Source organism: Camellia sinensis, chromosome 9, assembly GCF_055761805.1.
Source record: "Camellia sinensis isolate YWXY chromosome 9, ASM5576180v1, whole genome shotgun sequence".
Lineage (NCBI taxonomy): Eukaryota > Viridiplantae > Streptophyta > Magnoliopsida > Ericales > Theaceae > Camellia > Camellia sinensis.
In genome coordinates this window covers 163,815,620-163,887,708 of record NC_138969.1, presented here as the reverse complement: position 1 = coordinate 163,887,708, position 72,089 = coordinate 163,815,620, and the positions used below count along the sequence as shown (strand labels likewise).

The 72,089-nt window shown below is 40.5% G+C and overlaps 1 protein-coding gene across 1 annotated transcript; it reads right to left on the bottom strand.

Moving 5' to 3' along the window:
* Positions 1 to 35,665: 35,665 nt before the first annotated feature.
* LOC145799874 (uncharacterized) lies at positions 35,666 to 36,076 on the bottom strand. The gene has a single exon (XM_082889510.1). The coding sequence runs from the start codon at positions 36,074 to 36,076 to the stop codon at positions 35,666 to 35,668; it is 411 nt and encodes a 136-aa protein (XP_082745636.1).
* Positions 36,077 to 72,089: the final 36,013 nt, after the last annotated feature.

Sequence of the window (72,089 nt, the reverse complement as noted above, 5' to 3'; positions counted from 1 at the left end):
CGGTCGGCATTCTTTGTTGCCGGTCGGCAGTCCATTTTGTCAAAATGGCAATTTTGAGCAGCCGACTACTGTTCATCTACTTTTACAGATATTTTAATACAGCTGGCTTGCATTTTGTTCCCCTCCATACACGTGTATGGAGGGATGACTTCCTTGTTAGCTTCTTGAGTAAGCTTTACAAGATTGGCTTCTCTATAAGAGGAGCCCTCCTCTCTTGGCTTTAGGGTTAGACAAAAAGGTTAGAAAAGTTAGGAGAGAAGCTCTGGTTCTAGGTTTAGGGTTTTGTATCTATCCTATATCTATATCTCTCATTCTCTTGTATTGTGTGTGTTTTAGGCTTACTATTGCACACAAACACATAGTGTTACACCTTTTCTTGGTTCTTGAAGGGCTAGAGGTTTGTTCTTGAAGCTTTGGAGCTGTTTTGAGCTCAAGGAAGGGGCTGGTCCACCATTTGTGAAGAAGGTCAACAAGGGTAACAATCTTACCCCTTTTTACCCTATTCTTGCATACTATTTTTTCCTATCTTAGAACTATTTTTGAGCTTAGTGTATAATATAAAAAAGTTCTATTTTTGGGCCCTCTAAATAGTTTGTTTAGAGTGTTTTGTGGTTTGGAGGTGTTTGACCCCTCTTAAGCCTTGAGGGGCTCCTTTTTGTGCTATTTTGAGTGAGCTCCGGGACTTTGGTGTGTGGGCCTCCTCACCACTGAAATCTTGAGGGATTTCAGTGGTAAGGATGGTGCCTTGAAGTCCCAAGAAGGAGAGGGCCACCCCCTCTCCTTGTTGTCCTTGAAAAGGGGCATTTTTGGCCTCTTGAGGGAGCACCTAGCTTAGGCTCATGTTGACCATGCCTTAGTTGTTTTTTGTGCTTATTATGTCATAATATGCCTCTATTTTTAGTTGGTTTTGGTACACCATGCTTGCTTAGCATACATGCCTTGTAATGCCACTTTGTTGCCTTAACATGCCTTAGGTTGTAAACCATTGTTCTAGCATGTTTTAGGCTTGGCTTTGTGAAGCTTTTGTGCTTATTTTGCTATGTTTGAGGTCTGTCCTTAGTTGTTTGGGTCGACTTTGGCATGCTTAGTATAGCCCCTTTGCATTTTTGGTTTGTTCGCCTTAAGTGTGTGAATGTATAACATGCATCCTTGCCTTAATTTAGTGGGTTGGGACCATTTGCCATGTTATTTTAGTCCCTTTAACATGCTTGTATGCTTGCCTTGGATGCCTCTTTGAAGCTTTGAAAGCTTGTCTTGCATGCTCCATGTTTTGGTCATTGTGCATTGCTTTCGAATTTGAGCCACTTAGATGCCATCTAGGTGTCCCTTGGGTGTTGTTTAGGTTCGTATTAGACCTATTTTAAGTCCTCTTAGCCTTGTGAGGCTAGGTTGACTTAGTCTTGGTTTAAGCCTCTTGGCTTGTCTTGGGTTTTTGGCTTTGTTTGCATGCCTTGTTTATCTTGTTTAATTGGCTTAGCACCTTTTGTAACATGATTTTCAATGCTTACCTTGCATGCCATTAGTCCATGTTATGCCTCTTTCAAGTGTGCTTGAGAGTTGCCCTTTTGTGCTTGAGTGTTAGCCCTTTAACATGTGCATGTGTGTATGTGTGTTTAGTCCTCATTTCATAGCACTTATGGCCACTGTTTTGGGCCTAATTAGAGCTGCCTAAATCATGCTTAAGTCCATCCTTTACTTGCTTGCATGCTTACCTTGCATGTTTGTTTGCATGCTTGCATGTACATCTTGCATTCCCATGTTGCATCCTTAGCTTGCATGCCTAGGTTGCATTGCATCTAACATGCATGTCTTGTTCCTTGATCTAGTGATAGGAATTGGGCTTTGGTTTGTTGGTTTGCATTGCATTTGACATCAAAATGTGCACACTTGGTCCCTTGGGCCATCACGCATGGAAATACGCGATTGATGGTCTGAGAACCAAGGAGCATGTCCCTTTGACTCACTCACATGATAAGGGACATGATTGGTGCATATATGGCTTGAATCGCATTGCCATGCAAAGTTCTGTCCTCTGCTGCTGTCAAACGGGTTCTGCAAGAACTTCTTGCCGATCGACTGCATAGAGTGCCGACCGGCAATAAATCGGTGGCCGATGGATTCATTGTGTGCCGATGGACACCAAATCACAGCCGGTGATGATTCCCTCCAGCCGGTGGCACTCCTCAACATCCAGTAAGCACATCCTGAGACTTTGGCAGTCTTCAGAGGAGTATAGCAGGGAAAACAGAGGCAGCTTGCGCATGGCAGTGTACTTCTGAGCAGGACCGAGCATGCATTGCATTGCATTGGGCTCTCTTCCCGAGGCGGCTTATCTATTTTCCCTAGATTAGTTAATTTGCTTAGCTAATTAGATGGCCTGTAATATTTAATTAGCTTGTAGGTTAATTATCTGTAATATTTATTTGGTCCCTCCGGGCGAGGGCGAATCTGTAATAAGTGTGGGTGCGTGTGTGTGCAGGTCTTCCAATCCTCACTTCTTTCTTCCCTTTTATTTACGTGCTTATGAAGGTAGATTAGGGCATGTTTAAATTAGCATACCTTATGCTATGCATGCGTGCATCCATACATTTGCCTTGCATGCACCGGGCTCAGTACATCGTGCTAACTGCATTTGCACTTCAATTCCAAATTGAATACGTGCATCAACTGATTGCATTTCACATGCCATGTTTAGGTTAGCCGAGCCTGCTCTAATTGCATCTTGTATGTGTTGCATTAGTCAATTTGACATGAACTAGGACCATGCATGTTGGCTAACTAGTTTATTGTTTTGGCACGGAGTACGATGTAAGTATTTTCATGCTTTAGCATATCGCATGCGCGTGAATGCTATCATGACAGCATGCTTACCATGTGGCTAGATGCTTATGTGATAAACTGTTTGAATGCCTGTGGGTGAAGGTTGGATTGTCTGAGTTGGAAAAACTCATTGAAATCCGTATTTTAGCCTACTTGCGAGTAGCAAATTCCAAAGTGTTTTTCAAGACAAACGGATATGCAATGCTTATGTCCAAATTAGGCAATCTAGTCTATACTTGTTTGCTGTGCGCATAACATAGTAATTCTAGGCTAATAACTGGATTAAGAACACATAACGTTTTCAAAAACGGATATCACGGTTAGTAGAGGCCGGTCTTCGGATCGGGCGAGAGGGGGTGCTCATAGCTGACCTTCCCCGATCGTACCCAAGTTCCCGAGCCGAGGCAACTTTGGTGATGACGGACACGTGGCCTTTGGCACCGAGTCAGGGTTTCCTAAATTTTCCCATTAAAATATTTAGGTGGCGACTCTGTATCTGGCAAAGCAGTCCATGTTTGGCACTTCTTTTCAAAAATCTGTTTTCTCAAAATGATTTGCCGGATTTGGACTCTTTGGTTCAGATTTAGAACCACAAACAAAATCGAGTCTGAACTGTAGTGTGTAGCGCCGGGGTCCCTCGTGGGCGCGTGCTACAGCAGGGCTTCGTTTCGCAGCTTGTGCGCTTCTTTCTTTTCCTCTGGGAGCTGTTCAGAAAATAGGAATGTGGCAATGGGATCCATCCAACTTGGTCCAGATTCTATGACATTGACTTGGACTTCCTCCGAAGTACCAATGCTTGGCTCCGGGATGAAACCCACTTCGATGGTTCGTTTGATCTCTGAGTTAATGGCAGAGGCTAGGCAGGCCAAGGCGTCTGCATGCGTATTCTGATCACGCATTATCTGATTCAATTCATGATGGTCAAACTTTGTCAGCAAGGAGTTAGCCATTTTCATGTAAGCCGCCATACAGTCATTTCTTGCCGCGTACTCCCTCTTCAGCTAATTAATCACCAGTTTTGAATCGCAAAATACAAGCAGATGCCGATCACCCAGAAGATGTGTATCCCGCAAACCAGTCAGAAGGGCTTCATATTCAGCTTCGTTATTTGATTCTTCGAAGTCGAGTTTGACGGCCTGCTCAATTACTGCGCCGTCAGGAGCCATGATTACTACTCCGGCTCCACTGCCCCATTGATTGGATGACCCATCGCAATACAACTGCCAAATGTCCCCAACATAGATTCTCTAGTTCGGCTTAGGTTGAATTTCATCAGACTTGAAATTGGCAAGACCCCCAGTAAATTCAGTTACAAAGTCGGCAAGTACCTGCCTGTAGACACCCCATTTTTGACCGACCTTAAGACTCAGACGTCACCAATTGAGCGCTCGGTGATATTGCATATTGTGCTCGTTCAGAAGTTCCAGAGTCTCGGCTGCGAGCCTTGCCTCCGGACTTCCGGACTCTTTCGTGCCTTGCCTCGGTTTGTGAACCAGGCTCTGTTTTCTCTTCCCGAAGGGAGGGAGAGGTCTCGTGGACCATATCTCAGTGGCCGTAGGCTACGTTTCGCGGTCGTAGGCCATTTTTCTCATTTGGAGCCCGGTTTCTGGTTTTTCGGAGCCGACGGTCGTGTGCCTCGGTTCGGGACCACCTAACCACCTCCGTTTGCTCCAATTTTTGGTATACATCTTATTTCCTCCCTCTTGAGGGACACTGGGGTCCGAGAGACCAATTTCGTGGTCAAACGCCACCTCCAGTGCTTAACAGCCCATTTTCGGGGCCTCCGGGCCGCGCGTTTCGGTCCTGGAACCTCTGTTTTGCATCCGTTTTGGTTCATTTTTGGTGGAGACCTTATTTTCATTGTTAGGAAGCTTGTAGGAGGGTGGGAGGCCGGCCATTGTTCTGAAAAACCAGCTTTATTTCTCCATCACTCTCTAACGCCCGTTTTCTTCACTTGAAAGCCAATGTTGACCACCCCGGGACCACTTTCTTGAACCCCAAACCCCATATTTATGATGTACACACCTGGGAGGCCACCAATATTTGGTGGCCGACCAGTAATTGTTCCTGACCCTTTTGACCCCCTCTAAAAAATGGTCTTTTCTCTCTCTTGGTTCACTTTTTTTGGGTTTCAATCACATAGCTGTGTTGTGCACACATGGGAGACCACCAATATGAGGTGGCCGACCAGTAATTTTGCTTGACCCTTTTGACCCTTGGTCGGCCGGCCATGGGAGGTGGTCGGCCGACCACCTGAACCCCCAAAACCTGGCCGGCCATGACCCCCACTCCCTGTTCCTTCCAGCTGTGACCTCTTTTTCCCCCCAGATCCTGTATCCGGGGGGTTGCCCTTTTGGGGGGAAATTTGAATTCATTTTCTTCCCTTTTTCCTCCCCTCCTTTGCCTATATAACCAGCCCCTCAGCTGCATTTTGAGGGTTTACAAAATTGGTTTAAGGCCATTGCATACAACTCTCCCTCTCCCTCACTTCCAAGCCTCAAAACACCCTTAGCCCCACACCATTTACCCTACACCTCATAGCACAAGGCCTCCATCCTCCATTCCAGAAAGTTGAGGAAGCTTTCCAGAGGTGAAGAACTCCCAAACTTGGCTCAAAAGTTGTTGGAGCATTGGTCTACAAGGGTGAGTCACTTTCTTCCCTTTTCTAGTCTTTTTTTGCTTTGTATATAAGCCTTAGTTTCTTGCATTTTTTGGCTCTGACCCTAACTGTAAATAGTCATATTTTGAGGCCTTTTCATGTTTGATTAAGGGTCTTTCTCTGTTTGAGGCCTCCTTCTATCACTTTCTTCTTTAACTCTCTTTTAGGCCTTATTTTTGCATAGTATTTTTGGCCTGTTTGTGAGCTGTTTTGGACTTTTCTATAAACTATACAATAGCTTTTTTTGAGCCCCTCTTCAATATTGTTGAAGGGCTCTTCTCTGTTTGAGACCAGAAGCTATCACTTGCTTCTTTAACTCTCTTTTAAGCCTTATTTTTGCATAGTATTTTTGGCCTATTTGTGTGTTATTTCGGACTTTTCAATAAACTGTAAAATATCTTTTTTTGAGCCCCTCTTCAACATTGTTGAACATCTCTCCTCTGTTTGAGGCCTCCTTCTATCACTTGCTTCTCTATCTCTCTTTTAGGCCAATTTTCGCATAGTACTTTAGGCCTATTTGTGAGCTGTTTTGAATCTTTCCATAAACTGTAAAACCTCTTGTTTTGAGCTCCTCTCCAATATTGTTGAAGGGCTCTCCTCTGTTTTAGAACAGAATCTGCCACTTGTCCCTTTATCCCTATTTTAGGCCTTTTCTTGCATGATAGTTTGGCCTTACTTGTGATTATTTTCGTGGCTTGTTGTAAACTATAAAGTGCCTTGTTTTGAACCCTTATTCAACTTTGTTGAAGGGCTCTTTGCCATTTGGGGCCAGATACTGTCCTTTCGTGTTTAATCTCTATTTTAGGGCCTTTTTTGCATGATAGATTAGCCCTATTTGCATTCATTTTTGGGACTTGTTATAAACTGGAAATATGCATGTTTTGGGACTTTCTTGAATCTGTCTTCATGATTCATGATCAAATAATGCGTGTTTTGTATAGCTATAGGCCAATGCGTATGCCTAGTTTTGTGCTTCGGGACCACTCCATGCATCGGGTGCCATGTTTCCATGTTTCGGGGTCATTTTGCATCACATTTTAGTGCTGAAACTTGCATGTTTGTATGCCATATTTCGTGCCTTGCCATGCCTTGTTAGAGTGGCATTTGTGCCTTAGGATCGGTCATCAGTTTTGCGTGCATACGTGCACGTATTTCGAGAGTCTCATTTTTCATCTCATGGCTACTGATTTGAGTGTGGCCGAGGTCCACTCATGTTGGTGTAAGCCCATTGTGCATTGTGTATGCCATTTCATTTCATAGCATTGCGTATGCTAGGTCGTATGTTAGAGCATTCTGTATGCCTTGTTACATCGTGTATTGTGTATGCCATCTCATAGCATTGTGCATGCTAGGTTGTATATTTGTCGCATTCATACATGTCATGCATATTGCATTGTGTTTGGGATAGGGGTTAGCCCGAGCACGGGAAACGAGGGACGTTTCGTACTTCGAGTGACGGAACGTGTCTCAATTCCCAGTCACCGACACTCCGGATAATCCATGATGGAGTTTAGGTCTTGTTGTGTTCATATGTGCATTCATTTCATATTGAGTCGTGCAATTCGACTCCTCGGCCATCAGGCATCGATATGCATGATTGGTGGCACGAGAATCGAGGACTACACTCCCCGAAGAGTAGTCATGCATACATATGTGAAAATACTTTGCCATGCCCCTTTGTTGCTCTCTGTTGCAGCAAATCAAAAATCGGCAGCCTTCCGGAGCTTGGCACGCATTCCAAGAACAATTGCAAACAGAGGCAAACCGGGGCATTGCGAAGGATTCTCCACACAAGGCAACCCGAGCATGCATCATTCATCATCCGGAGCAGATTTGAGGCAGTCCCTGGCTTGCATGCCAATTTATTGCTTTCCTAATTTAATTTGTTAATTAATTAGGATTTTGTACATATTTGGACTGTAATTATTCATTTGGGACTGTATATTATTTATTCGGACCCTCTGCGCGAGGGCACAACTGTAATAAGTGTGCATGTGTGTGATGTATGTCTTCCAACCCCACGTCTTTCTCCCTTTTATTTACCCGCTTATGATGGTTAGATTAGGGCATGTTTCTATTAGCATACAGTATGATAGCATGTTTGCATTCATTCATCTGTTTTGCATGCACCGGGCTCGGCGTATCATACTAACTGCATTGTATTTTCAATTCCAAGTTGAATACATGTTAGCTATAGCATTTCATATGCCATGTCTAGAATAGCCGAGCCTGCTATAGTTGCACTTTTGCATGTGTTGCATTAGGCATTTCTGTATAATTAGGATCATGCATGGATTTCTAATTAGCTTCTGTTTTGGCTTGGAATACTCGGTAAGTTTTATGCTTTAGCATCCTTGCATGCGTGTGAGTGACTGCCATGATAGCATGCTTACCATGAGGCTAATTGCTTATGTGATATATCTGCCTGAATGCCTGTGGGTGAAGGTTGGGTTATTTGGATTGGAACAATTCATCAAATGTGTGTTTTAAGCCCACTAGATAGTGGCAAAATCATGTTTTTCTAAGCCCACCTGAGGGTGGCAAATCCACGTCTTAGCCTACTTGTAGGTAGCACCATCAAACCATTTTCAAAACAAACAAACATGAAATGTTTTGTTCCAATTCAGGCGATCCAGTCTATACTTGTATGCTGTGCGCATCACATAGTAAATCTAGGCTAATAACCGGAATAAAAACGCATAATGTTTTCAAAAATAGATATCATGGTTAGTAGAGGCCGATCTTTGATCGGGCGAGCGGGGGTGCTCACGAAGTGACCTTCCCCAATCGTACCCAAGTTCCTGAGCCGAGGCAACTTTGGTGATGACGGACACGTGGCCTTAGGAGAACTAGTCAGGGTTTCCTAAATTTCTCCAAAATAAAATATTTAGGTGGCGACTCTGTATCTGGCAAAGCAGTCCATGTTTGGCACTTCTTTCAAAATCTGTTTTCTCAAAACGATTTGCCGGATTTGGACTCTTTGGTTCAAATTGAGAACCGTGACAATTTGAGTCCGAGCTGTAGTGAGCCCAAATGAACAGAACAGGACCTCATCCTCCCGGGGCGTTCGGGGACGTCTACAGTTTCTGGCGACTCTGCTGGGGAGTTTAGAGAACTTGACTCAAACCCATGATATCTTGTTTTGACTACACTTGTGTGTTTCTTTACATTGCATGTGCATTGGTGCGCCTTGGACACCGTGTTTGCCATCTGCTATTCCTGAACGGTTTGCCGGAGGCTTGTCTTGTCAAGGCATGACCATAAGGCTGACCGGTTATGGGCTCTGCCAGTATGGGAACACAAACCCCAGTTTTACCGAGGCGCCCTTTTTGACCATTCGACCTAGTGCATATTCGGAATCCATAGTGACCATTCCAAGCTAGGACAGGTTGCTTACCCGATTTAGGTTGTTCGAAACCGCTGCGTGCGTAGTGAAACCCTAGCTCCTGACAAAGTAGGACAGGGAAACCCTACCCCAACATAGGGGTGTTTTGGCTCTCACTTTCTTGCTATGTGCTTTTAGGGTGTGTCCCTACAGGAATGCATGTAACAGTTTGCAAGTCTGGGTATCAGGCCTGAGGGCATCAGTATTTGGGAATCAGTTTTACCTGAGGGTATCAGTTCACTGGCAGAATTTTGGGCAGAATTCAGTAGAGAGCACACTCATTCAACTATGCTCATATCTGTTCAGGTGAAATCAGGTTGCGATGCTGCATGTTTTCTCTTTTGCTAGGGGTAGTCTTGGAACCATAGCTTCAGAAGGCTCTGATATCCCCCGGGTACATTGGACTTGTGCTGATAGACTTTGTCAGGTCAGAGATTCAGTTCGAGGACAAATCAGTGTTCCTCCGCTAGAGGCAGGGTAAAAGGGGCCAGTTAGGCACAGATCACCAGTTCAGCAGTTACCAGATCAGTGGCCTTTATCCACCCCACCAATGAATAGCCAGGCTGAGGCCTCAGTTTTTATCAGTTTTTAGTCGCCCCACCAGTCAGTCAGTCGGAACAGCAGAACATGGCAGGAATGGAGGAAATGATGCGTCAACTCCAAGAGAGCATGAAAACCATGCAGCAAGAGGCTGCTTGTCAAGCAGAATTTGCCAAACAGCAGGCTGAGATCATGGCTCAACAGGCAGACTTAATTGCCCGGCTGCAGCAGCAAACAGGAGCATCTGCTCCTCCCCCGCCAGGAATTCCAACCCCCGGGGAGACAGCTAATGTCCAGGAAGATACGGACATTCCAACAGGGCCACCTCCGCCCCCGATCCTACCCCAGCTATCTAAAGCACCGATCAATCCACCGGACTCTCCCTTTGAGTCCGAGACAGACCCCACAGCATTGAAGTTGAGCGAGCTCGAAAAGCTGTTCAAGAGATCCCAAGGAGTCAAGACTATCCCTGACATCGAAGATGGATATACCGACGCAGCTGTGACGCTGCCTGACAGGTTCAAAATGCCGCACATTGATCGATTTGATGGGTCCGGGGACCCCATGGTGCACCTGAGACTGTTTTCAGACATCTTAAGGCCAATGGGCCTCAGTAGACTTCAGAAGCTATCTCTGTTTGGCCGAACCCTGTCGGGTGTGGCGGCCATATGGTATGCCAAATTAGAAGATGATGTCAAGAGAAACTGGGACGAGATGGCCGAGGCCTTCATTACGCAATACTCATACAATACACAAATCGAGATTACAACCTGTGATCTCGAGACAACAAGGCAAGAGCCTAAAGAGAGTTTCTCAGAATTCGTGACCAGATGGAGGGCCAAGGCTTCGATGATGACCATTAGGCCAACGGACAAGGATCAAATACGGATGGTTGTGCGTAACCTCCAGCCCAAACTAATGCAGAAAATGATCGTGCTCCCTTTCCCTACCTTTTCAGATTTGCATGAGATGGGAGTACAGATCGAGGATGCTATGAAGCAGGGCCTCATTGACCAGGAGAATGAGCAGCCCAGGAGGGCATTTTCCCGCAGTTCGAATGCGACCACCAGTGGTGATGCAGCTACAAGATCTTCTGAAGTGGGCATGGTTACCACCACCGCATCAAAAACAGCTACCCCATTCACCGGTGCATCTAGAAGTAGCTCACAAGAAACCAAATATCCACCTCGGGTCAAGAGGGTTTTCACCCGACTTCATATGCCTTTGTCAAAGGCTCTAGAGGTCTTAATTCAGAAAGGACATCTGAAACCATTGGAACAACGGCCCTTACCCGATCCTATCCCTGCAAAGCATGATCAGACTAAATACTGTGCCTACCATCAACAAACCGGTCATGACACCGACAGTTGCTTTCGTCTACGCCATGATGTACAAGATCTGTTTGACAACGGGGTCATTACTGCACCAGGTCCTGCAAAGTCTATCGGCACTTGATCAGTGAACTTGTGGGGGATAATGTGATTTTGTGATCGGGGGATGAACTAGCTGTGGGTGGAGCTCGATTTACTCCAGATGTGGCGTATGGCACGTACTGTTTTGAGCATTTGCGAATGCCAGTTTCTGACTTGGGTATTGGGTCAGTCTTGTCGTTTTGTATTGAGTCAGTCTTTTCATACTGAGTCAGTCGGGTCTGTCTTGTTATATCGAGTCAGTCCTGTTTTGTTGGAGTCTGGTGATTTCGGGGGTGTTACCTCGGATATCACTTGCTTGTTTTGAGCTTGTCTTTTTTTGGCTTTCTTTTGAGTCTGTTTCTGCCGAGGAGCTAGTTACGCCAACAGATTTGAATGGAACAGCAGTGATTTTCACACTCTTGTGTTTGCTTCTGCCGTGTACCAGTTGTGCTAGAAATTCTAAATGAGATGGCAGTATTTGACTAGAAGCAGTGTCTTTTCTATGCCTTGAACTCATTGCATTGACCTAAGTTTTTTAAAAACTTTTTCTAACACTGTGGTGAAACACAAAGAGGAAGGAATTCCTCAGAATTTGCAAAAATTTGATCAACTGAGAGAAAGAGAGGCATGCTAAGCCCTTAACGAATGAGATCATGCTTGTTAATGTGAAATATGGAAGGATCCTGGCTTGATCCAGATTGGTTCTACATTGTCTTCAGCGCAAGCGACTAGTCGTTTTCTTAAAAGATTTCAAAAAAATGTTTTGCGCGGTCCTGCGAAGACCTGTGTGGAATCGCTCTTGAGATTGTGCAGCCTAGGATCGCTCTCAGCCTCGGGACTCGACCCCTTGCTTTCAAACCTCGAACTCGGACTCAGAAAGTTCAAAAGTCAACCATAATGTGAGGCCTGCGTGGCCAAATTCGAAGTAACCCTCGAACTAGGGACAAGAAAAGTCAGATCAAGAAGATCAAGTGTTTTCAAAGGAAGCTTGCGAAGCTAGATCAAAAGCCCTTAAACTAGGAGCAAAACTGTCAGATGTGCTCGAAGAGTCAAAAAAATTGGGATGTTTCTCAAGCTAACAAAGATCGGCAAGAATGCCAAATCCTAGAGGGGAAGAGAGAAGAAAGTATTGCTAAAGAAAAACTGAGTTCCGATTTACAACACTAGGGGCAAGTTCAGCCTCCACGGGATGGACTCCTGCATCGTCAGCGAACAGCAGCCACTCTCTTGGATTCAAACGGATTCGAGATCTCGGAACCATTTGACATGGACCAAGCTACACTTTTACCCTTGGGAGGCTCGCTGGGCTGAAAACTCGGAAGGGCGACCCAGGCAAAAGTTAGAGCAAGAAAAAGAACAAAAAAAAAAAAAAAGAGAAGAAGAAAAATGCAAAGAACAAAAAAAAAAAAAAAAAAAAAAGAAGAAAAAGAAAAAAGATGAAAAGAAAAGAAAAGAAGAACATAGCTTGCAAGGTCGAAAACCCGGAAGGGTGGCCTTGGCAAAAGTTAGAGCGCAAAAGGAGAGGTTAAAATACCCGAGTGTACCTTCACCCCGAACTACGTAAGGCTTGATTCCCATGTTTGGGATACGTAGGCAACTTCATTCTGAAGTCCAGCCGTAAAACACTTCAAATTGACTGTGCCCATGTAATGGTTTTGATCATCTTCGCTTTCTCTGTATCCGAGAATTTGGTTATGTTCGTCACTCTGAGGACTGACTACAATGCGCTGCGGGGTTATTTAGACAAGGGGCAATTTTCCGTTACCATTCAATGCGCTGTGGTGCCGTTCAAACAAGGGGCAACTTTCCGTTGCCATTCAATGCGCTGCAATGCCGTTCAAACAAGGGGCCACTATCCGTTGCCATGCAGCTCCCCTCAAGCAAGGAGCAATTTTCCTTCGAATCTGAGGTTGTGCATCTCGAGAGTGGGTTCTATGCTTGTTGAGCAGTGGTCGTTTGAAAAAATAGTTTTTGAGAATTTTTACTAAGGTTGACTGATCTTCTCTCGAAAACTATTCCATTTTTCCAAAACTGGACCTTTTTCTTGGACCCAAAAAAAGAAAGTTTTCAGTGCTCATAACCTAACTTGCATGATTTTGAATCAGAAAATCGAACAAGCGTGTTAATCTAACTCTCATTTTGGTTAAAATTGTTTTAGTAGAAAGGCAAAAACAAAAAATGGTTAAAATGATGAACTAGTGGCACAGTTGAGTCAGGTGTTCTGTCTTTTCCCATTGTCAACATACATGCCAGAAAAGGCGCCATACTTGCCAATAAGGGCACTCTACCTGCCAGAAAAGGCACAACTAAAGGCGACAGCGAAAGGGCTAAAAGCTCTCTCATCCTCCAAACAACGAGGTATCAAGCCAAGTGTGAAGCACGAACTGAAATGGATCAAGATATCCCACTCCCTCATCTGGACAGATCTAACCACGTCCAAACTCCCCGGCAGAGCATCGACAGCCGATGTCTGCTGCAGATTCGCTACACGCTTAGTTGTAGCGCAACCCCTCTGTGGGAGGAACTCACTAGCTGCGCGCAGAAAAAGAAGAATCTAGCTGAGTACTAGGGGCAAGAGCCCGCAACTTCCTGTTTATCCATCGACCACCCAGGGGAGGGATTAAAAATGAGAGATTGAAGAATAGAGAGATGTGCGTTGAGAGAAAAAGTGAGGAAAAGGGCTTTTTCAGAAAAACAGAGACTGAGGGCCGAGTGATGTGAGAATCACAAATGAGAAAGGGTGGGAAACAATACCCAGAGAAACAGGCTCCCTGTGCACGTCTGAGTGTCGTGTCTTTTTGTTTTACCTCGATTCTTGTCTTGAGTCATTTTTTTTGAGTGTCTGTATTTGTGTTTTGGTTGTTTACCTTTTGTTTTCCATTGTTGAGTCGTAGTGCGCTGTGTTCAGCCGTAGGATCAATACTCGGGTCGAGAACTCATTTATCAATTTCAAAATAAAATCGTTTTGCGCTCCGAGTGCCGTGCCGTTCTCCACATCTGTGCAAAACAAGATTCGTTCTTTCATAAAACCGCAGGGTTCAACCCAGGTCACGTCAGAACAGCAAAACCAGGGCCTATTTGAAGTTATATGGGTTCCAGACTACAAGGCAAAAGAAAAGAGGAAATGTCGGGTATCTGAGTTTGTTTCAACTTCAGTAAGTTCCGAGACTGCATTCCGTGTGTACCTCTTCGGGTCTTGCCATCGCTCTGAAGTATGAGTATGCCTCTACCTCAAGCTCAAGATCAAGTCTGCTTTAAGCCAGAATGGCAATCAGAAGTGCTCTCCTCGAGTATCGTTTCATGCCAGGGACATCTCGGTTGTGTTTGCAATAAGTTCCTAAGAGACCAACGTAGTCTGTTACCCCGTTGGAGAATAGGGAAAGTTGTGCATATGATCAGGAAGAAAGGCAACATCCAAAGTGTTCTATGTGAAGAACCCTTGTCAATATTTCAGAGCCTTTGTACTGTAAGATTGAAGGTAAGTGTTCGAAGAGCACAAGGGGAGATCCCCGTCGGAGAAGAGCGGTTCACCGCCACTCACCTCATGAGGTGCTTTCTAAAGCGCCACTGTGCTTGTTTATTGCGTTCCTTAAACATCATGCATTGTATTGCACTGTACCTATCAAGTTTCTTTCTCATTCATGCACGATATTGTATGTATGGTTCATTCAAAGAAGTTCCATTTGAGATCCTTTATTTAGTGTATCAATCACACTTCATTCAGTTAGTGTATCAATCACACTTCATTTCTTTAGTGTATCAATCACACCTCATTCACCCTTTGTGTATCTATCACACTTTCTTCATTTATTTAGTGTATCAATCACACTTCATTCATTTAGTGTATCAATCACACTTCTTTCATTTTGTGTATCTATCACATACATTCTCGTTTTGTGTATCACTCACACTTCACTTCATTCACTTAGTGTATCAATCACACTTCATTCACTTTCACTTTTGTGTATCTATCACACACATTCTCATTTTGTGTATCTATCATACTCTGTTCACACAGTGCATCTATCACACTTTGTGTTCATTTTCAGTATATCAATCATACTCTGTTCACATAGTGCATCTATCACACTTTGTGTTCATTTTCAGTATATCAATCATACTTTGTTCACATAGTGCATCTATCACACTTTGTGTTCATTTTCAGTATATCAATCATACTCTGTTCACATAGTGCATCTATCACACTTTGTGTTCATTTTTAGTATATTAATCATACTCTGTTCACTAAGTGCATCTATCACACTTCGTGTTCACATTTAGTATATCAATCATACTCTGTTCACATAGTGCATCTATCACACTTTGTGTTCATTTTTAGTATATCAATCATACTCTGTTCACTAAGTGCATCTATCACACTTCGTGTTCACATTTAGTATATCAATCATACTCTGTTCACATAGTGCATCTATCACACTTTGTGTTCATTTTCAGTATATCAATCATACTCTATTCACATAGTGCATCTATCACACTTTGTGTTCATTTTCAGTATATCTATCATACTCTGTTCACTAAGTGCATCTATCACACTTTGTATTCACATTTAGTATATCAATCATACTCTGTTCACATAGTGCATCTATCACACTTTGTGTTAATTTTCAGTATATCTATCATACTCTGTTCACTTAGTGCATCTATCACACTTTGTGTTCATCCTTTAGTGTATCAATCACACTCTGTTCACTTGGTGCATCTATCACACTTTGTGTTCGCTTTTAGTGTGTCAATCACACTCTGTTCACATAGTGCATCTATCACACTTTGTGTTCACCTTCAATGTATCAATTACACTCTGTTCACTTAGTGCATCTATCACACTTTGCGTTCACTTTTTTTATATCCATCATGCTTTGCTTCACATAGTGCTTCTATCATACTTTGTATTCACTTTTAGTGTCTATCACACTTTGCTTCATATAGTGTATCCATCACACTCGCTTCACATTATGCTCATTTTGTGTATCTATCATGCGTTCACTTTGTGTATCCATCACACACATTCGCTTAGTGTATCAATCACACTTTATTCATATAGTGTATCCATCACACTCTCTTTACGTTTGTGTATCTATCACACATGCTCGCTAAGATTGCATCATAACTGCATGAAATGTAGTTTGATTTGCCTTCCTGCTTAAAACTGTCGCATTTATTGTGAATATTTGCTTCGTTACAGCTTTATTTACATGATCCTTACTGTATGAAATGTAGTTAGATTTGTATATGCTTGCTGCATTTGCATGATCATTGAGATACCTTCGGCTTCTTGCATTGTCGGTTGCATTTTGCCCCTGCCTGCGGGCACATCTCTGTTTATCACGCCTGTTTGTCTAAGTCTTCGGCCTTGTCAAAAATGGGTCGTCTCTGGGCTTTGACATTCACTCCCGTCACTCATGACTTCCGAGTTCTGTCAAAGAGGGGCAACTGTAGACACCCCATTTTTGACCGACCTTAAGACTCAGACGTCACCAGTTGAGCGCTCGGTGATATTGCATATTGTGCTCGTTCAGAAGTTCCAAAGTCTCGGCTGCGAGCCTTGCCTCCGGACTTTCGGACTCTTTCGTGCCTTGTCTCGGTTTGCGAACCAGGCTCTGTTTTCTCTGTTTTCTCTGTTTTCTCTTTCCAAAGGGAGGGAGAGGTCTCGTAGACCATCTCTCAGTGGCCGTAGGCTACGTTTCGCGATCGTAGGCCATTTTTCTCATTTGGAGCCCGGTTTTCAATTTTTCGGAGCCGACGGCCGTGTGCCTCGGTTCGGGACCACCTAACCACCTCCATTTGCTCCAATTTTTGGTATACATCTTATTTCCTCCCTTTTGAGGGACACTGGGGTCCGAGAGACCAACTTCGTGGTCAAACGCCACCTCCAATGCTTAACAGCCCATTTTCGGGGCCCCTGGCCGCGCGTTTTGGTCCCCGAACCTCCGTTTTGCATCCGTTTTGGTTCATTTTTGGTGGAGACCTTATTTTCATAGTTAGGAAGCTTGTAGGAGGGTGCAAGGCCAGCCATTGTTCTGAAAAACCAGCTTTATTTCTCCATCACTCTCCAACGCCCGTTTTCCTCACTTGAAAGCCAATGTTGACCACCCCGGGACCACTTTCTTGAACCCCAAACCCCATATTTGTGATGTACACACCTGGGAGGCCACCAATATTTGGTGGCCGACGAGTAATTATTCCTGATCCTTTTGACCCCCTCTAAAAAAGGGTCTTTTCTCTCTCTTGGTTCACTTTTTTTGGGTTTCAATCACATAGCTGTGTTGTGTACACATGGGAGACCACCAATATGAGGTGGCCGACCAGTAATTTTGCTTGACCCCTTTGACCCTTGGTCGGTCGGCCATGGGAGGTGGTCGGCCGACCACCTGAACCCCCAAAACCTGGCCGGCCATGACCCCCACTCCCTGTTCCTTCCAGCTGTGACCTCTTTTTCCCCCCAGATCCTATATCCGGGGGGGTGCCCTTTTGAGGGGAAATTTGAATTCATTTTCCCCCCTTTTTCCTCTCCTCCTTTGCCTATATAACCAGCCCCTCAGCTGCATTTTGAGGGGTTACAAAATTGGTTTAAGGCCATTGCATACAACTCTCCCTCTCCCTCTCCCTCACTTCCAAGCCTCAAAACACCCTTAGCCCCACACCATTTACCCTACACCTCATAGCACAAGGCCCCCATCCTCCATTCCAGCAAGTTGAGGCTGCTTTCCAGAGGTGAAGAACTCCCAAACTTGGCTCAAAAGTTGTTGGAGCATTGGTCTACGAGGGTGAGTCACTTTCTTCCCTTTTCTAGTCTTTTTTTGCTTTGTATATAAGCCTTAGTTGCTTGCATTTTTGGGCTCCGATCCTAACTGTAAATAGTCATATTTTGAGCCTCTTTTCATGTTTGATTAAAGGCCTTTCTCTTTTTGAGGCCTCCTGCTATCACTTGCTTCTTTAACTCTCTTTTAGGCCTTATTTTTGCATAGTATTTTTGGCCTGTTTTTGAGCTGTTTTGGACTTTTCCATAAACTGTAAAATGGCTTATTTTGAGCCCCTCTTCAACATTTTTGAAGGGCACTTCTCTGTTTGAGGCCAGCAGATATCACTTGCTTCTTTAACTCTCTTTTAGGCCTTATTTTTGCATAGTATTTTTGGCCTATTTGTGAGTTGTTTCGAACTTTCCCATAAACTGTAAAATAGCTTATTTTGAGTCCCTCTTCAACATTGTTGAAGAGATCTCCTCTGTTTGAGGCCTCATGCTATCACTTGCTTCTCTATCTCTCTTTTAGGCCAATTTTCGCATAGTACTTTAGGCCTATTTGTGAGCTGTTTTGAATCTTTCCATAAACTGTAAAACCTCTTGTTTTCAGTCCCTCTACAACATTGTTGAAGGGATCTCATCTTTTTGAGAACAGAAGCTGCCACTTGTCTCTTTTTCCCTATTTTAGGCCTTTTCTTGCATGATAGTTTGGCCTTACTTGTGATTACTTTCGCGGCTTGTTGTAAACTGTAAAGTGCCTTGTTTTGAGCCCCTCTTCAAATTTTTTGAAGGGATATTTTCCATTTGGGGCCAGCTTCTATCCCTTTGTGTTTAATCTCTATTTTAGGGCCTTTTTTGCATGATAGATTAGCCCTATTTGCGTTCATTTTTGGGACTTGTAATATGCATGTTTTGGGACTTTTTTGCATCTTTCTTCATGCTTTATGATGAAATATTGCGTGTTTTGTATAGCTATAGGCCAATGCGTATGCCTAGTTTTGTGCTTCGGGACCACTCCATGCATCGGGTGCCATGTTTCCATGTTTCGGGGTCATTTTGCATCACATTTAAGTGCTGAAACTTGCATGTTTGTATGCCATATTTCGTGCCTTGCCATGCCTTGTCAGAGTGGCATTTGTGCCTTAGGATCGGTTCTCGGTTTGCGTGCATACGTGCACGTATTCCGAGAGTCTCATTTTTCATCTCATGGCTACTGATTTGAGTGTGGCTGAGGTCCACTCATGTTGGTGTAAGCCCATTGTGCATTGTGTATGCCATTTCATTTCATAGCATTGTGTATGCTAGGTTGTATGTTAGAGCATTGTGTATGCCTTGTTACATCGTGCATTGTGTATGCCATCTCATAGCATTGTGCATGCTAGGTAGTATATTAGTCGCATTCATGCATGTCATGCATATTGCATTGTGTTTGGGATAGGGGTTAGCCCGAGCACGGGAAACGAGGGACATTTCGTACTTCGAGTGACGGAACGTGTCTCAATTCCCAGTCACCGACACTCTGGATAATCCATGATGGAGTTTAGGTCTTGTTGTGTTCATATGTGCATTCATTTCATATTGAGTCGTGCAATTCGACTCCTCGGCCATCAGGCATCGATATGCGTGATTAGTGGCACGAGGATCGAGGACTACACTCCCCGAAGAGTAGTCATGCATACATATGTGAAAATACTTTGCCATGCCCCTTTGTTGCTCTCTGTTGCAGCAAATTAGAAATCGACAGCCTTTTGGAGCTTGGCACGCATTCCGAGAACAATTGCAAACAGAGGCAAACCGGGGCATTGCGAGGGATTCTCCGCACAAGGCAACCCGAGCATGCATCATTCATCATCCGGAGCAGATTTGAGGCAGTCCCTGGCTTGCATGCCAATTTATTGCTTTCCTAATTTAATTTGTTAATTAATTAGGGTTTTGTACATATTTGGACTGTAATTATTCATTTGGGACAGTATATTATTTATTCGGACCCTCTGCGCGAGGGCACAACTGTAATAAGTATGCGTGTGTGTGATGTATGTCTTCCAACCCCACGTCTTTCTCCCTTTTATTTACTCGCTTATGATGGTTAGATTAGGGCATGTTTCAATTAGCATACAGTATGATAACATGTTTGTATTCATTCATCTGTTTTGCATGCACCGGGCTCGGCGCATCATACTAACTGCATTGTATTTTCAATTCCAAGTTGAATGCATGTTAGCTGTAGCATTTCATATGCCATGTCGAGAATAGCCGAGCCTGCTATAGTTGCACTTTTGCATGTGTTGCATTAGGCATTTCTGTATAATTAGGATCATGCATGGATTTCTAATTAGCTTCTGTTTTGGCTTTGAGTACTCGGTAAGTTTTATGCTTTAGCATCCTTGCATGTGTGTGAGTGACTGCCATGATAGCATGCTTACCATGAGGCTAATTGCTTATGTGATATATCTGCCTGAATGCCTGTGGGTGAAGGTTGGGTTATTTGGATTGGAACAATTCATCAAATGTGTGTTTTAAGCCCACTAGATAGTGGCAAAATCATGTTTTTCTAAGCCCACCTGAGGGTGGCAAATCCACGTCTTAGCCTACTTGCGGGTAGCACCATCAAACCATTTTCAAAACAAACAAACATGAAATGTTTTGTTCCAATTCAGGCGATCCAGTCTATACTTGTATGCTGTGCGCATCACATAGTAAATCTAGGCTAATAATCGGAATAAGAACACATAATGTTTTCAAAAATAGATATCATGGTTAGTAGAGGCCGATCTTTGATCGGGCGAGCGGGGGTACTCACGAAGTGACCTTCCCCAATCGTACCCAAGTTCCCGAGCTGAGGCAACTTTGGTGATGACGGACACGTGGCCTTAGGCAAACGAGTCAGGGTTTCCTAAATTTCTCCAAAATAAAATATTTAGGTGGCGACTTTGTATCTGGCAAAGCAGTCCATGTTTGGCACTTCTTTCAAAATCTATTTTCTCAAAACGATTTGCCGGATTTGGACTCTTTGGTTCAGCTTGAGAACCGTGACAATTTGAGTCCGAGCTGTAGTGAGCCCAAATGAACAGAACGGGACCTCATCCTCCCGGGGCGTTCGGGGACGTCTACACTGCCCCTTGATTGAGGTTCTAGGTAGAAACTGAATGTCGTACTGGCCGAGTTCAAGAGCCCACTTTGAAACGCATCCTGATGCTTTCACACTGCATAGTACTGATCGGAGGGGGTAATTTGTTAGCACCCCGATGCTGTGCCCCTGGAAGTAATGCATCAGTTTTCTTGCCGCCATGACTAAGGCTAAGATGAGTTTCTCCAGCGGTAGGTAGCGTGTTTCGGCATCGACCATTGCCTTGCTCACATAGTACACTGGCCGCTACTCCCCCAGCTCTTCCTTAATTAGTATGGCACTGATGGCCCAGTAAAAAACTGCTAGATACAAGATGAGCGGGTCACTTGCCGAAGGTGTTGTTAGGAGGGGAACGGATCGAAGGTAGGTTTTGAGACCGTTGAAAGCGGCTTCGCACTCGGCGGACCATTCAAACGACTTGCCCTACCGTAGTGTATGGAAGAAGTGTCGGCAGCGATCTGTAGACCGACTGATGAACCTATTGCGTATGGCGACCATCAAACGACTTGCCCTACCGTAGTGTATGGAAGAAGTGTCGGCAGCGATCTGTAGACCGACTGATGAACCTGTTGCGTATGGCGACCATCCCCATCAACTTTTGAACCTCTTTAACCGAACGAGGGGAGCCGTGTTCCAAGATTGCTATGATTTGCCTCGGGTTGGCCTCGATTCCTCGGTGGTTGACAATGTAACCCCAAAACTTGCTAGAGTTGATCCCAAACGCACATTTGGAAGCATTCAGCTTCATTTTGTATTTGCATAGAATGCCGAATGTCTCCTCCAGATCGGCTTTATGATTCTGCTCTTTCTTGGATTTGACCACCATGTCATCAATGTATACTTCCATAGTGTGGCCGAGTTGCTCTTTGAACATGGTAGTGACTAGTCTCTGGTAAGTTGCCCCTGCATTCTTCAGCCCAAAAAGCATAACCTTGTAGCAATAGGTTCCTCTTGGGGTGAGGAATGCCGTCTTGTCTTGGTCCTCCGGATGCAAGGCAATTTGATGGTAGCCTCTGTAGGCATCGAGGAAGCTCATGTGCTGATAACGTGCTGTAGCATCTATCAGTTGGTCTATCCTTGGGAGAGGAAAATAATCTTTGGGGCAGGCTTTGTTTAGGTCCGTGAAATCAACGCAGACTCGCCTGGTCCCATTCTTCTTCTTCACAACCACAGTATTAGAGAGCCATGTAGGGTGGATCACTTCCCTGATCGCCCCGGCGTCAAGCAACTGGTCAACCTCTTTAATAACTGCTGCAGTGTGCTCTACGGCTGATCGCCGACTTTTCTGAATGATCGGCTTGCATTTACGGTCAACATTTAAATGGTGTTGCGAAACAAACGGATCTACACCCGGCATCTCATATGGAGTCCACGCAAATACATCAAGGTTGCCGAGCGGGAAGGAAATTAGCTGCTGTCTGTTGGCTTGATTGAGGGAGGTGCCGACCACGAAGAACCTATCTGGGTTGCCGTTGATTTCAACTCGATCTGGGTCTTCCGTGGCCTTTTCATTTGGGAGCCACCCAACGTCGTTGAGGCTCTCCCGATCTGTTACCTCAATAGAATTCACTTGCAACTCTTTTGGCATCTTTTGAGCAAGGAGATAACATGCTTGTGCCGATTTCTGAGAGCCACAAATTTGCTCAATGCCGCGTTTTGTGGGGAAGCGTAGCAGCTGATGATAGGTGCTTGGCACGGCCTACATAACATGCAACCAGGATCGCCCCATGATAAGATTATACGGCGATGGCCGCCTGACGACTAAGAATTCCACATCCACTGTTCGGGAGCCCGCTCGGACAGGTAGTGTGATTTTTTTCAACAGGTATTCTGGATTGGCGTTGAAGCTGAGTTTGGTGAATATCTTGTAATACATAACCTCTGATGTGCTCCCAGGATCAATGAGTATGCGCTCAACGGTGAATCAGTTTACGCGTAACTCAACTACCAAGGGATCGATGTGAGGAAGTGTCACTTCGGCGAGATCTGAATCATCAAAGGAAATGCTTGCAGCTTCATGGGGCCGTTTAGCCGGATTGAGTTGATTTTGGGGGTCGGGATTCGACTAAATCATATACACCGCGGATGAAATTGGCAGGCTGTATATCATGTATCATGCCGAGTGGAGGGAAATCCTGTCTTAAGGCTATTGCTTTGGTTGAGTTTCCCTTTCGGACGTACTGTTGTAGCCGACCATCCTGTACCAATTTCTCCTGGTGATCCTTCAATGCATAACAACTCTCAGTTTCACGACCATGATCGTTGTGATACTCGCACCGCCTATCCCATCTTCGAGTGTCGGGAGGTCCCACCATCTTTGACGGCCACTTGAAGAACGGAAGATGTTGAATTTTGGACATGACCGTGCTGATCGGTTCTGACAACTCAGTATATTTCTTGTCGGTGTGCCTTGTGTGCCTGCTGTCGATTTGCAGCTGTTCATTCGCTCGGCGGGAGCATTGGTCACTTGATCGACGAGAATCTTGTCTCTTATCTCGTTTCGCCCGATGCCATGATTCAGGGCTCTGAGGTGCTATAGAATTTAACGGCTGAGCAATTTCAGCAGGAGCCGTCTTGTTGGTCGCATTTCCAGCTTTAACCTGCAAGGCATCATCTTCCACTTTACAGTATTCTTCAACTTTCTTCATCAACGACCAAACTGTTTTGGGGGCCCGTTTGGTCAAAGAGCTGCGGAGGGCACTACCGGGATGCAGTCTCATTTTGAAGGTGGTGATGGCCATGGAGTCATTGCAAGCATCGTCTACCAGATTGAAACATTCCCAATACCGCGCCGAATACGCACGAAGGGTTTCCCCCGGTTGAATCTGCATTGCCCAGAGGGAATCGGCTTGCTTTGGCTGGACCTCATTAGTGATAAACCTTGCCCTGAAGGATTTTTGGAGTTTGTGGAAGCTTTTAATCGAAGCCGGCTCCAGTTTATAATACCACCTGACAGCTAGTGGTCCCAAACTGCTCGGAAATATTCTGCACATGAGAGCCTCGTCATCTGCATACAGCATCATGGCTTGCTTGTAATGGTAGATGTGATCAGTGGGGTCTGATTTACCGTCATACAAGGTGAATGACGGTGCTTTGAATTTCTTGGGTAGCACTGCCTTTGCAATCAGTCGTACAAAGGGATCGTGCTGGTCTTCATCTGAACTGTTTCTTCTTCGCTTATGCCCTATACGGGGACTCTCTTCAGAAGAACTGGTAGTTTCAGGTCGCCCCTTCTTCTTGGGCTCCGGGGATAATGAGTCGGAGTCGCTATCAGTGTCGTCTTGTCGGGCTCGAGGTCGTCGACCACCTGCCTTCGGAGGTCATTTTGGATCTAGACGTACAGCTTGTTTGGACTTCGCCACTTCCAAGGCCAAATCTTGACGGAGACATTCGTTCTCAGCGATCATGTTCTCCAACCTCTGTTCGTTTTTCTTTGCTTGTTCCATGATTGCTTGCATTGTCTCATGCTCCAAAGTCAAGGGTGAGGCAAAGTTCAAGGCACGTCTTGCGGCGATAGTCTCCGATCGAAGCATGTTTGTTAGAGTGAGGTCGTCTCTTTGTATGGTTTCGTTAGTGACTATCGGAGGGTCTTCGTTTACACCCGCCATGGATGTATTTGAGTATTCCCACAGACGGCGCCAATTGTGGAGAAGTGGTTTGGAAATACTCTTCTGATCATGGGGGACGCTCGTTATCCTCAGCTAGCCACCTGAAAAAGAATTAACACTCCAGTCGGGGGTGCCGGAATTAGCACTCCGACGGGCAAGTCAGTCTCAACCCTCTGAATTACTTGTATTTTAAGTTAAGTGTAATGATTCTCACCTCCCTTTCTCTGATGGGTGATCCCGTATTTATAGTATTCTCTTTGGGCCTTTGGGCTGGGCCCATCCTTGATCCATTGCATGTACCTCTACTCGGCCTCTATTCTACTGGCTGGGGTACCGGTTATTTTATTTGGCTCTTCGATTGACTAGGGTATGTGTCGAATATAGGTTACGTGTCCGGACCGGACACGCTCATTCGTCCCTATGGATCCGATGGAATTCGTCTTCCACAAGTTGTAATATGATTTGCATGCTAATGGGTGTATAATGTCTATAAGTAATTTTTGCATGGTTATTGTTTTGTAACACTTTCATATAACTCTTGCCTATTAAACTTTTAGTTAAGTATTTAGAGTTATAAAAATATTTTGTAACTTGTAGATATTTATTTGCATGATTATTGTGTAATAATTTCCTTTAACTCTTATCAATTAATTTTTTAATTTAATTTTAAAGTTATAAGGTTTGTAATTTATTTGGAACTTATAATTTTAATTGTATAACTTGTTTAACATTTTAATTTTATTTAATTTGGCTATTAAACTAATTAATTCCTTTAAAGTTTCTTTAGATTAGTTGGTCTGTATTATGTTGTGGTTTTCTACTAACTTTCTTTGTAAGAATATCTATGCGAAAGGAAATGGAATGTATATATATATATATATATATATAAATCCAAATGGAAAGGAATTTTTGAACTACTTACAATCCTCAATTTGATTGGTTTACTCGTCTTATTTTGAAGCAATTTTTGCTTGAGATTTTGTTATGATTTTTTACCATTATGTAAAAGCAAGTTTTATTTGCTTATAATTGTTATAAAATTTTTTTACATTGCTTGTAATTGGGTTAGCAATTTTAAATTGCTTGTAAGTGTTGGACATTGGTTTGTTTTAACCTGGTTCATCCCTTGAAAAAACTTAATTCTAAAAATTATTTTCCATGGATTAGGAGTGAACATACTCTTGAAAGTTTTGCCAAAAGGTTAACTGGATTTTAAGTGGGAATGATGTGACTCCTCCAGTCTTCCTAGAAACATTCTTAACCATGTGCGATTCTAGGTTAAGTGGTGAGACTAATTTTGAATTAAATTTCCAACTATGGGATTTTCTAGTGTTAAGTTTAATTTATGAAAATACAGAAAATGAAAGTCCGTTGTATTTTTCAGAAATGACAACTATCACCGATGCTGCTGAAGCCCGGGGCACTGGCTTGCCAATCCTAACTATGACCTCTGTGGTCAACCCTGGTGTTACTTTGGTTGTTCCGGGTGGACTGCTCAGTCACCATGAGCGCCCAAAGAAATTTGCTGGGGTGAACTTCAAGAGATGGTAGCAAAAGATGCAGTTCTACTTGACCACGCTAAACCTTGCAAAGGTTTTGAGCGACGATCCTCCAGTCGTGGTAGAGAATGAGCAAGACAGGCAAAAGGTCATGACGCTTGACACATGGAAGCAGACAGACTATATTTGCCAGAACTATGTGTTCAACAGCTTGGTAGACTTACTCTATAGTGTGTTTTGTGCCAAGAGCTCAGCAAAGGAGTTATGAGAATCTCTGGACAAGAAATACAGGACTGAGGATGCTGCGACAAAGAAATTTGTCATTGGCCAGTTCCTGGACTTTAAAATGATAGATTCAAAAACTGTGATGAGCCCAGTCCAGGAGTTCCAAGTGATCTTGCATGAAATTCATACTGAGGAGATGCCTTTGAACGAGTCATTCTAAGTTGTTGTGATCATTGAGAAACTTTCCAATGGTTGGAAGGACTTCAAGATTTACTTGAAGCACAAGCTCAAGGAAATGTTTGTTAAAGACCTGATTGTCCAACTCCAAATTGAAGAGGATAATAGAAAGAAAGGAGGGAGTACCTCCTCTGTGAAGGCCAATGTCATTGAGCATGGCAAATCTTCTGGGGTGAGGAAAAAGCCCCCTGTGAACAAGGGCTCGAAGCTGGGGCCAAGGGATAGTGTTGCAAAGAAGCCGACATATAAGTAGTAGGAACTTGTTTATTGGTTCTTGGGAAAGTGCGATAACTATGGTAGCGAGGGGCATCCGACTAGTGACTGCCGCAAGCAGAGGAAGCCATACAAAACTAAACCCCATGCTCACATGGTAGATATGCAAAAGCACTCCTATGATGAGGATGACATGCACTTGTCTGCCGTTGTCTCTGAGGTGAATATGGTGGGTTCAAACCCAAGAGAATAGTAGATTGATACTGGGGCTACACGCCACATCTGCTCCGAAAGGAAATTGTTTACAACTTTCGAGCCGGTTACAAACGGTGAGAAGTTGTTTATAGGGAATTCTGTTACCTCAATTGTTGAGGGGAAAGGAAAGGTGGTCCTGAAGTTGACCTCAGGAAATGAGCTAACCTTGAATGAAGTCCTGTATGTTTCGGACATTCGTAAGAATCTTGTCTCGAGGTCTCTTCTCAGCAAACATGGTTTTTGCATGGTCTTTGCATCCGACAGAGTCGTTCTGACCAAGAGCAGAGTGTATGTGGGTAAGGGATATATGTTGGGGGGTATGTTTAAACTAAATGTAATGACTCTTATCCCAAAGATGAATAAAGATGCATCTTCTTTTGCTTATATGTTTGAGTGTTCTAATTTGTGGCATGGTAGACTAGGACATGTGAACTTTGAATCTTTATGTAGATTAATCAAGTTAGATCACATAAAATCTTTTAAGATTAATCTGAAACACAAGTGTGAAACTTGTGTTGAAGCGAAGTTGACAAGATCTTTGTTTCATTCTATTGAAAGAAGTTTAGAGCCGTTGGACTTAGTGTATAGTGATGTGTGTGACTTACAAGTTTATACAGTCATGTGGTGGCAATAAGTACTTCATCACTTTTGTTGATAATTGCACTAAGTATTGTTATGTGTATTTGCTCAAAAGCAAAGATGAATGCTATTGACAAGTTTGTTCTTTATAAGAATAAAGTTGAGAATCAATTAGGCTGCAAGATTAAGGCTTTCAGAAGTGATCATGGTGGTGAGTATGAATCATCGTTTATTAAGATTTGTGCTCAATTTGGGACTATCCACCAAACCACGGTGCCTTAATCTTCTCAGTGAAATAGGATTGCTGGGCGAAAAAATATGATGAAGGAGATGATGAATGCAATGTTAATAAGTTCTAGATTGCCACAGAACTTGTGGGGTAAGCAATTTTCTTTGCGAATTACATTCTAAATAGAATCCCTTGGAAGAAAATAGACAAGACTCTATATGAATTATGAAAAGGCTGAAATCCTTCTTATAATTTCCTACGAATGTGGGGTGTCTTGCAAAAATGGCGGTACCTACACCCAAGCGGGTTAGGATAGGTTCAAAAATCGTGAATCGTACATTCATTGGTTATGCACAGAATAATAGTGCATATAGGTTTTTTGTGCACAAGTATGATATTTCAGATATCCACAAGAATACCACAATGGAGTCAAGGAACGCGTCTTTCTCTGAGAAGGAACTTGAAGATAATCAAGTGGATGATCAAGTAAATGATCAAGATGAGGAAATAGATGAGCCAAGAAGGAGTAAGACAGCTAGGACTGCCAAGTCCTTTGGTCCGGACTTCTTGACTTACATGTTAGAAGGAGAACCTCGAACTTTCTATGAAACTGTGACTTCACCTGAAAGTCCTATATGGAAAGAAGCAATTAAGAGTGAAATTGACTCTATCTTACAGAACCATACTTGGGAGTTGGTTAATTTACCCCCAGGTAGTAAGACCTTGGGAAGTAAGTGGATCTTTAGAAGAAAGATGAAAGCGGATGGGTCAATTGATAAGTATAAAGCTAGGCTAGTTATCAAAAAAAAAAAAAAAAAAACAAGCAGCAAGAAGGCCAGTATTACTTTGATACGTATTCACCTGTGACAAGGATTACTTCCGCTCGCATGGTGATTGCAATAGCCACTTTACATAGTCTAGAGATACATCAGATGGATGTAAAGACAACTTTCTTAAACGGAGATTTAGATGAAGAAATCTACATGGAACATCTGTAAGCTTGTCAAGTCATTATATGATTTAAAACAAGTGCCTAAGCAACGGCATGAGAAGTTTGACAACGCTATATTGTCAAATGGGTTTAGAGTCAATGAGTGTGACAAGTGCATATATGTTAAAGACATTGACAGAGGTTATGTCATTTTGTGTCTATACGTAGATGACATACTCATTGTTGGTAATAATGATGAAATGATTCAAACTACCAAGAGATTGTTAAACTCTAAGTTTAACATGAAAGATATGGACCTTGCAGATGTCATTCTGGATATCAAGATTACTAGAACATCTAGTGGGATTGTACTTTCTCAGTTTCACTATGTTGAGAAGATAATTGTGAAATTTGGTAAATCAGATACAAGTGTGTCTAGGACATCGGTAGACGTAAGTCTATATTTGACCAAGAATAATGGTGAGAGTGTCTCTCAGCTAGAATATTCTCGGGTCATTGGCAGTTTGATGTATCTGATGAGTTGTACAAGGCCGGATATGACCTACTCTATTAGCAGGCTCAGTAGATACATGAGTAATCCGAATGCCACTCATTTGAGAGGCATGATGCAGGTGTTAGGTTATTTGCGCTACACTTGGGAATATGGGTTGCATTATACCTGTCACGACCCAAACCCGTCCCTATGGTTTAGAGTCGTAATCGACCAGTAATCCTTGGATTACCAAAGGCCTCTGAACAGGATAACATAAGATAAGGGCTGCGAAAACAAATATACAAAATTAACATAGTCCATAGAGCTGTGCAGACATACATGGGATTGAAATTTTCAAAACAAACGTATATATATACAGATATGACGTCAAAAATACATTAGTCTTACGTCACCCAATTACACAGATAGGGTCAAAGGGTACTTAGCCCAAGTACAGATATACAAAACAAGCTCAACTAAAGCCTTGACATAATCCTCTCAAAAGGAACCTCCTCAGGAGGCACGGTAGTTGGCTGACAAAACAGAAACATAGGCCGTCAACTCTGGGCCTAGTCACGTGCCTGCTCACCTACATACATAATATAAATAGTGAGCTGGAGCCCAGTGAATAATAACAGAGTAAAGAGGTTTAATGAATGTTGTCTATAACAGTTACAGAAAACAGAATTCAATAGTTGTCAGAAATGAATTCGTAATTATGTTCAGAAATCATAGTACATAACAGATATAGTTTCAGAGTCATATTCATAATTAGAACTTGCAGTTAATCATACGTGGCACATTCATTAACACTACCAGAAATAGTTGACCCATAAAGGGATGGTCATAAAGGCATACAGTTGACCCATAAAGGGATGGCCATAAAGGCATACAGTTGACCCATAAAGGGACGGCCATAAAGGCATACAGTTGACTCTCGTGCACGAAGACGGTGTAGTTGGCTCATGTGACGTACAGTTGGCTCATAAAAGGACGTACACATAAGGATCCATAATAGTTGGCTCATGAGACGTACAGTTGACCCATAATTAGGACATAACAAAACAGATAACATATGTCATTTGAAGCTAAGAATGCCACGAATACATTTCAGAAACATTGGACAACCATTCATTCATGCAGAAAATAATATAAATAGAAACAGATCATCTTATATCATTCAGAAAATACATATAATTGAACATAGCTTTACAAAGTTATTACTCACAGATAACTGGTGGCTCCAAATAGATGGGTAAAGTGGGCAATTCACAAAATTTGAGGCATGTAACCTACATAACATGACAGATACATACATTGAAACACATGCTCGGATTGTACATAATTTATTTCATTTGTGCCTAGTGTGTTTCTAGCCTTTATCCTCATTATGGTGTCTTAATCTTGGTCTAGGAATTCCTAGAATGGAATGAGGATGCAAAAATGTACTTGAAAACATTTTTCAAAACTTGCTGAAAACAGGGTCCACACTCGAGCGTGGCTTTCCTCGCTCAAGCGGACTTGCAAAATGTGAGGGCTCGCTCGAGCCTAACTTTCTTCGCTTGAGTAGTCTGTAAACTTTGAAAAAGTACTAGTTGCTAGACTTTAACGCTCGACGGACGCTCGATCCTCGCTCGAGTGTGAGACTCAAACCCTCGCTCAAGCGTGACTTTTGTCGCTCGATCTATCTGCAAAAACACATGAAATTCTAGGAGCATGCATTTCACGCTTGAGCGTATATCAGGTCACTCGAGCAGAGGTTCAAAAACAAAGGTGGTCGCGCAAGCGTATAATACTTCGCTCGAGCAGATGGTGGAAATTCTGGAATTTCCAGCTTTGTTTCCCAAGTTCAAAACTCAATCTTAAAGCATCAAAACTCGATTTTTCAGGGCCAAACTTGAGGGAACACTTAGGAACTCATAAAACATCAAGAATTAATGATCATTTCAAGAAATCATAGCCCAATAGCTTGCCAATTGTGCAAAAATTTAACTTAAAATTTATGAATGTTCTATGAACATGACATGCGTGAATTTCTTTGAACTTAAGCTTCTCAAAACATGATCAAATGCTACAAAACAACATGAAACTTGATCCTTTCCCAAAATAAAGGTGAATTCAAGACATGCATGAGGGAATTCTTGGAAATTAAACTCAAAATGTGAGAAGATATACCTGCATGCATGGTATGGCTCAATACTCTTCGTTTCTAACTCAATTCTTGCATCAATCAACATAATTCTCTTGTGTTCATGCATTATAGTCTAGATTTCAAGGCTTAAGGAAAAAATTCTTACCTAGAGACTTGAGTTCACAAGTGTTGAAGTTGAAACTCTCAAATCCTTTTCACTCTCAACAATTTCTTGCAAGTTACCCCTTCTCCATTGTTGAACTCACTCTCACTTTTGGTCTCTCTCTCTTTTCTCACGTTTGTAGCTCAAAAAGAATGAAATGAGAGTGTACGGGTGCATATAAGAGTTCACTAGTGCCTTGGTTAGGCTTGGATTTAAGGAATTCATTAATTAGTCTTAATTTAGCACTAATTACTCTAATTTAATCGTTCCGAAACGAATTGCAATTAAACCCACCATAAAATTCTAATTAACACATAAATCAAGTCAATTTCTGAATCGGATTCCGATAAGGCCTTCAATTTGCAAACCAAAATGAAAACATGAACAGATCTTTCTATGTTAAACAGATAGATACACACATATAAGACAACATATGATGCAACATTTCACTTCAATTATTTATTAGGTGTAATTAAGCATGAATTAACGTTAATCATGGGTCAAGGTTGTTACAGTCTTCTCCCTTTAAAGAGTTTGGTCCTCCAAACTCGAATTACCTTCATTCTGGAAGAATACCAGGTCCAAAGGGAACAGTTCAGGATATCTTTTCATCATGTCTTCTTCTGTTTCCCAAGTTGCATAGGTTCCTCCATGATTCTGTCAATCTACCTTCACTAACGAAATTTCCTTGTTTCTTAATCTTTTGATTCGGTGATTTACAATTTGCATTGGCCTCTCCTCGTATGTATAGTCATCTTTTAGAAGTACACAAGTCAGCTCAATCACATGTAGTGGATCTCTTAAATAATCCCGAAGCATAGAGATATGAAATATATTGTGCATATGTTCCATGACTGGTGGTAAAGCTACTCAATATGTCACGGAATTAATCTTTTCAAGGATTTCATAGGGTCCAACATATCTTGGTGCCAATTTGCCTTTTACGCCAAACAGTGTTTGGCCTTTCATTGGAGTCACTTTGATAAATACGTGATCCCCGACTTCATATTCCCTATCTCGCTTTCGGACATCTGCATAACTCTATTGGCGACTTTGTGCAGTTTTCAACCTCTGTCGAATCAATTTCACATTTTTAGTTGTTTTTTGCATAAGTTCTGGTCCCAACAATGGTCTGTCACCTACTTCAGCCCAATAGATAGGCGAACGACATTTCCTTCCATACAAAGCCTCATAAGGAGCCATCCTAATACTTGAATGATAGCTGTTGTTATACACAAATTCGGCTAATGGTAAATAGGTCTCTCAATTTCCTTGGAAGTCTAAGACACACATCCTTAACATGTCTTCCAAAGTTTGATTTGTTCGTTCAGTTTGGCCATCTGTTTGTGGGTGGTAGGCACTACTCAATCGCAATTCAATCTCCAAAGCTAGTTGTAAACTCTGCCAAAATCTTGATACAAACTTAGAATCTCTGTCAGACACTATAGATATTAGTACACCATGTAATCTAATGATTTCATTTATATATATGTTAGCTAATTTGTCTGCATTATAAATAGATTTGACAGGTAGAAAATGAGTAGACTTAGTTAAACAGTCAACAATAGAATCCATACATCGGGAGGAGCGAGGCAATCCCACAATGAAATCCATGATAATGTGCTCCCATTTCCATTCCGGTATTGAAAGCGGTTGTAATAAATCAGGGGGTCGTTAATGTTCAGCTTTAACTTATTGGCAGTGTAAATATCTAGCCACAAAATCTGCAATACCCTTTTTCATTCCTGGCCACCAGAAATTCTGCTTCAAATCATGATACATTTTCATATTTCCTGGATGCATAGCAAATTTGGAATTGTGGGCCTCAGTCAGAATGCGTTTCCCCAAATCATCATAGTCTGACACACAGAGGCGACCCTGAAATTTCAACACATTGTTCTCAAGTACAAACCTGGGCCTTGGTTTTGAGTCAATTTCATCCATGATCTTTTTCAGGAATTCATTTTGCGATTGTTTCTCTGACAGCTAAGATTCCACCATGTTCACGCATCACAATCTCAATTTCATTTTTTTTCCAGGTCACATAATAATTCCTTCTGGCCCGTGAGCAAACACAGCAAATTCCCAATGGATTTTCGGCTTAATGCATCTGCAACGGTATTTGCCCTCCCTGGATGGTACAAAATTGCAGGTCATAATCTTTAATCAATTCTAGCTACCTTCTTTGTCTCATGTTCAGTTCTTTTTGGGTAAAGAAGTATTTTAAGCTTTTATGATCTGTGTATACTTCACAAGTCACTCCATAAAAATAATGGCGCCAAATTTTTAAAGCAAAAATTACGGCGGCTAATTAAATGTCATGGGTTGGATAGTTCTTTTCATGAGGGCAGAGTTGCCGAGAAGCATAAGCAATCATTTCCCATTTTGCATTAACACACACCCCAAACCTTTGTAGGAAGTATCACTGTAAATTTGAAACCCATCAGTACCATTAGGCAGAGTCAAAATTAGTGTAATTACTAACCTGGTTTTCAACTCGTAGAAGGCAGACTTTCTTCGATTATTCCAATCAAATGAGACATTTTTCTGGGTTAACTGGGTCAATGGCATAGCAAGTTTTGAAAAGTCTTTCACAAATCTTCTATAATAACCAGCAAGTTCTAGAAAACTTCTAACTTCGGTCATGTTGGTTGGTCTTGGCCAGTCGACAATAGCTTCAATTTTCAGTGGGTCTACTAATACACCATTCTTGTTAATCACATGTCCTAGAAATGCTACACTGTTGATCCAGAATTCACATTTGGACAATTTTGCATATAGCTTCTTTTCTCTCAGAGTTTGTAACACAGTTCTCAAGTGATTCTCATGATTTTCTCTGCCTTTGGAGTAAATCAAGATATCATCAATAAATACAACAACAAATTCATCCAGATATGATTTAAACATCCTGTTCATAAGGTCCATGAAGGCATCAGGTGCATTAGTCACCCCAAACGGCATTACCAAAAATTCATAGTGACCGTAGCTAGTTCTGAATGTAGTTTTCTCTACGTCTTTTGCCTTAACCTTTAATTGGTGATACCCGGATCTAAGATCAATTTTTGAAAACAATTGGGCTTCCTGAAGTTGATCAAACAGGTCATCTATTCGGGGTAGTGGGTCCTTGTTTTTGACGGTTACTTTGTTCAATTCACGGTAGTCAATACATAGCCTTGAAGACCCGTCTTTCTTTTTGACAAATAACACTGGAGCACCCCATGGTGAAGTGCTCGAGCAAATAAACTTCTTGTCTAACAGTTCTTGAAGTTGGACTTTTAACTCTTTAAGTTCAGATGTTGACATTCTATATGGGGTTTTAGAAATAGGTTGTGTTCCAGGTACTATATCAATTGTAAACTCAATTTCTCTGTCAATTAAATCCCCAGGCAGGTCATTAGGAAACACATCGGGAAAGTCACAAACTACCGGAATAGTTCCCACATTGGTACTATCCGAAGACACAGTCAACACACTACACAAATAGCCTCGACACCTTTTTCTCAACAATGTCTTGGCTTTCATAAATGAAATCAAGTATGGTGGAAGAACTACTCCACTTCCAATAAAAGTAAAGTCAGGCATACCAGGTGGTCTAAACACAATGGATTTACTTGCATAATAAATGGTGGCACAGTATTTAGTTAACCAGTCCATACCTAGAATACAATCGAAATGATTAATACTTAAGGGCAGCAAGTCAACATACAATGTCATATCACCAATCATAATATCACATGCCAAACAAACATAAGCACATGTCATAAAATCCTTAGACGGTGTAGACACATATAATAAACAATTCATAGGTTCTAGTGGTCTAGTTAACTTCCGTGAAAAAGCATGCGATACAAATGAATGTGTAAAGCCAGAATCTATCAACACATGAGCATTTTGAGAATAGATAGAGAGTATACCTAACACCACGGATTCGGTATTCTGTACGTGGCCAGGCACAAGTGCAAAAACTCTACCCTACCTCAAGGGTTCTTTTCCTGTATTAAGTTTAGCATTTGCTTTTGATCCAGAAGCAGATCCTGCTGAACTTGCCATAGGACAATTGGCATTTTCTAACCCGATTAGACAATCCCTTATCATGTGGCCCGTCTTGCCACACTAAAAACAAGCACTCGATATCCGATGGCAAACTCCTCTATGTCTCCTCCCACATTGAGTACAAAACAGGCGTAGACCCACTGTTTTAACTTGAGCTGCTAGAAGATCCCATATTTTGTTTTTTATTCATGGCAATTGAACGGTTCTTCTTAAAACTGAATCCAAATCTTTTGTCTTTCCATTCAGTTGTTGGTGCTGGAGCTTGCCTTTTTGCTGCCAAAATGGCTTCTGCCATCAATGCTCTATCCAATACATTCACATACGTAGGTAGGTTGAGGACTCCCACCTAATCTAGTATATCTAAATCCAATCCACCCTCAAATTTGCGGGCTTTCTTATAGTCTGTGTCCACCATGTGAGGAGCAAATCTGGCTAACTCAGTAAACTTTGCCTCATACTCAGCTACAGACATTCTGCCTGGTTTGAGTTCTTGAAATTCTGAAACCTTTCGATCCCGGAAGCATTGTGGAAAGTACTTGTCATAAAAGATTGTATTAAATTGAACCCACGACATATTTCCTTTACTGTTTCGGACCAATAACCACCATCTCCGAGCTTTGTCTTTCAGAGTGTAGGTGGCCAAAAGAACTTTCTGAACCTTAAAACAGGGAAACACTTCAAACAACTTCTCTATCTCCAACAACCATGTTTCAGCCTTTAACAGTTCAATTCCACCAAGAAAGGTTGGCGGTTTCATTTTCATGAACTTCTAAGTCAAATTGATAATATCGTTGTTGTCCGGTTCAACTCAGGCCGGCGGAGATGGAGGAGGTAAAGGTTGTTGCCTCTGTTGTTGTGTTATTGCATCAGTTAGGGCCGTGATCATTTGCCCCATTAAGCTCATTCGAGCCTCTGAAGACACTGCTGTATCATCACTTCTTGTATTTTCCATTGCTATAGGGAAATAGAAAGGCAATAAACATAGGCAAATAGTCATTTTCATAATGTTCAGAACATTCATTCTCAGTTTAGTCAAATCAATTTCATGTGTTTATGTTCAGATGAAATTTTCGTATGTACAAAAATTATTACATACTCACACATGCAGATGGAATGTCCCTAATTCTTTCCTTGGACATCCTATAGCTCGTATGGACTCGTGCGTACGGTATAACATGTGCTCTGATACCACTCTACCACAACCCAATCTCGGCCCTATGGATTTCGCGTCGTAACCGGTCAGTAATCCTTACCAAAGGCCTCTGAATAGGATAACATAAGCTAGGGGCTGCAGAAGCAAATATACAAAATTAACATAGTCCATAGAGCTGTGCAGACATGCATGAGACTGGAATTTTCAAAACAAACTTATATATATACAGATATGGCGTCAAAAATACATTAGTCTTACGTCACCCAATTACATAGATAGGGTCAAAGGGTACTTAACCCAGGTATAGATATACAAAACAAGCTCAACTAAGGCCTTGACATAATCCTCTCAAAAGGAACCTCCTTAGGAGGCACGGTAGTTGGCTGACAAAACAGAAACATAGGCAGTCAACTCTGGGCCTGGTCACGTGCCTGCTCACCTATATACATAATATAGCTAGTGAGCTGGAGCCTAGTGAATAATAACAGAGTAGAGGTTTAATGAATGTTGTCCATAATAGTTACAGAAAATAGAATTCAATAGTTGTCAGAAATGAATTCGTAATTATGTTCAGAAATCATAGTACATAACAGATACAGCCTCAGAGTCGTATTCATAATTAGAACTTGCAATTAATCATAAGTGGCACATTCATTAGCACTAGCAAAAATAGTTGACCCATAAAGGGACAACCATAAAGGCATACAGTTGACTCTCATGCACGGAGACGGTACAGTTGGCTCATGAGACGTACAGTTGGCCCATAAAGGGACTATACATAATGATCCATAACAGTTGGCTCATGAGACGTACAGTTGACCCATAATTGGGACGTAGCATAACACATAACAGATGTCATTTGAAACTAAGAATGCCACGAATACATTTCAGAAACATTGGACAACCATTCATTCATGCAAAAAATGATATAAATAGAAACTAATCATCTTATATCATTCAGAAAATACTTATAATTGAACACAGCTTTACAAAGTTATTACTTACAGATAACCGGTGGCTCCAAATAGACGGGTAGAGTGGGCAATTCACTAAACTTGAGTCACATAACCTACATAACATGACAGATACATGCATTGAAACATACGCTCGGATTGTACATAATTTATTTTATTTGTTCCTAGTGTGTTTCTAGCTTTATCCTCATTATGGTGTCTTAATCTTGGTCTAGGAATGCCTAGGATGGAATGAGGATGCAAAAATGTACTTGAAAACATTTTTCAAAACTTGTTGAAAAAAGGGTCCACGCTCAAGCATGGCTTTCCTCGCTCGAGCGGACTTGCAAAATGTGAGGGCTCGTTTGAGCGCAACTTCCTTCGCTCGAGCGGTCTGCAAACTTTGAAAAAGTACTGGTTGCTAGATTTTCATGCTCGATCCTCGCTCGAGCGTGAGACTCAGACCCTCGCTCGAGCGTGACTTTTGTCGCTCGAGCGATTTGCAAAAATACATGAACTCCTGGGAGCATGCATTTCATGCTCGAGCATACATCAAGTCGCTCGAGCGAAGGTTCAAAAACAAAGGTGGTCGCTCGAGCGTATAATACTTCGCATGAGCAGAGGGTGCAAATTTTGGAATTTCCAATTTGTTCCCCAAGTTCAAAACTCAATCTTAAAGCATTAAAACTCGATTTTTTTGGGCCAAACTTGAGGAAACACTTAGAAACTCATAAAACATCAAGAATTAAGGGTCATTTCAAGAAATCATGGCCCAATAGCTTGCCAATTGTGCAAAAATTCAACTTAAAATTTATAAATGTTCCATGAACATGACATGCGTGAATTTCTTTGAACTTAAGCTTCTCAAAACATGATCAAATGCTACAAAACAACATGAAACTTGATCCTTTCCCAAAATAAAGGTGAATTCAAGACATGCATGAGGGAATTCTTGGAAATTAAACTCAAAATGTGAGAAGATATACATGCATGCATGGTATGGCTCAATACTCTTTGTTTCTAACTCAATTCTTGCATCAATCAACATAATTCTCTTGTGTCCATGCATTATAGTCTAGATTTCAAGGCTTAAGGAAAAAATTCTTACCTAGAGACTTGAGTTCACAAGTGTTGAAGTTGAAACTCTCAAATCCTTTTCACTCTCAACAATTTCTTGCAAGTTACCCCTTCTCCATTGTTGAACTCACTCTCACTTTTGGTCTCTCTCTCTTTCCTCACATTTGTAGCTCAAAAAGAATGAAATGAGAGTGTACGGGTGCATATAAGAGTCCACTAGTGCCTTAGTTAGGCTTGGATTTAAGGAATTCATTAATTAGTCTTAATTGAGCACTAATTACTCTAATTTCATCGTTCCGAAACGAATTTCAATTAAACCCACCATAAAATTCTAAAAATTTCAATTAACACATAAATCAAGTCAATTTCTAAATCGGATGCTGATAAGGCCTTCAGTTCGCAAACCGAAATGAAAACAGGAACAGATCTTTCTATGTTAAATAGATATATACACACACATATGGCAACATATTGTGCAACATTTCACTTCAATTATTTATTAGGTGTAATTAAGCTTGAATTAACGTTAATCATGGGTCAAGGTTGCTACAATACCAGATACCCAGCGGTACTAGAAGGGTATAGTGCCGCTAATTGGGTATCTGATATAAAGGACTCCAAAATCCACTAGTGGTTATGTGTTTACACTCGGAGGGGCAACCGTGTCTTGGAAATCTTCCAAATAAATGTATATGTCGAGATCAACGATGGAATCTGAGTTTATTGCTTTGGATAAACCAACTGAAGAAGCTGAATGGCTTCACCAGTTTGTTGAGTATATTCCACGTTGGTCGAAACCTGTGCTTGCTATCAGTATCCATTTTGATAGCCAATTAGCAATTGGACGGCATAGAGTCATATATATAATGGAAAGTCTAGACGTATTTATTGTAGACATAATTCCATACGACAACTACTCTATAATGGAGTTGTCTCTCTAGACTATGTGAAGTCTAAAGACAACATTGCGGATCCGCTAACCAAAGGGTTAACTCAAGAGTTAGTAGAAACGTCGTCAAAATGAATGGGGTTAAGGTCATTAGTATGTTACTGGAACAAAACCCAACCTAATTGACTGGAGATCCCAAGATCTAGGTTCAAAGAGACAACCTAATTTCGTGTAACGGGTGAGTCACTGAATAGGTAAATCCTCTTGCCCATTCCTTTTTACAGTAATATCTTGTAGGGGTAGAAGGTTGTTACCCAAAAAACAACCTAAGATGGGGTGAATTAGGTTTTTATAATTAAAATTAATAATACTCTAATAAAAATTATGACTACCACAATAGATAAATATAATTAATGAAATAAAAAAAATTAAAACAAGTGTCTTAACAACTATGTCAGTTAATGATTTTTGCATAGTAAAATTGTGAAATATAGCTATGGCAATTTAAAATAAAATAAAGAGATAAGGGAGAGAGAAACAAACAAATTTATAGTGGTTCGGCTTCAACTCAGTCTACGTCCACTCCTCAAGCTTCATTTGAGATTTTCCACTATCTTATAGCTTCACAGGGGTGCTAGCAACCTCTTCACAAATGGAGCAATCCTCCATGGATTTTACACAAACTTCACAAGTCCAAACCCTTGCAAATCTTAGGTGATTCACAATCACTCTCAAGATTTCAAGAACACAGTGTTTGAAACACTTTTACAAGATGAAATGGTATTTTTTTCTTTCAAAGAAAGCTTACAATAAATATCTCTCAAAGATAGATATATAAAATGAAATTTTGATTTTTCTACAAATCTCATACAGGAAAGATGAGCTTAATGCTATAAGGCTCAGTGTATAATTTCTGAGATAGGATGTAAACAATAATTGAAGAACACTTCTCAGAGAATTTTTCAGAGAATAGATGCGAGCGATTATAGATTAAAGAATATTTTCAAGTTTTTTGTCACTTGTTTACATTAGAGGCTTTGGTATATATAATGAAAATTATAGCCGTTTATAGCCGATGTATTCATTTGAATTTATAACCATTTATAGCCGTTGTAGTCATTTGAATTTATAGCCATTGTACTTCCATCATTACCAATTTGAATATTTTCCACTCCATCATTACAAATTTGAATATCTTTCACTTGAACTTTTTGAACCTTTTGGCTTGCTGTTGTTCTGGGCTGTTTGAACCTTTGTTTTGGGCTGTTTGAACTCCTGATTTAATCAAATATTAAATACATTCTAACAACATTTAGGATAAAGGTTTTGGTGAGAAATAATGGGACAAAATAAATTTTGATTCTATTTTTCTCTTTCAAATAAATCATCAAAATAAATTTTGGATTTCATTTTTCTCTTTCAAATAAATTAAAAAATAATTAAATAAATCATCAAAATAAATAAGTCTAACAATCTCCCGCTTTTTGATGATGGCACACAATGATGTTTTGATTTGATTTGGGAGTAAGAAAGGCTCCCCCTCAAGTCATGCTCCCTGAATTCATTTCTAAATACATAAGTTAGCACATGTGTAATAAATAAGTTTTAATTTGAGACATGATATGAGACTAAGATATCAAATTATAAATACATAATCATCAGATTAGTTTTCAAATAATACCATAATTTGAAAATAATACCATAATACATAACATCATATAATTTCTCCCCCTGTGACATTATCAAAAGGAAATCATGGGTCAGAATCTGGAGAAGGAGGATGAAAATGATAGTGATAAATGGCATCAAAAAATAGATAATCAAAACATAGATCTATATATATGCATACACATATAACTCGCCTGCATCTCTCTCGTTTTTCACAAAACGCGGTTGCCACACGGCCTAGGTTTTGCTTCATTGGCCGACAAAAGTAGCTCTCCTCGATTGCCGCTCACCTCGACTATCTCTCCCTCCTTGTCTTCTTCTCTTCAACCTTCTTCTTAATCACACTCGACTGTTTCTTTTTCTTCACCACACTCTCTTGTATCTCGTTTTCATCACTCTTTTCGATCTTCGTCTTCCTCGAGAGACATAACAGGGAGATTGAGCATAGCAGAAAGGCTGCCAAAAACTACCCCCTTGCGATTACACCTTGTTCTATGACCACATGGCCTCGTCCCGTCCGCTTACTCTCTTTCCGGACCTAAATGATCCTATAAGGGCTACTGAGCCGAGTGCCCTAGCTCCTACTCTTCCCAACCTTCCTATGATGTCGATTGAGCAAATAATGGAAGCGCAATCAGACATTGAAGCCAATCATTTTACACTGACGTCTTGTATGGAGACGGTGACGACAGTCACAAAATTGGCTCACCGATTGCAGAACAGGATGAGTGAGCTCCATCAGGTCAACGCTAAACTCTCTTTGCTCCAGCGCATGTACAAGGATGCGCGAGCAGAAATAGGCGCACTGAAGGCCGAAAATAAAGAGCTTAAACGGAAGACCACCTCTGTGGCTCGATTTAGAGCAACGTCGTTCTTAGCCTTTGATAGTCAGCGAGGAGTCGTCGCTCTCAATGAAAGCACGGGGACAAGGGTGTCAAGGGTCGCCCAAGGTAATAAAAAGAAGAAGAAAACGATGGAAGAGGCGAGTAAGTAAGATCGGCGTATGGCCGGAAAAAAATGAAGGGGTTTTTTTTTTTAATGTTTATTTTGATCGGCGTGTGGCCGTAAAAAAAAATGAAGGGTGTTTTTTTTTTTTATATTTATTTTGATCGGCGTATGGCCATAAAAAAAATGAAGTGTGTTTTGTTTTGTTTTTTTTTATCTAAATATTTATATTTTGATTTTTTTTTTATGTTTAAGTACTGAAAAATGAAATTAAAAAGAAAAAAAAGAAAATTAAGCCCAAACAAAAAATAATAATGAGAAAAAAATAAAAATAAAAGAAATTAAGCCTAATAGCAAAATAAAAAAAATAAAAATAAAATAATACCAGCAGAAATTAAACTTAATAGGACGTTGGTGTTGCTGGAATGGTAATGTAAAAAAAATACCAGGAGGGTTTAAAAAAAATCAATGTATGCAAAATTAATTTTACCTCAAGATGCAGAACCCAAAAAAAATTACTCAGTTGAGAATATTAAACTGTTAAGGAGAATAAATGTATGAATGACTCGAGAGCATTCAACTGATATAAATGTTTCCATATCAATGTAGCAATACACATATATCATTTTAACAAAAATACAAGTTTCACAGTCATAACAAAACTTTTTAAGTAGAAATTGACATTCCAAGCTCGCCACGAATAAAATTAAAGCGATCATCGTTTAGGGGTTTTGTGAAAATATCCGTCAATTGCTTGTCGGTGTTTACAAATTCAAGTACAATATCCCCCTTTTTGAACATGATCTCTTAAAAAATGATGTCGAAAGTCAATATGTTTTGTTCATGAGTGTTGAACCGGATTTTTGCTTAAATTGATGGCACTAGTATTATCACATTTAATAGGGATACGATCATAATGCAAATCAAAATCCTCTAATTGTTGTTTCATCCAAAGTATTTGGGTACAACAACTTTTGGAAGCTATATATTCAGCTTCGGTCGTTGATAAAGCAATTAAACCAAGATACTAATGAGTTACCAAGAAAGTGACAAGTGCAACTGGTACTTTTTCTATCAAGTTTGCATCCGGTAAAGTCGGCATCCGAGTAACTAATTAAATCAAATGCAACACCTCTAGGAAAAAACAGTCTCAAATTTTGAGTGCCAACAAGATATCTAAAAATTCTTTTAACAGCACTAAGATGTGATTCCTTAGGATTTGATTGATATCTAGCACATATATAAACACTAAACATAATATCGAGTCTACTTGCAGTTAAATAAAGAAGTTAGCCGATCATACCTAGATATTTTGTTTGATCAATGGACTTACTTTTTTCATCCTTGTCTAGCTTAATGGATGTGCTCATAGGTGTTCCAGCTATGTTTAAGTCATACATACCAAACTTTTTGAGTAGTTCTTTTGTGTACTTAGTTTGGTTGATAAAAATTCCTTCCTTACATTGTTTGATTTGAAGCCCAATAAAATAATTTAGTTCTCCCATCATGCTCATCTCAAACTCACCTTGCATACACTTAGCAAATTCCTTACACAAGGTTTCATTAGTAGCACCAAATATAATGTCATCCACATATATTTGCACAATAAGTAAATTATCATTTTTAGTTCTAACAAAAAGTGTTGTGTCAATCGTTCCTTTAGAAAAATTATTTTCAATCAAAAATTTACTTAATCGTTCATACCATGCACTAGGTGCTTGTTTCAAACCATATAAAGCTTTTGATAGTTTAAAAACATGATTTGGAAAAGCATGATCTTCAAAACCTGAGGGTTCTTTAACATAAACTTCCTCATTTATAAAACTATTAAGAAATGCACATTTTACATCCATTTGATAAAGTTTGAAATCTCTAAAACATGCAAATGGCTTCTAATCTAGCAACCGGAGCAAAAGTTTCATCGAAATCAATACCTTCTTCTTAATTGTATCCTTGTGCAACAAGTCTAGCCTTGTTTCTTATAATTGTGCCGGATTCATCAAGCTTGTTTCAAAAAATCCATTTGGTACCAATAATGGTATGATCTTTAGGTTTTGACACAAGTTCCCACACTTTGTTTCTCTCAAATTGGTTAAGCTCTTCATGCATAGCTATCATCCAATGTTCATCGAATTTGGCTTCTTGAAAGTTTTTAGGCTCAATCTGTAAGACAAAAGTCAAGTTACTACAAATATTTCTAAGTGAAGAGCGAGTTTCAATACCTTTTGTAGGGTCACCTAGGATTAAATCCTTAGGGTGATTATGAACAAACTTCCATTCTCTTGGAAAATCATCATTGTTTCCTCCTTCTTCTTGAGGTGGGAGAATAGGTTGTTCAATCTCTTTGTTCAACTTACATGGTTGGTTCTCTTCTTTGTATATACTTGAATCTTCTACATTTGATTCCAAATCTATATTATCACTAACAATTTGCTTTTGAGCAGAGATGTTAGTTTCATCAAATGCCACATGTATAGATTCTTCCACAACAAGAGTTTTTTTATTAAAAACACGATAAGCTTTGCTAGTTAAGGAATAGCTAAGAAAAATTACTTCATCAGATTTAGAATCAAATTTACCTAAGTTAGCTTTACCATTATTATGCACAAAACATTTACAATCAAAAACATGCAAGTGACTAATGTTGTGCTTCTTATCATGCCAAAGCTCGTAAGGAGTCTTTTTGAGAATATGTCTAATTAATGCACGGTTAAAATATAGCATGCGGTGTGAACGGCTTCGGCCCAAAAATATTTACGAAGATTATTTTCGCAAAGCATTGTTCTACTCATCTCTTCTAAAGTTCTATTTTTCCTTTCTACTAAACCATTTTGTTGAGAGGTTCTAGGTGCTAAAAAATTATGTCCAATATCACAAAACGATTCAAATTTCTCATTTTCAAGTTCTCTACCGTGGTCGGTTCGAATATTAGTAATAAGAAAGCCTTTTTCATTTTGAATTCCACGACAGAGTTTTGTGAAAGAAGAAAATGTTTCATCTTTGTGTGCTAAAAACATAACCCATGTAAATTTTGAATAATCATCAACAATAACAAGACAATAACGTTTACCACCTAAACTAGATGTCCTTGAGGGACCAAATAAATCCATATGCAATAGTTGTAAAGGTCTAGTTGTGGAAATATGAGATTTTGATTTAAATGATGTTTTAGTTTGTTTTCCTTGTTGACAGGCACTACAAAGATAATCTTTTTCAAATTTAATTTTTGGAAGTTCAATGACCAAATCCTTTCTCAAAAGTTTAGCAATTAAATCCATATGAGCATGACCAAGCCTTCTATGCTATAACCAACTATTTTCATTATTAACATATAAACATTTAACATCACTAGCATAGAGATCATTAAGATAAAAAAACATAAACATTATCATGGCAATTACCAACGAATAAAGGTTTATGATCATTTGTGCTTTCAATTTTGCAATGTGATTTATCAAAAATAGCTCGATTACCTTTATCATATAATTGACTAATACTAAGTAGGTTATGCTTAAGTCCATCAACAAGTAAAACATTTTCAATAGAAGGGTTAGGAGAAATACCGATGCTACCAATACCGATGATTTTTCCTTTCTTGTTGTCTCCAAAAATAAGAAGGCCTCAATCTTTGGATGACAGTGTAGTAAAGAAGGATTTATCTCCGGTCATGTGTCTGGAACATCCACTATCAAGGTACCACTTCCATTCTTTAGTTTTGGACTTAAGGCAAACCTACAAGATGACAATCAAGTGTTGGTTTTTGGTACCCATAGTTTCTTGGGTCCTTCTTGGTTAGTTTTGTTAGATCCCTTAATAATCCAAATCTTTTTAAATCCCATGTTCATATTCTTTTTGAATGGACAATAAGATATATAATGGCTTGTCTTTCTACAATAATGACAAGTAATATGAGGGTGTGTCATGAGAGGTGCCTTTTCAAAAATTGTATTGAGATTCTTTTGTTTCTTAATAGGGTCATATCCAATGCCCGCTTTATCGAAAACACGTCTTTGATTTCCAAGAAGCATGTTGAGATTATTTCTACCTTTTACAAAATTTTTAAGTGTTTTTGTTAAATCATCAACATTGTATTTTAAAGAAATTTTCTTATTAGAGATGGTGTCAAAATCATTTTTCAAAATAATTTTTTCTTTATTTAATTCTTCTACATTACTAGATAAAGATGCAACAGATTTTTTTAACATATTATTTTTGGCACAAACTTTTCTAAATTCATCTTTTAGTTCATGAAATGCACTTTCAAGTTCTTCATAAAGAGTAGTTACCTCTTCTTGAGTAAAGTCGTCATCTTCAAGAGCCATGAGACACAAGTTGACTTCTTTATTTTCAATTTCATCACTTGAGCTTTCATCTTCATTTTCTCCCCAAGCTGCTACCATGGCCTTCTTGTTTCTTTTGTAGTCTTTTCCATGATTTTTCAATTTTGGACAATCCATCTTCATATCTCTAGGATTTTTACACTCATAGCAGATAATAGGTTCTTTCTTGTTATCTTTGTTGTACTCCTTTTTGGAAGGTCTTCTTTCTCCATAATTGTTTTTCTTGAAGTGTTTTTTGAGATTTCTACTAAACATGGCATAGCTTTTATCCTCACTGGAGTTTTAATGTTCTTCTTCATTTGATGATGCTTTGAATGCAATTCCACTTTCTTTTTCTTTTCTTTTTTTTGTCTTCAACATCCTCATGTCCTTTCATGGTGATCTCATGAGTCATAAGGGAACCCATAAGCTCATCCAATCCAAGTGTGGAGAGATCTTTGGCTTCTATAATGGCGGTGACCTTTGCTTCCCAATTCTTTGGTAGACACCTAAGAATTTTTCTTACCAACTCACTGTTAGCATAAATTTTGCCAAGAGATTTCAAAGATTTCACAATTTCAGTAAATCTAGTAAACATATTTGAAATAGATTCATCAGAGTTCATTTTAAACAATTCATAACTATGAACAAGCATATCAATACGAGATTTCTTCACTTGGTTTGTACCTTCATACGTTACCTCAAGTTTGTCCCAAATTTTTTTTGCCGAATCATAACTTGAAATTCTATTATACTCCTTAGAGTTTAATCCACAAACAAGGGTGAGTTTGGCTTTAGTATTGGCTTGCAATAATTTATGATCTCTCTCATCACATTCATCTTCAGTTTTAGGTACACTAATATTGTCTACTAATTTGGTAGGCATTTTTGGACCTTTGGTGACAATAATCTACATGGCATAATCAGTGGCTTGTAAGTATAGGGTCATCTTATCCTTCCAATGACTATAGTTGTTTCCGTCAAACTATGGTGGCCTATTTGTGGTTTGTCCTTCAGCTAAGGTTGCCATGGATCGAAACTCCTAAATGGTTAAATCTAAAACAAGAGTCTAGGCTCTGATACCAATTGTTACACAAAAAACAACCTAAGAGGACAGGGGGGTGAATTAGGTTTTTACAATTAAAATTAATAATACCCTAATAAAAATTATGACTAGCATAATAAATAAATATAATTAGTGAAATAAAAATAATTAAAACAAGTATCTTAACAATTATGTCAGTTAATGATTTTTGCACAGTAAAATTGTGAAATATAGCTATGGCAATTTAAAATAAAATAAAGAGATAAGGGAGAGAGGCAAACAAAATCATAGTGGTTCGGCTTCAACTCGGCCTACGTCCACTCCTCAAGCTTCACTTGAGATTTTCCAATATCTTCTAGCTTCACATGGGTGCTAGTAACCTCTTTACAAATGGAGCAATCCTCCACAGATTTTACACAGACTTCACAAGTCCAAACCCTTGCAAATCTTAGGTGATTCATAATCACTCTCAAGATTTCAATAACACAATGTTCACAACACTTTTACAAGATGAAATGATATTTTTCGCTTTCAATTAAAGCTTACAATAAATGTCTCTCAAAGATAGATATATAAAATGAAACTTTGATTTTTCTGTAAATCTCACACAGGAAAGATAAGCTTAATGCTATAAGACTCAGTGTATAATTTCTGAGAGAGGATATAAACAATAATTGAAGAACACTTCTCAGAGAATTTTTCAAAGAATAGATGCGAGTGATTATAGATTAAAGAATATTTTCAAGTTTTTTGTCACTTGTTTACATTAGAGGCCTTGGTATATATAATCAAAATTATAGCCATTTATAGCCGTTGTATTCATTTGAATTTATAACCGTTTATAGCCGTTGTAGTCATTTGAATTTATAGCCATTGTACTTCCATCATTACCAATTTGAATATCTTCCACTCCATCATTACAAATTTGAATATCTTTCACTTGAACCTTTTGGCCTGCTGTTGTGCTGGGCTGTTTGAACCTTTATTTTGGGCTTTTTGAACTCCTGATTTAATCAAATATTAAATACATACTAACAACATTTAGGATAAAGGTTTAGGTGAAAAATAATGGGACAAAATAAATTTTGATTCTATTTTTCTTTTTCAAATAAATTAAAACATAATTAAATAAATCATCAAAATAAATAAGTCTAACAATGGTTAAGCTAATGCTTTTAATGAACTAAGTGATATGAATAGTCAATCGTGGTATAATGAGATACCTTATATAGGTCACCTATGTGAGTGCGAAGTGTGGCCGCTTTTTAAGAATTGGTAAGGCCAAATTCTTTAAAGCCACTCACTGAATCAGGCTAGTGTTCCAAGGCCATACCGGCCACACCAGTGAGAATAAGAACAATGGTTGGACTAACTTCTGTGTGAGGTCTATTGTCTCAGTTTATACTTTATACAAACGACAGAACAGTTCAAGACATCACGTTCACTGGTCAGCCAGTAAATCTGATAGGCTTTCACTATGAAAGGTTCAAGGCCAACAACTACCTTTTTTGATGCTGGGTTAGTCTGTGTGCTCTCTCTCCGAGTCTTTGTTGTAAACGTTGTCTGTTTTCTTTATTCGGTCAATTTTTATTCATGTGGGGGATTGTTGGAAAAAATGGATTTTTTGGTAACTTTAATGTGAAATTAGAGTAGGTCCCAACCATTGGTTGAGGTGGGATTAAATGGGTTTAGATTCTTTGTAACAAAGTCTTTACACCACAAAAAGAATGACCAAAAATCATTGAGAATTGAATGAGAAATTGTCTCATAAAGATGGCCTCATGAATGAGGTATTGGGAATTATGTATAACTACCAATCTCACATTGATTGTAGAGGAAAGCTTTGATGGGTATTTAAACCTCAAGATTTTGATAAGGGCATAAGCCTTTTGGGACATCCAAATTTTCTGAAGGAATGGAGTTATGGATGCTTCAAGGATGGACTTGGGCCAAACTTATGGTCCAAGTTGGTTATGGAAAAATTACCACACGTGCATTCGTGCTCGCGTCGCTTGCTTGCCCGCCCGGACCGGACCGAATCGGACCGGGGCTGAGGTTGGGTCTGGGTCTGGGTCTCGGTCCAGGTCTGTGGTCTATGATCTGTGGGTCGTGGATCTTGGGCTTAAGGCTTGAGATTTGGTTGGGTTGGATTAGTGGTCCACCAACCTAATCTTTTTGGGCCAAGTTTGCTACAGATATACACACTTGTGCATATAGAAAATATATTTTAGATATTTTTCCCATCAGTTTTGGTCCATTACTCCAGCAATTTTGCAGAAGTAATAGCTATTAGTTGCCAGCCTTCATTTGCATTAGTTGCTAGCTTTCATGGCTGGAGGCTCCTCCTTTCTCCCCCCATGGTGTATAAAAGGAGACCCATCCCTCTTGGTTTTGGTACAAAATTTTTTGCTCTCAGATTATAGTCAAGTTAGTCCCCTCCAATAATATATTCTTCTTGTGTGAGAGAGTGGTGCCATTGTCAAGTTCGCCAAAACTAACAGAAGGTGCTTATGCGTTAGCTGGTCTAAACTATCTTATCCTGGGAGACAAAAGTCAACGTTCCTCCAGCACCCACGGTGAGACGGCTAATCTGTTTTAAGGACACTGTGGTATCACACAGAATTTGGTTTAATTCCTTATTTTCAATATTTCGGTTCCATATATATTTCTGTTAATCATGTTTTATGTTATTTAATTTAACTGATTAAATATGAATATATTTGTTTTAGTTAATTCACAAATTTGTATAACATAATGTATATTTTATTTGTTATGATTATTATTTTTTTAATTGAATTGAATGGAATAATGGTGTTTGTCTTTGGGGATTGAATTCTACATGGTTGTCCCATAAAGGCTAAATTTGCGGACAGCCAATCAAATGCATGCCTATACATATTGTGGGGCCGAATATTGGGGGTCGTAAATAGGCGGAGTATATGAACTTGGAAAGCTGGAATACATGTATAGTATTCGGCTTCGTCCCACATCCTAATCCTACCCCATTCGGTCAAATAGCCGAATACGTAAAGGGCTGAGTGAAAAGGAATCTACTACAAAGAAAGCCGAGTAATGAACAGAAAATGGACCAAATCCCGAGGCCTAAGAAAGGATATAAATAGAAGAATATCGTCCAGTAAGAGGTATGTGAGAACTATTGCATTTAACTTAGAAAACAAGTAATCTTGAGTGTCTAGACTGACTTGTCCGTCGGAGTGCTAATTCCGGCACCCCCGACTGGAGCGTTTATTCCTTTTCAAGTGACTCGAAGCGGATCACGAGCGTCCCCCAGGATCAGAAGAGTATTTCCAAACCACTTCTCCACAATTGGCGCCGTCTGTGGGAAACTCAAACATTTCCATGGCGGGCGTACCAGAAGACCCCTCCGATAGTCACCGATGAAACCACGCAGAGAGACGACCCCACTCCAACAAACATGCATGGACCGGAGGTTATCCCTGCAAGACACGCTTTGAACTTCGCCTCTCCTTCGACTCCGGAGCATGAGGCAATGCAAGCGATCATGGAAAAAGCAAAGCAAAACGAACAGAGATTGGAGAACCTGATCGCTTAGAACGAACGTCTCCGTCAGGATTTGGCCTTGGAGGTGGAAAAGTCCAAACAAGTTGTACGCCAAGGTCTGGAACAACCTGTGAGGGCAGGTGGTCGACGATCTCGAGCCCGACAACACGACAATGATAACGACTCTGACTCATTATCCCTGGAGCCCAAGAAGAAAGAACGATCTGAAGTTCTCAGTTCCTCTGCAGTTAGTCCGCATATAAGGTTGGCCCTCTCGTTCTTTAAATGGCCGTAAAAAATGGTGGGACCTCCCGATACTCGAAGAAGGGATCGGCGGTGCGAGTATCGAAAGGATCATGGCCATAAAACCGAGAGCTGTTATGCATTGACAGATCACTTGGAGGAACCAGAGCAGGGTGGTTGGCCACAACACTATGGCCACAAAGCCAACCCAACCAAAGCAATGGCCCCAAGACAGGATTCTCCTCCACCCAGCGTCATCCGCATGATCTACAGCCTATCAATTTCATCATCGGTGCATACGATTCAGTCGAATCCCGGCCCTCAAAATCGACTCACTCCATCTAAATGGCCCCTTGAAGATGCGAGCATTTCTTTTGATGATTCAAATTTGGCCGGTGTGTCATTTCCCCACATCGATCCCCTGGTAATCGAGTTACGCGTAAATCGATTCACAGTTAAGCGCGTACTCATTGACCCGGGAAGCACATCGGAGGTTATGTACTACAAAACTTTCACCAAACTTGGCTTCTCTGAATCGGACCTCTCCCCGGCCCCTTACCCACTATTCGACTTTAACGCCAATCCAGAGTACCCGTTGGGAAAGATCACACTACCCGTTCGGGCAGGCTCCCGAACAGTGGATGTGGAGTTCTTGGTCGTAAAGCTGCCGTCGTCGTATAATCTCATTATGTTGCATACTATGCGGGTCGTGCCAAGCACCTATCATCAGCTGCTCCGCTTCCCGACAGCACGCGGCATTGAGCAAATCCGAGGTTCTCAGAAGTCTACGAGGGCATGTTATGTCCTCGCTGGAAAGACGCCGAAGGAGTTGCAAGTGAATTCTATTGAGGTACCAGATCGGGAGAGCCTCGATGATGTCAGACGACTCCCGAGCGAAAAGGCCACGGAAGACCTAGATCGAGTTGAAATCAACGGCAACCCAGACAGATTCTTCATGGTCAGCGCCTCCCTGAAACAAGTCGACAGGCAGCAGCTAATTTCCTTCCTCCTCGAAAACCTTGATGTATTTGCTTGGACTCCATATGAAATGCCTGGTGTAGATCTGTCTGTTTCGTAACACTGCTTAAATATTGACCCTAAATGCAAGCTGATCATTCAGAAAAGCCGCCGATCAGCCGCAAAGCACACTGCCGCAGTTGTTGAAGAGGTCGATCGGTTGTTTGACGCCGGGGCAATCAGGGAAGTGACCTACCCTACATGGCTCTCTAATACTGTGGTTGTGAAGAAGAAGAATGGAACCTGGCGAGTCTGCGTTGATTTTACAGACCTAAACAAAGCCTACCCAAAGATTGTTTTCCTCTCCCAAGGATAGACCAACTGGTAGATGCTACAGCACGTCACCAGCGCATGAGCTTTCTCGATGCCTACAGAGGTTACCATCAAATTGCAATAACTCCCGATGACCAAGACAAAACTGCATTCCTCACCCCAAGAGGAACCTATTGTTATAAGGTTATGCCTTTTAGACTGAAGAATGCAGGGGCAACTACCAGAGACTAGTCACCACCATGTTCAAAGAACAAATCGGCAAAACAATGGAAGTGTACATTGACGATATAGTAGTCAAGTCTAAGGAAGAGCAAAATCACATCGCCGATCTGGAAGAAACATTCAGCATCCTACGCAAATATGGAATAAAGCTGAACGTTTCCAAATGTGCGTTTGGTATCGGCTCTGGCAAATTCTTGGGATACATCGTAAACCACCGAGGAATCGAAGCCAACCCAAGACAAATCACAGCAATCCTGGAGCTCACATCCCCTCATTCAGTAAAAGATGTTCAAAAGTTGATGGGAATGGCTGCCGCACTGAACAGATTCATCAGTCGGTCGACAGATTGCTGTCGACAATTCTTTCATACACTGCGGTAGGGCAAGGCTTTTGAATGGTCCCCCGAATGCGAAGCGGCTTTCAACGGCCTCAAGACCTATCTCCGCTCAGGACCACTCTTGATAACACCTGCTGCGGGTGACCCACTCATTCTGTACCTGGCAGTTTTTGACAAGGCCGTCAGCGCCATACTATTAAAGGAAGATCTTGGCGAGCAGCGGCCAGTGTATTACGTGAGCAAAGTAATGGTTGATGCCGAAACATGCTACCTTCCGCTGGAAAAACTCATCTTAGCGCTAGTCATGTTGACAAGAAAACTGATTCATTACTTCCAGGGACACAGCATTGGGGTGCTAACAGATTATCCCCTCCGATCAGTACTACTAAGTGCAGAAGCATCAGGCCGTGTTTCAAAGTGGGCACTTGAACTCGGCTAGTACGACATTCAGTTTCTACCAAGAACCACAATCAAAGGACAAGTGCTTGCCGACTTCGTTGTCGAATTCACTGGGATTCCGACGTGAAGTGCTTTGTTTGGAAAAACATCATAACGCGATTCGGAATTCCAAGAGCACTTATCTCAGACAATGGCACCCAGTTCGATTGCAGCGTCTATCGAGAATTGTGCAGCAAATATGGTATACGGCCTTATTTTTCCACGCCGGCTTATCCTCAAAGCAATGGTCAGGCTGAAGCCACTAACAAATCTATCTTGGATGGCATCAAGAAGAGGCTGGAGAAGGCTAAAGACAAATGGGTTGAAGAATTGCCGAGTGTGTTGTGGGCTCATCGAACTACGCCGAGGCGATCTACTAGGGAAACGCCGTTCGCTCTGTACTTCGGAACCCAGGAAATCATACCGCTGGAAATCGGCCTCCCGACCGTGAAGTCGACAGTTTTTGATATGGGCCAAAACGACATGATGCTGGCTTTGGATTTGATTCTGATTGAAGAGCGAAGAGATCGTGCCCTCGCATCCATGGCGCAGTATGAACAGCTGCTTGCTAAGTTGTATAATCAACGTATTTAGCTACGCCGTTACATACCAGGAGAGTTGGTCCTGAAGAAGGTGCTCCCAGCTGCCAAGAAACCGGCGGATGGAAAATTAGGTCCAAACTGGGACGGCCCCTACTAGATTGATTTAATCGCAGGAGTGGGGGCATATCGGCTTAAAGACATATCTGGAAGGAGCTTGCCACGGCCTTGGAATTCGACGCACTTGCGCAAATTCTATCATTAAACCCAATCTGTGGGGAATGATATCGGTTCTGAATGGCTCACCATGTACACTTTCCGCTTTTATAATGCAAAGACTCTTGTTTGCTCGTTGTGCAATTTAGTTCAAAAGTATTCCAAAGCCTCCGGATTCAGAGCCTCATCGGCGCATGACGCCTTTGAGCCGATTAAGCCTCCGGATTTGGAGCGCCCATCGTGGATATCACGATTGGCCAAATGAAGTCTCCGGATTCGGAGCCTCATCGGCGCATGATGCCTTTGAGCCGATAAAGCCTCCGGATTCGGAGCGCCTTTCGTGGATATCACGATTGGCCAAATGAAGTTTCCGGATTCGGAGCCTCGTCGGCGCATGATGCCTTTGAGCCGATAAAGCCTCTATATTCGGAGCGCCCTTCGTGGATATCACGATTGGCCCAATGAAGTCTCCAGATTCGAAGCCTTAAGGCGCATGACGCCTTTGAGCCGATAAAGCCTCCGGATTCGGAGCTTCATCGGTGCATGATGCCTTTAAGCCGTTAAAGCCTCTGGATCCTGATCCCCATCGGCGCTTGACATCTTTGGCCCGATTAAACTTCCGCATATGTTGCCAATGTCATCTAACACGTTCGCTGAATAAATATTTAATGAAGCGACAAACTGGCAAAAATCGTTTATTCCGACACTATGGCGTATATACATTTGAAGGGAACTCTAGACGGATAGTGTCTACCCAATAAAGTGCAAAACTTGCAAATATAGATGTGCCAAACAAAAGTTATAAAGAAACACGAACATTGAAAATGAAACATTTTATTCAATCAGCCAATGACTACATAGTTTTTAATGCAATCTGCGTTATGAGCATTACAATGTGTTTGCACGATTTTTATCCGGCGTCTCCCTCATCATCACTCTTTTCGATTTCAAAAGCGAAAAAGGGCAAACGCTCACACTGGTACAGCGGCAACGCCGAATCAAAACCCTTTGCTCAGAGAGTTTCCGCGGCCTGAAGCGCCTCGATCCAACCGTCCCTAAACCCCCGGTTCTCACATCGGCAGACCTCCTCCGCAAGCTTCTCCTTGGTTTTCTTGATCCCAATCTTCTGGCCCGCATGAAAGCCTTGTTCATACCCCATTGCCCTTGCATTTTCCATGGCAAACATGTTTGTCGTTTCCCTGTCGGTTATCGTGTGACTTAACAGTCCTTGGGTCACCCTTTCGTCCACGACCAGGTTAGAAGAACCCGTCGCGCGAGGCTCGACGGTTTGAGACCTCCTAAGTTCCCTGAGCTCGCGCTTAGCTTTTTTCGTGCGAACCTCTAAACTACGTATTCGTTCATCCTTCTTCTCTATGTCTCGGCGCGTAGCACGTAGGCGCATGCTGACTTCATAGGCGGTATATAGCCCTTTCACCGCCCCGTGGATGCCCTCCCAGAATGCGTCAAAATCCTGTCGACCAACCATCGACCGCTGAACCTCCGGTGGAAAAATCTGTCGAGCGAACTCAATCGCCACGCCTGGGTCCTTGATAATGGAGTCCGCCTCCATGATCGGTTTATTCCCCACGAAAACTGCAAAACTCAACGGTCGCGGCGCCACGTCGGCCTCATTTCTCGTTCGCGGTCGCGGAGAACTTCCCCATTGTAGTTTCTCCCTTCGGGGTGATCTGCTTCGACAATTTTAAAGCTGACGCTTTTCCCGTTCTTTGGACGCCTTACCTCCCGCACGGATGGGTTCGCTGCTGCGATTCATTGCAGTGTCAAGTTTCGCCAATGTTCGCGCTTCTCCTTTGCTGTTGAAGAACACTCTATTTGACATTCCCACTTATCCAATAAGCGAACACTTTATTGAAGGAAACTTGAGGATGAACACAATAAATGGAGTCACTGGCGCAAAGAGTCCACACCATTTATTCCTCATGTATACAGCGAACCCGAGGCGACATCATTAATGCTAAACTGCATGAACCTAGTGCCGATCGATTCATGCCGCAACCATTCCATGAACTAGTCATATTCGGCTTCTGAAGCTCATGCTTTGGCTGGGGCAAGGGCAGATTTATTAATCTGATCGGCCAAGTATTTGGAACTTCAGGAATTCGGCTTTAGATTTATTAATCTGATCGGCCAGGTACCCGAACCCAGTGCCAATCGATTCGTGCCGTAGCCATTCCATGAACGAGTCATATTCGGCTTCTAAAGCTCATGCTCTGGCTGGGGCAATGGTAGATTTATTAATCTAATCGGCCAAGTATCTGGAACTTCAGGAATTCGGCTTTAGATTTATTAATTTGATCGGCCGGGTACCCGAACCCAGTGCCGATCGATTCGTGTCGCAGCCATTCCATGAACGAGTCATATTCGGCCTCTGAAGCTCATGCTCTGACTGGGGCAAAGGCAGATTTATTAATCTGATCGACCAGGTACCTGAACCCAGTGCCGATCAATTCGTTTTATTCAAAATAACAACAACACAATACCGTTCATCAATAACACAATTTAGCACAAAGAACAGCAAAGTACAAAAGGAATTTTCATTAAGTAAACTGGGCACAAACTGTAGCCATTCTACATATGAAAACTACTATATAAAAAGTTGAAAAAATACATGAACATACTAAAACAAAAAATTAGAGTCGCCCAAATTAATCTTCAAAATCAGACTCCAGCGGCTCAACATCCACTTGCTCAAATGGAATTGGCATAGCCAACGTCACATTGGCAGCAACAAGGGCTTTGAGCCAGCCATGTTTGAATCCCCAATTTTCAAATTTGGGGACTTCGTCGACATATTCGGCTAGGGCAGCACTTTTCCCGGCCTCTAGTGCCTTAGAAGCCTCCAAGTTGGCCGCCTCCTTCGCCTTCTTTACTTTTTCCAACTCAGCCTCCAGTTGGGAGACCGCCTCCCGGGCCAGTTTCAGCGCCTTCTCGCTTTCGTCCGCCTTCTTCTCGATGGCTAACCTCAGTTCACCCGCATTTCGTGCCCTCTCCATCTCGGCTTCGGCCTGTGCGGCTTCTGTCTTTGCCTTAAAGCCTCAAACTCGGCCTTGCTCCTTTGGCCCTCAACTTCCGTTTGAAGATGACTGAGCTGGTCGATGGCATCATGATGGCAACGGCCCATCTCCACTATCCTTCCGACGGTCTGCAAAATAGGAAGTTAAGACCAAAATAGTATTTGCATAAAGTAAAAAAAAAAAAAAAAAAACAAACAAACAAAAAAACAAAGTCAAGATTTGTAACAAAAGTGTCGATTGCATGGCCAATGCTATCAAAACCAAATCCGACTCAGCTCGGAAAGCCGCCTTATCAGACGGTAGTGAAACAGACGTGGCCATGCTGAGCGCGACCGCCGGATCTTTAATTATCGAAGCATCAAAAGGGATCGGCGTATTTTTTATCTTCGGTTGAATAACGAAAGGCACGATCACATCCGATTCCTCTAAACGAGGTCATTTTTCGGTGCGATTATCTTCTAAGCTGGCCTCAACCTCGGAAGAGCATTTATGTGCCGTTTGCTCTGCTTCTTGGTCGGCCTGCACAACCAACTCGGGCTTGGCACTTTTGTTTGCTGTCGTTCCCTCAGTAACAGGCAATGAGGGCTGAGATTCGTTAACAGGCAGGGAGGGCTGAGATTTGGTAGCAGGAGGCACTCCAGCTCGAATGGCCTCTGTCATTCGCCCAGCTGCCAGCCTTTTCGCGTTTGCCTTTTTAGCAAGTTGTGTGAGGTTTAACCCAGCCATATCTTCGGAGTATGCGCCGGGAAGGTCCTCTAGGCCGTGAAAAATGTCGTGGTGTCAAAGGTCCTCTCGGCCAGAACTTGACGGAGGGTTGGCTGAGTTGAGATCGGCTTCCTCAAAGGCTAACGGCAAAGCCTCTTCTTCGTTTCCGGATTGATCGGACTCGGCAACCTCAGCTACTTCTGGTCGTTCTGAATCGGACCCCTCGAGACCGACTTGCCTCAAATTTTTGAAATCGGTCAAGATAAGGGCGGTAAGAAACTCCTCACCCTTCGGAACTGGGATGTTCTCTGCCGCCGAGAAGGTCGTGTAGGTCGGCTCGTAGTAGAGAAGAACGTGAGCCGCCCTCTCTTTTTTTTGAAGACTCGGCCGGCCAAAATATCTGAGCGCAACCTTGATTTCCGAAAGAACGGCATCGTCAGTTGAAGTTAGGACTTTCTTCAAATCGTTCCCTGCACAAGCAAAACCATGAGGTCTCAAAAACGAAGCTTCATGAACATAGAAATAAGATAAATAAAAGCTACACAGCCACCTAGTTCGCCCCTCCGTCTAGGAATAGGATGGAGGCAATCCTCGCCTTCGTCCAATTCCCAATTACCTTGAACAACGACCGTAACATTATCGACTCACTTCCCAGAGCTGGAAAGCATAGTCACTAGTTGATGGTCGGTGTCCTTGGCCCTAAGGAAGTAACGCCTTGCTGACCAGAAGACTTGGCCAAGGCATAACAATGCTGAATAGCAGGAACACCGAGGTTAATGCCAAGGTGACGGTTTAGTGCAATAATCCCTGTTACGATTCTAAAAAAATTAACATTGGGTTGGGAAGGGATTAAACCCCATTGGCCGAGCACAGCCCTAAGAAATGGATGAAGTGGAATCAGACGCCACCCTCTGCGATTGATAGGAGAGGGAAGACGATCGTGGATTCATCAGCCCGCTCTATATCGAGGGTGCCGTCCGCCACGAATAACAGACGGACGTCATCAGGAATTAAAAAATGGCGTCGGAAGCCAGAAATTCGATCTAAAGAGAGGAGATCTTTGAGGTGTTTACCAATTTCCTACAGTTTACACGAATGCTCGAAACCAAAAACAAACCAGGCAAAAGGACTTAGAGCACAGAGGGAGAGAACTTACAAGGAACGAAGAGGATGGTGAAGGAAAGGAAGTTGCAGAGATAATGCAAAAACCAGTCCAGCGGCAAATATCTGAAAGTGTATGTTTCTGAAAAGACATTAGAATTTTAAATCATAATAAGTAAGAGAGTACGAAGGGGCAGGAAGTTGAAATGATAACCGAGAAGCGTGTGTTCAGACATCTGCATTGGAATGGGGTCAACCATCGAATTTCGGCTCTGACTTTTCGAGTTCGAAACCAATCACTCCAACCAACTGTCATTAGTGGATTGCTTGGGGGGCAATTGTGCGGGCCGATTATTAGGGGTCGTAAATAGGCCGAGTATATGAACTTGGAAAGGTGGAATACATGTATAGTATTCAGCTTCGTCCCACATTCTAATCCTACCCCATTCGGTCAAATAGCCGAATAGGTAAATGGCCGAGTGAAAAGGAATCTGCTACAAAGAAAGTCGAGTAATGAATAGAAAATGGGCCAAATCCCGAGGCCCAAGAAAGGATATAAATAGAAGAATATCGTCCAGTAAGAGGCATGCGAGAACTATTGCATTTAACTTAGAAAACAAGTAATCTTGAGTGTCTAGACTGACTTGTCTGTCGAAGTGCTAATTATGGCACCCCCGACCGGAGCGTTTATTCCTTTTCAGGTGACTCGAAGCGGATCACGAGCGTCCCTTAGGATCAGAAGAGTATTTCCAAACCACTTCTCCACACATATGTATGGAGAGAGGGGCTGTGGTCTTACTAATGGTGGTTAGGCGTAAGTGGGAAGTGGAGAAACAAATGGGAAGAGAGGTGATAGGCCCTTAGGCTGGGGGCCGAAAAGCGGTGGCGCGTTGATTTTCAGTGGTCGACAGTCGCTGGTTGCAAGAACAAGAAGAAACATAGATGATTTGCACAGAGATAAGGAGAAGGGGAAGGGAGATGATTCGATGTATGTGTGAATGTTACAACTTTGATAAAATTCAATTCCTTTATTTTATATTTCTACTTGAGGCAACAACCGTTATAGTACTCACAATGGTGTTTAGTGATGATGATGATGATGATATTTCACTATTTAAATATTTGAATTTCATAACAAAGTTTACTATGATAGTAAATTTTTATTGTACAATAGAGTAAAATTTCATTGTTGACATTAGTTTTGATAGTAAGAATTTTAGAATTTTACTATTTAAAAAAAAAAAAACATTTATAGCTAATGTGGATCTCGTTTGCAAATCTCGATGAGAGGATTCGAAAAATATTAATTTTATTAAAAATTGACATTTAGATCAAAAATCATATTATTTTAAAATTTAAAATATGAAATTAATTACTAAAGATATTTTGATAATAGTGATGTGCGTTGGCATTTTCATGGCAAAATTTATGTGACTGACCTTAATGCATGAATGTTTTGTTACGAGAGAGTTTTGATCAAATTTCTCTTAATTTATTTATTTACTTTTTGTTTTAATTTGGAAAACATTAGGGGGTGTCAAAGTCTTAAGAACAGTCAAAATAAAGTGTCTATAATGATAATATTTACACTAATAGATAAATGCTATTGTCCCAAAAAACTCAACCCAGATTGTTTTGTGTATTATGGTTGCGTCGTGTAAATTACGCTTGTGTTGTGAGAGTTTAAGAATAAAATGAATTTGAGTTATAAATTGATATTTTTAGATAAAATTTGAGATATTGTGATTGTGTGGTAGAGATTAAATTAACACTATGTGTGTTAAATATAAAATAAATTTGAGCTATAAATTCATATTTCTAAATAAAATTCAGGATACAATTTGTAAGATTGTAATATTGGTTATGCCGTAATATTTGGATTATTCATGGAGGTTAAAATTGATTATATGATAATAATATTTGGATCATTACCTGCACTTAAAACTACGCAACATAATAACATTTGAGGTAGTTTCCGACACCGTTAATTGAAAAAAATCATCGTAATATTCATGGCAATTTTTTTTTTAATACTAATTTTCAAATCCAAAATTGGGAAAACACGATAAATCTCATGTCTATGACGCACAAGAATGAAATTTTACTCTAAAAGACAATAAAATTTTACTCTATTGTCTTTCAGAATAAAATTTTACTCAAAATCTTTACTTCTACTGAACAAGCTCTATTATAAATTCTTTTGCATGAAACTAATCAAGAACATTAAAAAAAAAAAACATATTAAAGGGTCAAGTTGAATTACAAAGCAACTCAGTGAATTGGATAGACAATTGTTCAACAACACAGTAAAAATAGACTGTTATTGCAAAAACACTACATTATTTTTATACTTTTATTACAAAACAATAATGTCTTTCATGACAATGTCTCCTCGCAAATTTTCCTGTTATGAACATACTTCTTGCATCTACCAGACTATACTCGTCTTATATTTTCAACCCCAGATGGAATCATATTCTTTCTTGACCTATCAGGTAACTTCTTACAAATTAGATGAAAGACAACAAGATCATCCACAACTATCCGTACTCTCTGTATCAACAATACCAATTGTAAGAGGAAAAAAATCAAAAAGAGAGAACATTTCACAATTAGTAAGTATAATACACAAAAGGCCAAAAAAGTAAAAGAGTAAAATGTTACTATAATTAAAAGTAAAAGTTTACTCTGAAAATAAGTAAAATGTTACTCTGAAATTAAGTAAAATTTTACTTTGTAAGACACTAACAGTAGTATCTACCTTGATCCCCATCCTTCGTTGTACTTGATAACAATGTGCCCTTATATTTGCCATTCAGGAAAGTACTATCAATAAACATTAAAAATCGGTTAAATCCTTCAATGTGCAGTTTGACACAACCTTGAATGCAATGGTACGATCACCACATTTGCATAACAAAAAAAGAGGTGGAACCATTTTTCAGATTTGCAATCAGTTGAGTGTAAAAATTTATTATCAATCAAAGTAAAATTTTACTGTCACTACGAATCCAAAAACAATCACAGAAGTACACAGTACTAGAATAAAATTTTACTGTCATTCTATCATACAAAAATAGAACACATAATACCAGAGTAAAATTCTACTCTCATTTTATCAAACAAAAATAGAGCACATAAAACCAAAATAAAATTTTACTCCCAAACAAAAACAGAGCACATAGTACCTGATTAAAATTTTACTCTCTTTCGATCAAACAAAAATAGAGCACATAGTACCTGAGTAAAATTTTATTCTCATTCTATTAAACAAAATCATATCATACACAATAAAAATAAATTTAAAAAAAAACTAATCAACATACCTGATTAAACTTGAACAATAATCAAACACCTGATCGAAGTAAAACCTGTAAAACTCGATCAACACTCTAAATCTTGATGAAACTCTCAAAATCTAATATAAATTAGTACAGATTTGAAATATAAGCTCTCGTTAATACAAATTTTGAGATTATCAGAGAACATTCCAAACAAATTTGGTGAGATCATTAGCGGCGAATCGTCTATTGCTAACAGACGGCGAGATCGTTGGTGGGCGAAATCTTCAGATTTCGAGATTGTCTTCATTGATTTTGGATCGTCTTTACTAATTGGATTTTCAAATATATGAAATCAGTATATATATCAATCAGATTTTCAAATATATGATATATATACGTACATGGAAGGGCAATATTGTCCCCAAAAAAGAAAAAATTATGGTGTGTCCTTATTGAGCTACACACTTTTTTCTCAGGGACTTTTTGAAGATAAACTAGTTAAAGCTGTCATTTATCCTAAAAAAAAAGTCCGAAAAAGAGAGTTTTACCAAAAATCTCATATTAATTTTCTTATATATATATATGTTGGGTATACCTCCTTATTGGAGTGTGGGACCCAATTGATTTATTAAAAGAGTTTTAATTTGGCTTGGTTTAGTATAATATATTTTTATATATTATATTTGAGGAGACCCAATTCAATTTGGATACAATTAGGATTTTAATAAAATAAGTCCTAGATTTAACAATATATATATATATATATATATTGTTTATGGTTTTTTGCTCGGGGCGTGAGGAGAAAACAGCAGCCGTTTTTGTGAAACACTTCATTGATCAATTTGTTTTGTGAGATAGTGCATATGGAAAAGTCAATCCAGTGGCTTATTTGATTAAGGTATGGAATCTTCGGTTGGCTTCTTCGGTTTCGGCTTCATAAGTTGGATGATTTAGTTCGTTATTTTGGGTCTTCTTCAATTTTGGTTCAGAAGATTTTGGTTCTTCTATTTGGTGAGGTCTTTCCTCTTTGTTTATTTGTGATTATTTGGAATTCACCTAAGGGTGTTTTGTGAGACCATTAGTGTCTCGTTTGTAATCGTTTGGAATTATTTGGTTGATAGTGGAATCGGATTTCGATCCCGTGGACGTACCTCACATTGAGGGAACCACGTAAAAATTCTTGTGTTGCCTTTGATTTAATTTTTCCGCATTAGTTTTTATTCCCATTGATTGATTTACTTGTGGAGAATCACATTGATTTTCCCTAACAACTGGTATCAGAGCTTACGGTTTATTTGGGTCTATTTATTTGTGTAAATCAATGGAGGGGAATGTGGGTCGTATGTCTAGCTTCAATGGAAGCAATTGGGTAACTTGGAAAACTAAAATGGAGGACCTATTATTTTGTAAAGATTTATATGGAACCATTGAGGGTGATTCTGGCAAACCCGAGGGTATGAAAGATGATGAATGGAATAGGCTTAATCGAAAAGCCGTTGGTGTTATTCGTCAATGGATTGATGACAGTGTGTTTCATCATGTTGCTACTGAAACTTCAGCACATGATTTATGGAAAAAATTAGAAGGCCTTTATGATAGGAAATCAGCCACAAATAAAGCTTTTCTGTTTCGTAAGTTGGTTAATTTAAAATATAAAGAGGACAGCCCTATTCCGGAACATCTGAATGAAATAAAGAGTATTGTTAACCAACTTGCTTCTATGAAAATTGTTTTTGATGATGAGTTGCAGGCTTTGATGCTACTTAGTTCTTTACCCGAAAGTTGGGAGACTTTGGTTGTGACCGTCAGTAATTCGGCGCCCGATGGAGTTGTCACAATGGGCCAAGTCACTAGTAGCCTGTTGAATGAAGAAACTAGAAGAAAATCAGCGGGTTCCTCTCATTCAGAAGCATTTGTTGTGAGAGGCCGAAGCAAATCAAGGGGGAGGAGTAAGACTCCTCATGGTCGTGATCAAAGCCGTGACAAATCAAAAGATGGTTCTTTTTCAAAGAAAGACATTGAGTGCTATTATTGCCATGAGAAAGGACACATGAAGCGAGAATGCCGAAAGCTCAAGAATAAGGAGAAAAGGCGTGATAAAAGTGTGGATAAGAAGCAAGAAGACACAACAGCAGTTACTACCAATGGTGATCTCATGGTCGTTTGTGAAGATGATTGTATCAATTTTGTGGGCCAAGAGAGCAATTGGGTGATTGATTCTGGTGCTTCTTTTCATGTGACTTCTCGAGTTGATTTCTTCACTACCTACACTGCAGGAGATTATGGTTCTGTTCGAATGGGTAATGAAGGTTTGTCCAAGATTATTGGCATGGGTGATGTTTGCTTGGAAACAAATTTGGGCTGCAAGTTGTTGCTTAAGGATGTGAGGCATGTTCCCGACATTCGCCTCAATTTGATCTCTACCGGGAAGCTAGATGATGAAGGCTTCAACAACAAATTTGGTGATGGAATATGGAAGCTCACAAAGGGTTCCTTGGTGGTGGCTAAGTGTAAGAAGACTCATACACTTTATTCGATGCAAGGAAAAATTTGTAAAGGTATTGTCAATGCACTTCAAGATGATACTTCTACCGAATTGTGGCACAAGCGGCTTGGCCATATGAGTGAAAAGGGGCTGCAAGTTTTGTTCAAGAAAGAGCTTCTACCCGGTTTGAAAGGTACACATCTTAAAACTTGTGTTCATTGTTTGGCGGGTAAACAACATAGAGTTTCTTTTCATAAAAATGTTGTTTCTAGAAAAGAAAATGTTTTGGAATTGATTCATTCTGATGTTTGTGGTCCTTTAAAAGTTAGAACACATAGTGGTGCACTTTATTTTATTACTTTCATTGATGATTATTCAAGGAAAGTTTGGGCTTTTCTACTAAAAACTAAAGATCAAGTTCTAGAAGTATTTAAGCATTTTCAGGCCATGGTTGAAAGAGAAACAGGGCAGAAATTGAAGTGCATCCGATCAGACAATGGTGGTGAATACATTGGGCCATTTGATGAGTATTGTCGCAGTCAAGGTATTCGACACCAAAAGACAGTTAAGAAGACTCCTCAACAAAATGGCGTTGCCGAGAGGATGAACCGCACAATTGTGGAAAGAACAAGGTGTTTGCTTTCACAAGCTAAATTGCCAAGATCCTTTTGGGGTGAGGCATTGAAGACGGCGGTTGACGTGATCAATTTGTCTCCTTCCTATCCATTGAATAGTGATGTTCCAGAAAGAGTTTGGACCGGCAAAGATGTGTCTTATGAGCACTTGAGAGTGTTTGGTTGTCGAGCCTTTGTTCACATTCCAAAAGATGAGAGGTCCAAGCTTGATAGCAAGTCAAGACAATGTATTTTTCTTGGCTATGGGCGTGATGAATTTGGGTATAGATTGTGGGATCCGGTCGACAAGAAAGTCATTCGAAGCCGTGATGTTGTGTTTCTTGAAGACCAAACAATTGAAGACTTTGGCAAAGGTGATCAACCGGAGCCAAAAACTAGTGATCTCATTGACATGGATTCATCTCCTTCATCTTCAGTTGATGATGAAAACGGGAGAGATGTGCAACCACCTATTGAAAATGTAGAGGATGATGCTAATCCTAATGAAGTTGAGCCAGAAATTGAGGAAGAACATCCAACTCAAGTACCGTCACCACAACTTGAGTTGAGGAAATCTACAAGGGACCGACAACCTTCAAGAAAGTATCCTCCTAATGAATTTGTGTTGATTTCTGATCAAGGGGAGCCTGAGAGCTACCAAGAAGCAATTGAGCATACAAAGAAAGGTGATTGGAAAAAGGCCATGGAAGAGGAGATGAATTCCTTACTTGAAAACCAGACTTATGATTTAGTGAAATTGCCTAAAGGGAGGAAAATTCTGAAAAATAAGTGGGTCTTCAAATTGAAGAATGATGGCAAGAATCTGAGGTACAAGGCACGTCTTGTTGTGAAAGGCTTTGGGCAAAAGAAAGGTATTGACTTTGACGAGATTTTCTCGCCGGTTGTGAAGATGTCTTCTATTCGGGTTGTACTTGGCATGGCTGCAAGTATGAACCTTGAAGTTGAGCAACTTGATGTGAAGACCGCATTTCTACATGGTGATCTTGAAGAAGAAATTTACATGGAGCAACCGGAAGGCTTTGTGGAAAAAGGGAAAGAGAAATTTGTTTGCAAATTGAAGAAAAGTTTGTATGGTCTCAAGCAAGCCCCGCGGCAATGGTACAAAAAATTTGACTCTTTCATGATGAATAATGGTTTTACTAAAACCACTTCGGACCATTGTGTGTTTGTGAAAAATTTTCCAGATGGTAAATTTATTATTCTTTTGCTTTATGTTGATGACATGTTAATTGTGGGTCAAGATTCTACCATGATAAACAGGTTGAAATTGGAGTTAAGCAAGTCTTTTGCTATGAAAGATTTGGGACTGACAAAGCAAATTCTTGGTATGAAAATTGTTCGTGATCGCAAAGAGGGGCTGATTTGGTTGTCTCAAGAAAGTTACATCGAGAAAGTTCTTGAGAGGTTTAATATGGATAAAGCAAAGCCGGTTGGTTGTCCACTTGCGGGTCACTTCAAGCTTAGTTCGAATCAATGTCCTACAAGTGAGAAAGACAAAGAAGAGATGTTGAAAGTTCCTTATGCTTCAGCAGTTGGTTCTTTGATGTACGCCATGGTTTGTACAAGGCCGGATATTGCTCACGCTGTTGGTGTGGTGAGTCGTTTTCTCTCTAATCCGGGTAAAGAACATTGGGCAGCGGTGAAATGGATTCTAAGGTATCTTCGAGGGACTTCGAAGGTGTGTTTGTGTTTTGGAGATGGTAAGCCGATGCTTGATGGGTTCACTGATTCTGACATGGCCGGTGATGTTGATTCTAGGAAATCTACTTCGGGGTATTTGATGACTTTTGCAGGGGGAGCTGTGGCATGGCAATCTAAATTACAAAAATGTGTTGCTCTCTCAACTACCGAAGCTGAATTTATTGCTATTACAGAAGCTTGCAAAGAAGAGTTATGGTTAAAGAAATTTTTGCAAGAGTTGGGTTTGAAGCAAGAAAAGTATGTGCTTTATTGTGATAGTCAAAGTGCTATTCACTTGAGTAAAAATTCTACTTTTCATTCGAGATCGAAACACATTGATGTGAGATACCATTGGATTCGTGATGTGTTAGATTCGAAATTGTTACAACTCGAAAAGGTTCACACAGATGATAATATTTCAGATATGTTGACGAAGACTTTGTCGAGGGACAAACATTTAAAGTGTCGAACTTTGGCGGGTATGGTTGATGTCTCCACCTAAGTCGGTAGGGGGAGAATTGTTGGGTATACCTCCTTATTGGAGTGTGGGACCCAATTGATTTATTAAAAGAGTTTTAATTTGGCTTGGTTTAGTATAATATATTTTTATATATTATATTTGAGGAGACCCAATTCAATTTGGATACAATTAGGATTTTAATAAAATAAGTCCTAGATTTAACAATATATATATATATATATATTGTTTATGGTTTTTTGCTCGGGGCGTGAGGAGAAAACAGCAGCCGTTTTTGTGAAACACTTCATTGATCAATTTGTTTTGTGAGATAGTGCATATGGAAAAGTCAATCCAGTGGCTTATTTGATTAAGGTATGGAATCTTCGGTTGGCTTCTTCGGTTTCGGCTTCATAAGTTGGATGATTTAGTTCGTTATTTTGGGTCTTCTTCAATTTTGGTTCAGAAGATTTTGGTTCTTCTATTTGGTGAGGTCTTTCCTCTTTGTTTATTTGTGATTATTTGGAATTCACCTAAGGGTGTTTTGTGAGACCATTAGTGTCTCGTTTGTAATCGTTTGGAATTATTTGGTTGATAGTGGAATCGGATTTCGATCCCGTGGACGTACCTCACATTGAGGGAACCACGTAAAAATTCTTGTGTTGCCTTTGATTTAATTTTTCCGCATTAGTTTTTATTCCCATTGATTGATTTACTTGTGGAGAATCACATCGATTTTCCCTAACAATATATAACACAGTAACCAACAAAACATAGACCTGTGATGTATATAATTTCTATACTGTGCAATGTGCAGAGGAGTGATCATCATTTAAAGTTTATTTTATTTTATTTGGGGGAAATTTCAGTGCAGTGTAATTTTAAAAAAATAATTATAAATAAATAGTAAATTTTATAAATATTAATAATTAAAATCATTTTTTTCATTAATCGGTAATAATTTTTTAAAATTATACTAAATGATTTTTTTTTTTTCCCTTCTCTCTCTAATATGAAGCTATTTAATTTAGTTCGTCACCTATGCGACATATTTTTTCTAACACTACAGCCTCAGTTATCTCTGTTGAATTTGTAAATTGTGAGTGACCAGAGGCTGGCCAAATCCATCTCTTACAAAAAGTAATGATGTTACTAGCTTACAATTTATTCTGAACATAAAAATCAACAGATAAGATGAAAATACAAGAAATTCTCAACCCAAAAAAAAAAAAAAAAAAAAAATTACTTACTGCGAATGTAAAAATATGCTGAGGAAACGGCCAAATGCCTAAAGAATTCGTTATGCAAATGTTCTTACATCTAATTTGAGTTGGACAACTTCTTTATCCACACTCCACTTCCATCGCATGGAAAGAGACTGAGGTTTGGACAACCTACTTTTTCCAAGTACGTTAAGTGTGGAAATGAATTCTGCAATTTTTCCCAACTCATCCCCACTTTAAGCAAATATTTTAGGCACAAAATTTCGACACACCAAGGGGTATCCATATGTTGCAGAGAGCGAAGTTCTCCTCCCCTGATGTACAATTTCTTCAGTCTTGTCAATTTATTAGATTCCAGAAAGCCATCCATCCGAGGCCAAGGGAAGCACCGGAGGTCCAATTTCTCTAAATTCTCGAGTGACTTGATAACATTATTTGTGGTGGTGGAAACATTTACTTTTAATCTTCCCTTACTTCGTGGCTTCCTAGTATCAAATCCTTTCGACACAGGAGGCCTTGGGGTCACCAGTAAGGGATCTCCTACCCATGTTATAGTTAGGGAAAGAAGTGCCATAAAGTGTGGCAAACTATCAAAAAGCTCACTCTTTGTGTCTTTAGGCTCCCCGCTGATATAGAGACTCAATTTTCTCAATTTCTTCAGATGTGATAATTCAATAAGCCTACAGACATCATGTTCGACACTTTTGAGGTCACAAATGACAAACCCCTTAAGGACTTGGAGTTGCGTGAGCAAAGCAAGTTCCTGCGGCATATGGACTATCAAGTAGCACTCGGAGATGTCCAAGTGTGTTAGATTCTTGAGCTTTCCTATTCCATCTGGGAGCTTTTGCAAATTGTGACATGCCCTAAGGTTTAGGACCTTCATGTTGGTGAGGTTGGAGAACGAATCTGGAAGCTCTGGAATTCTAGAGATTCCTTGCAGGCTCAAGTACCTAAGATATTTCATATTACTCAAACTTTTTAAGAAGTCCGTGTTACTTACTTCGATGTGATGCTTGATAGAGCTTTGCCACCTCCCTAGCTGAAGAATTCTGACAACTTCTAACTTCGCGAACCAGTGGCTTTGGAGATCTAGGTAAGATTCATTGACATTGAACAATGTGTCCAGTTTCTTCAGTGTAAGACTGTCCCCCAGCATATGCTGGGAAGATCCTTCTTCAGTTCTTACCAAGCATGCCTTGAGAGACGCCTTAGAAACGTCTGTGTTTGTGACAAAACACCCTGCGTCATCTATATCAAAGAATTTTGCTTTTCGGGCAAGCACAACCACCATAAAACGGATTAAAGGGTGCATTCTGTATCTATTGACTACTGGGTGCCTCTTTCTATAGACAGGCTCGATGAAGCCCTTCGCCACGAGTGCATTCAAAATCTCATTTGCAGTGCTTTCTGCAGTCTTTCCTCTCCTATCAAGAGACTCTATGAAGCCCTCTCCGATCCACCAATAGATCAAGACCCTCTTGTTTATAACAGAATTATCAGGGAATGCGGAGAAACATAACAAACATAGTTTCAATATGTCATCTAGGCTATCATAAAGTATCTGAAAGTCTTTAAAAATATAAAGAAGTGGCATTGTCGAATGTAGAGAAGTATCTAGGGAGTTCACAAAACTTGCAAAATTGGTGGTTCCCTCTATTGCTTCTAAGGGGTGTTGAACATTGGCAACATTAGCTGAAGGTGAAACTTGGAGGATGTGGGCTGAAGGTAAAACTCCGGGGATCAAAGTCAAGGTATGTCTCAATTTGGGAAGAGTATTGTGGAGTTGATAGAGTTCGTTTTGGATTTGGTCGGGGTGGATGGTAAGCTCAGGGGATTTAGGATTGTCAAGCGAATAAGAAATTCCACCTGATTTTGATTTCACGGATTCTTCTTCAGAGGGTTCAGCTTCAGAATCATCATCCCAATCAAAAAACTCATTATATTCCGATCCCATGAATTCTATGAGCGCAGCACTTTGTCTTCCTTCCACGGTAGCATTTATTTCGTTAGAGATGTCGTCCAGGTTGATGCACACTAACTCTTTCATCCGATCATTCACAAGGCGCTCTGCTTCATTGAGCTTTCCAATGGCGTCTCTGGCATCAAGAAGATCGTTCCTGAACCCATCCAAATCCTTCAGTTCTTCCCTGCGGGTTTCGGGGATGGAGCTCTTGAGCTTAGACACGTGATTTAGCACAACCGGCATGAGTTCACGGTCAATCTTATGGATTGCCAACATCTCATCCTTGGACTCCACGTACGAGTGAAGATTGAAACTGCCATTCAAATTCACCGTCTCCTTCAATTTGGTAACAACCTTTTCCAGTTTAGAGACTTCTTTTTTCATTTGGCGTTGTCCAATGGACTGTTCAGACTCCAATCTCATGGAATCCATGCCAGCCTTGGTTTTGGAGATATCATTCAAGACACAGACTAACTCCTTCATCTGAACGTTGAGAAGTAGCTCCGTCTCCTTGAGCCTACGAAGAGCGCCATTGACATCAACCAGATCGTTGTTGATCCAGTCAATGAATTTGCGTACACTTTTGTCCGCCTCAAAGATTTTGAGTTTGGACATGTGATATACCACGGCCGGCATGAGGTTATCGTGGATTTTATGAATAGGGAACATCTCATCCTCCTCTGTCGCCATCTATGAACGAAGATCAAAACTGAAAGTTTACAGTTTTTCTTCGAAGATGGAGAGGAAAGACAAACAGGTTGTGATGTTCAGAGCAACCCTTTCTCAAACACTGTTAACATAACCACTTGGGAGGGTAATTATTGAGCAGTTTCACCTAAGGCTCCACTCTACCTAACAAAATAATCAAAAACTTTACTATTATGGCAATGGATGTTAATCCATTTAGTTTGGACATAAAGCATTACTCTGAAACATAATATAATATCTAAATTCACCCTTACTGATTTTACAATGAGTTGGGTTTGAGGAGTTAAAATTCTAAGGGTACGTGGATTGGAGCGTACTGTTAGGCCTGTGAGCTTCACCATGTGTTTCATTTTGATGATCCAAATCGTTTAATGTGTAAAATCCGTCGAGTATTTTATTTTTGTAAAAATCATGCCGCCATGTATACATAGAAGAAAAAATAGAGAATTATTATTGGATGGTGATACTGTATTACTAGTATCAGTGTGATATTGAATTTTTTTTTTATTTTTTGGTTTTAAGGTATCTCTGTCAAATTAGTTATTTTTTTTTAGCTAAAATAGTGAGTAAATCATTAAATTTTAATTCCATCAAACACTATCAAGTTAGCTATTTTAGTTTAGTTAGTTTTGGCT

What these genes read in the sequence shown, in the direction of transcription:
- LOC145799874 (XM_082889510.1), bottom strand. Translation starts at nt 36,076, where the DNA reads ATGAAACCGCCAACCTTTCTTGGTGGAATTGAACTGTTAAAGGCTGAA.